The sequence below is a fragment of the Nicotiana sylvestris genome, chromosome 10, assembly GCF_000393655.2.
Source record: "Nicotiana sylvestris chromosome 10, ASM39365v2, whole genome shotgun sequence".
Lineage (NCBI taxonomy): Eukaryota > Viridiplantae > Streptophyta > Magnoliopsida > Solanales > Solanaceae > Nicotiana > Nicotiana sylvestris.
Genome location: NC_091066.1, coordinates 87,124,349 through 87,196,437, shown reverse-complemented (window position 1 = coordinate 87,196,437; position 72,089 = coordinate 87,124,349). Strand labels below are relative to the sequence as shown.

Sequence of the window (72,089 nt, the reverse complement as noted above, 5' to 3'; positions counted from 1 at the left end):
CTATAGTCCAAAAGCTGCCTCTCCGGGATTTGCACACAGTGTAGAGTGTAGTATCAACACAACGACTCTATGTGCTGGTAAGTGCTTAGTCTAACCTCAGCGAAGTAGTGACGAGGCTAGGACCAGACTACCAAATAAACCAGTGCAATTTAACTATATACAACGGAAAAGAAGAATAATCACAATATAAGACTCACGGGCATGCTTGACACCAACGTATAGATACTCGTCACCATGCCTCAATGTTCAAGTGTCATAATTACTTCCACAAACTTTGCCCAACAATAGAAATCATCACCAAAGCATGAATAATACAACAAAGTCATAATAATCACAATATAAGACTCACGGGCATGCTTGACACCAACGTATAGATACTCGTCACCATGCCTATGCGTCGTACTCAACAGATACCACATAGCAAATAGGACTCAACTCCTAATCCCTCAAGCTAATGTTAGACCAAACACTTGCCTCGATGCCACGAACACAATTCAAGTTCTACTATCGCTTTACCTCTTGATTCCACCACCAATTCGCTTGTATCTAGCCACAAGTTACTTAATACATCAATAAATGCTAAATGAATCAATTCTAATGCATGAAAATGAGTTTTCTAAAGTTTTACCCAAAAAGTCAAAATCGCCCCTGGGCCCATATAGTCAAAACCGGAGGTTCGAACCAAAACCCGATTACTCATTCCCCCACGAACTCAAATATATAATTTGTTTTGAAATCGGACCTCAAATCGAGGTCCAAATTTCCAATTTTTGAAAAACCTAGGTTCTACCCAAAACACCCAATTTCTCCCTTTGAAAATCATTGATTTTGAGTTGAAATCATGTGAAAAGATATTAATGATTGAAGAAAACAAGTTAAAATTGACTTACAATCTATTTGGAAGAAGAGTTGCCTTTGAAAAATCGCCCAAGAGTGTTTTGGAAATGTGAAAAATGAAAGATTTTCGGCTAAGTTATAAAGTTGCAGGTTGCAGATGTCGCAATTGCGACCAGGGTTCGCAATTGCGAACCCAGACTTCTGCTAAGTTCGCATTTGCGAAGTGACCCTCGCATTTGTGAGGCCGGAATTGCGAACAAACGATCGCATTTACGATAACAGGCCCAAAAGGGGTGTATCGCATTTGCTAAGGAAAATCTCGCATTTGCGAGGAAGGACTGGCCTGGGCTGTTTCGCATTTGCGACTCAGCCTTCGCATTTGCGAGCCAGGCTTCGCAAATGCGAAGCCTGCAGGCCTGTAATGAAACAGCTGAAGCCTGCAATTTTCAAGTCCAAAATCTACCCCGTGGCCTATCCAAAACTCACTCGAGCCCTCGGAGCTCCAAACCAAACATGCACACCAACCTAAGAACATCATACGGACTCGCTCGTGCATTCAAATCACTAAAATAACATCAACAACTATGAATTTAGCATCAAAATCATGAAATTTCTTAAAAACATCAAATTTCCCAATTTTCTCAAATAAGGTCCGATTCATATCATTTCAAGTCCGTTTCTTACCAAATTTCACAAGGTTTGACTCAAATCATATATAAGACCTATATCGGGCTCCGGAACCAAAATACATGCCCGATACCAATGGTTTCAAACATAAATTCTTTTCTTTACTTCATAAGTAATTTAACCAAATAATTTCTTTCAAAAATTCATTTCTCGGGCTTGGGACCTCGGAATTCAATTCCAGGCATACGCACAAGTTCCATATTTTTCTACGGGCCCTCCGGGACCATCAAATCATGGGTCCAGGTCCGTTTACCCAAAATATTGACCAAAGTCAACTTAAACTCATTTTAAAGACAAAATTTATCATTTTTCACAAAGTTTCACATAATGGCTTTTCGGCTACGCGCCCGGACTGCGCACGCAATTCGAGGTGATGCCGAAAGAGGTTTTTAAGGCCTCGGAATGCAGAATTTACTTTTAAAACAAGTGATGACCTTTTGGGTCTTCACAATACCTGTCGTGGGGGATACTGTTCTTGGAATTGTGTTGGACACAAGAGCGAATGTAAGCATTTTAGTTCTTTTAAAACTACTGCTTATTCTTCTTATTTTTAAGTAATATCTCTGCTTATTATGAGTTCCTTATTTCTGATTTCCTTTGAATGGTTATAATTACTTTGGTCTTAGTTGTGTCATTAATTCTACTCACTGCAGCGTGAACTCTGTAGCGGCTACACTTCTAAGTTGTTGAATACTATTTGCATTTATGAACTATTCTGAGTTGTTGAATACGTCCTTTAGGAATTGGGATCGGTTAAATGCTTGAAATGATAAGTTAAAAAGGAATGAGCTTGACACTTAGTAAAAGTACTCTCTAATTACAGCCTTTTTCACACACAATCATCAAATTAGGGATTACATAACTCACTAACATCGTAGTTTTCTTTAGGCGTGACTTAATCTATCATCGTGATTGTGTACACGTTCGCGTGACATAATTATGATCCTAAAAACAAAATCGGGGTATGCGTTCCCGCAACTTCGACAAAAATTTCTTAATAATAATAAAGTGTGATTAATCGTGGACACGTACGCGTGACATGATTTTCTACGCGCCAAATGGAATAAGCACACGTACGCGTGACTCGCTTTAGGATAATTTCTTAATTAAAAGCGGTAAAAGGTAAATGCACATAGGTTCTAAAATATGTAATTAAACAATTTAATAAGCCAAGTATGATCAAAGCAAGCGTGCTAAAACCACGAAACCCGGGAATGCCTAACACCTTCTCTCGGGTTAACAGAATTCCTTACCCGAATTTCTGTGTTCGCAGACTATATAACAGAGTCAAACTTCCTCGATTCGGGATTTTAAACTGGTGACTTGGGATACCATAAATTATCCCAAGTGGCGACTCTGAATTTGAAATAAATAATCCTGTTTCGATTGTCACTTAAATTGGAAAAAACTCCCTTATACCCCTTGAGAAAAAGGAGGTGTGACACTTGTATCATCCACGGTGTGGGATAATACTAGGTATATTATTGTTGTTGTTGTTGTCTGATGTATCGTCGTTTAAAGTTTGCTTTACTAGCTTTCGCGTGACACATGATTTTCTCGATCCTAACAGTATATTATGGGGAAACTAATGGTATAATACATATTTTTAGGGATCGACAATGATAACCAACGCAGATGTGTAGCTTCCGGTGCGAACGCTATTGAAGAAGATGGATGTCGTGCAGTTCTTTATGGAACTTTCATGAGGGAAAGTTAAACTCCTTTAACTATTCAACACAACTAAAGTTAAGAATATGATTTTTAAGGGTACATTTCCATGAGACTTGATATACTCATGAAAAAATTTGAACAAAGAAAGTTCTTTACCCGTAAAACGGTACAATTGAGTTTATAACAAGGTTTATAGACATGTGAATTAACTTGATCCAAAAATATAAAATAAATAAGAAACAAGTCAAGAATATGAACTGTCTATGACTTTAGCTTCTCCGGTAGCAGACACAAGAATAATATTAAGAGCAAAGTAAAAGAGCAATTTTATAGAATGAGTGTTGATTTTAGCTTTTGTGTACAGAATGTTTCATCCCTTACAGTGGAGAATAATTCTCTTATTTATAGCTCTATTTAGAGAGACAAGATTCCGAAATCAAGCTCCTCTTTAATGACAATAAACTCGCCATTGATGGCTATATAACAGTTGGCTATTAATACAAAGCTTCTTTGTAACATTTGTTCATTGATTGCTAGCCGATGTTATCCCTTCAAATATTTGTTATCGATTCTCGTGCCTTTGGAATTTACACAGCACCAATCACATTCTTGTATCAGGTACCAACTACTTTCTAACTCACATCTTATATGTCTTCAGTTTCACGTGTCATTTCGTCATTCGTCTAATTGATGCTAACCAATTTTACCCTGTACATAAGTAATATGACCTTTGACTTTGACTATAATATTGATCTCATGCTAATTAAACAGAATAAGATACAATATAGTAGGATGAAAGTACAACGATTTAATTTACATATTTATATTGCAATTTGATCAAAAGTAACTAAGTATGGTGTCTTCGAAATATTAAGGAGGGGCGAGGAGGGGGAACAACCATATTATCAACTATATTGGCTAAAGTGATGGCCAAAATAAAAGGAAAACAAAGAAAGAGAGGAGAGAAACCAGAAAGTTATTTCAAGTATTCATATTGCGATTACATGGAAGAAACGACATAAAAATCATCTAAAGTATCCAGTACAAGCTGCTTGGTCAACAAGCCACATCAAACACCATCTAAAATCACATACGATGCCATCAAAGCTCCAACTAGCCACAATTCAAATATGACCAATTAGGAAAGTGGAGCCGAATACAGGACTATCCGACTTGCGTAACAAATAAAACAACCAAATAATTGTTATGAACCTAATTGAGAGATGAGAAACAAAACACACAAAATTGTGATGACCCGATTGGTCGTCTTAAGAATTAACGCCCCGATCCCCTATTAACTGCTTTTCCGTATTTATTTCTGCTATTTTGATTTGCCAGGATATTTGGTTTTGAGTTTCGAAGAGTTTTCGGACACTTAGTCCCTAAATGAGAGCTTAAGTTTGGAAAATTTCACCGTAGTTAGAACAATGTGAAGACGGCCTCGGAATGGAATTTTGATAGTTCCGTTAGCTCCGTTGGGTGATTTCGGGATTAGGCGCATAATCGAATTGTGTTTTGGAGGTCCGTAGCTAATTTAGGCTTGAAATGTCGAAAGGTCGAATTTTGATGTTTCCGGTTCGATTGTGAGATTTTGATCCGAGGGTCGGAATGAAATTCCGGAAGTTGGAGTAGCTCTATTGTGTTGAATGTGACGTGTGTGTAATATTTCAGGTTATTCGGACGAGGGTTGATAGACTTTTTGATCGAAAGCGTATTTTGAGAATTTTGGAGTTCTTAGGCTTGAATCCATGGTTAATTCGTCGTTTCGATGTTGTTTTAGGTGTTTTAAGGATTGGTATAAGTTTGGGCAGTGGTGCTAGACATGTTTGTTCTTTTGGTTGAGGTCCTGGAGGCCTCGGGATGATTTCGGATGGTTGTCGGAAGAATTAGAAGTGGTTTGAAGAAGCTGAAGCTGTTGATATCTGTCATAACCGCACCTGCGGTTGGGTCCCACAGGTGTGGAGCCGCAAAAGCGGAATTGGTGAGGATTAGTAGGGTCCACAGATGCGGGAGACTTACCGCAGAAGCAGTACTGCATCTGCGAATGGGTAATCGCAGGTGCGGAAGCTAGACTTTAAGTGAAAGGTCGCAGATGCGACCATGTTCTCACAGAAGAGGGACCACAGATGCGGTCCCAAGGCCGCAGAAGCGGATTAACTGGGAAGAAATATATAAATACTTGCCTTCACGAAATTTAGCTATTTTTTACCTATTTTCAAACGGGAAGAAGCTTGGGGAGCATTTTTCAAGAGGGTTTTTCAGAGGAGTTCATTAGGGTAAGGTCTTTGGTCCCTAAACTCGTTATTGGAGTGATTTTTATCATTATAAGCATGAAGAATTAAGGAAAATTAGTGGTAATTTGGGGATCAGGGCTTGACTAATTAGAGGCCTTTGAGTGATGATTTGAGGGATCAATTGAGGTCCGATTTTGGTACTTTTGGTATAACTGAACTCGTGAGAGTGTAAGGATTCTGAAAATGTAAATTTTACCTGATTCCGAGATGTGGGCCCGAGGGGCGTTATGGTCATTTTACCTAATTTCGCGTATTAGCTTAGAATTTCCTTGCAGAATCAGTTACTTGAAGTATTATTTACATTACGCAGTTGAATTGAATAGATTTGGGCCATTTGGAGGCGAGTACTCGTGGCAAGAGCGTGGTTTCGGATTGATTTGAGCTGATTCGAGGTAAGTGGCTTGCCTAACCTTGTGTGGGGGACCTTCCCCTTAGGATTTGGTATATTTGATAATCGAAATACCTTGTACGTAAGGTGACGAGTGCATACTTGAGCTAATTGTTGAAAATCTGGTTTTCTTTAAGTAATTTCAATTGTGTTCCTTTTCCTGTTTTATACTACTTGCAAATTTAGGCCTGCTGTTAGCTTAGAAAAAGCATGTTTAATTGACTTAATTACTTATTTTCTTAACCTGACTTAATTATATTATGTGAAGTATGTTAGATTAGAGTTATCTGTTTTACTTGGTACGAAATTGAGCTTAAATAAGTATTCCATGTGTTGTTGCTGTGTGTTTTACTTTGGGACTACGTGACGGCATCATGGGAGACCCCCTGCACGTATTTACGATTTGAGCTGAGGTGTGGGATACCGAGAGATCCCTAGCACGGATATTGAGGATACCAAGAGATCTTCAGGATACCGAGAGATCCCTAGCACGTATATTGAGGATACTAAGAGATCCTCGGGATACCAAGACATCCCTAGCATATATTGAGGATACCGAGAGATCCTCTGGATACCAAGAGATCCCTGGCATAAATTGAGGGTACTAAGAGATCCTCGGGATACTGAGAGATCCCCGGTTATTTTCTTGTGATTTGTTTTGCCTCTGTTTCAGTAATTGAATTCCTCGTGTTCCTGTATTAAATTCTTAATGTTAGCTTTCAATTGTACTGCTTATCTTATACTGTCATACCTTATATTTTTATTTTATCTCAGTAGGGCCCTGACCTTCCTCGTCACTACCCGACCGAGGTTAGGCTTGGCACTTACTGAGTACCGCTATGGTGTACTCATGCCCTTTCTACGCATATTTTTTCATGTGCAGATTTAGGTACTTCGACTCAGTCATATCACCCTTGAGGCGAGGCGACTGCTCCAGAGACTTCGAGGTATATCTACTACGTCCGCAGATCGGGGAGTCCCTTTCCATTCTATCTTGTAGTGACAGCCCTTCTATCTTTTCTATTGATGTAGACATTCTGGAGTTAGAGCATTTTTATTATATTTGTAGCTTGTAATTCATGGGTTTTCGGGTTTTGGGAAAATGCATTAGTTTTTGAGAATTAATATTGTGTATGCCGAGCGGCACTTTGAAGCGTTGTTTTATTACTCCGTTTCTGTTTTAAATTGTTTTTCTTTTGCAAATTGGTTTATCTTCCGCAATTTAGGCTTACCTAGTCGTAGAGACTAGGTGCCGTCACGATGGTTCACGGAGAGCGAACCGGGATCGTGACAAGTTGGTATTAGAGCTCTAGGTTCATAGGAGTCATGAATCACAAGCCAGTTTATTAGAGTCTCGCTGATCGGTGTGGAGACGTCTGTACTTATCTATGAGAGGCTATGTAACTGTTACAAAAATTCTACTTCATTTGATTTCCGTGTCGTGCAAGATTTTAATATCACAATTCTAAACTTTTGTCTTCTATTCTCTCATAGATGGTGAGGACACGCGCTATCCGAGATGATCAGGCACTTGCGCCCCCTACTGCAGCCATTAGAGGTTGAGGCCAGGGTAGAGGCCGAGGACGCGCACGTGGTGCAGCCAGAGCACCTGCGCAAGCTGCCACCAAGGTACCACCAGCAGTTCCAGCCGGATTCCAGGCACCTGATACTCCTACTGCTACTACTGTTAGAAACACTTACCCCAAGAGGTGGATGAAATAGCTCTTCAAAATCGCCCCTAAATCGGTTCCAAGAGAGAAAAATGAGATGCAAACTTATATTCTTGTAGAGCTTGTGACTTGATATTACCTGATTTTGGGAGTTTGTTTCTTTTGAGTTACAGAGTTCTTTTAAGATAGTGGTTGAGTTATTTGACAGTTTTATCGTTATCTCTATTATATTCTGCATGTGTGTTAGGCTTACTTAGTTTTAGAGACTAGGTGTCATCACGATATCTTACGGAGGAAAATTGGGGTCGTGACAATTTAATACTCATTTGAAGTTATAAATGATACTATATTAATTACCCAACATCGTCGACTTCTCCAACAAAACCCTAGGTTCAAGAACTAGTATTATTTCTTAGCCAAATGGTGATTCCCCCTTCAATTTATTCATCAATTAGGTTATCAAGTCTATTGGAATTAGTAGAAACTCAAAATAATTTTATTTGTATCAACCTACCATTATTCACCTTCTTCTTCATTCAAAATATTATTTCAAGACCCACTTCCGGGGTTCATTCAATACACAATTACAACTTCAAATAAACTTCATAAATATACTACACATACTTATATATATATATATATATATATATATATATATATATATATATGAAACTCAAGTAAAGAAATTACCTTTTGGAGGAAGAATCTCACTTTTCCTCTTTTTGTTGTACTTGAAGATTCAACCCATTTTATGTGAATTTGATCCATAATAATATTAGTATTAACATCAAATGATGTTACTTAATCATTCTTGTACCAGAACTTACCTTGAGGTGTATCCATCGTTGAAGAGCTTTTCCTCCTCTCTAGGATTTAATTCCCAAACCCTCAAGCACTTTTTTTAAATAAACCTAATGGGTGTGTAGCTACACAAGGGTGGAAGGGAGCTGCTATTTTTAGCCATGCAGGCTCCGATGCTGCTTCAGCTCCCTTTTGTAAAAATCTCATAATGTTTTGTAGGAATATTCAAATGATGAATAGTTTAAAGCATTAGAAAGTATACACATAGAGCTTTCATATAATAGATCATTCACTACATAACTTGTCACGACCCGAAATTTTCACCTTCGGGACCGTGATGGCGCCTAACATTTCACTTGCTAAGCAAGCCAACGTTAGAGAACAGTTAAGTCAATTTTCATTCTAATTCAACATGTAAAGTCAATTAAACCCAAATGAGATAAAATCAAGTGCGGAATAACATAAAGCCCAGTATCTACTACAATGAGGATCTAGAGTCACAACTTACGAGCTTTTAAATTTTTACTACAAATAAAGTCTGAAAGAAATATAACTATTTTGAAGGAAAAGAAACAATGAAATGAGAAAATAGAAGGGGATTTCAAGGTCTGCAGATGCTAGCAGATCTACTTTCAGTCTCCGAATAAGAAGATCCAAGCTGCTCTAACTAACGAACAGCTAGGGCCAGTACCAAAATCTGCACAATAAGTGCAGAGTGTAGTATGTGTACAACCGACCCCATGTACTCGTAAGTGTCAAGCCTAACCTCGACGAAGTAGTGACGAGGCTATGACACGACACTCATATAAAAAATGGTGTAAATAACAGTATATGTATAAGATAACAACAAATAAAAGCTAGGCACGTAATATCGGGAGGGGGACATGCTAAGGGGGGAATACAAAATACGAGAATTACAGCAGAATGATAACCAGAACAGTCAATATGCCTTTAACCAGTAAGGAACAATTAAACACAATGAAGAAAATTGCACGGCATCACCCTTCGTGCTTTTACTTTCAACCTCACGATGAAACATTAATAAATGTACAACATCACCTTTCGTGTTTTTACTCTCACTCACAATATAAATCAATAGAAATGGTATGGCATCACCCTTCGTGCATTAACTCTCATAACATGGCACGGTATCACCCTTCGTGCATTAACACTCACAATATGGCATGGCATTACCCTTCGTATATTAACACTCACATACGGTACGACATCACCCTTCGTGCATTAACACTCTCCCTTACCATATAACGATGAACAAGTATTAATAGGGATATAGGATCAACAAGTACAAGCCTTACTTCAACAACGGTTCCACAATACCAAATCTCAACTTGGAATTAATACTCAATTATCATCAAAGCTCATAAACATGATAAGAATGATCAATTTAACAATTAAGTAGCCTAAGCATGGATAACATGATCAAGAAAAGCAACAATTGCAAAGAACAAGTCTCACCTGCATGCTATAACCTAACAACAACGCATAAGTACTCGTCACCTCACATATACGTTGTACCCAACATCTAAACATGTAACAAATAGTCAAATAAGTCTCAATCCCTCAAGTCAAGGTTAACTACAACACTTACCTCACTCCAAAGATCAAACTCAAAGCTCAATCACAGCTTTTCCTTTCAAACAATCCTCTGAACCAATAGAATCTAGCAAATTACCAATCAAACGATTCAAATTAAGCCTTATTCACCCACGATTGCAAAGAATTCAATTTAGGTCGTTATTGAAAAAGTTAACTCCTGGCCCGCTTGGTCCAAACCCGAAATTCAGATCAAAATCTGATTACCCATTCATGCACGATTTTGGTTATGTAATTTGTTTTGGAATCCGACCTCAATTTGAGGTCTAATTCCCCATTTTACAAAAATACCCAATTTTACCCAAAACCCCAATTTTCACCAAGAAAATACAAGATTTTTGGTTGGAATTTTAGGAGTGAAAGATTGAAAGAAACTAGTTTAGAATCACTTACCAATGATTTGGGGAAGAAGAGTCCTTTGAAAAATCGCCTCTAGGGTTTCTAAGTTTGAAAATTTGAAGAATGGACCAAAATTCTCGTCTAAGTCCCATTGATCAGTTGGAGATGTCGCATTTGTGACCTGGGGTTTGCAAATGCGAAGTCCTTCCCATATCTGCTTTCTTCGCAAATGCGAAGAATAGTTCGCAAATCCGAACTCTGACCCTTCCGCAATTGAGACCATTTGATCACAATTGCGATTACTGCTTGCCTAGTCCCACTTCGCAAATGCGAACTCTAGCTTCCCCAGCTACTCTTTGCAAATGCGATGAGTAGGTCGCAAATGCGAATTCATCAATGGCCGCAAATGTGAAGCCTGATCTCGCATTTGCGAGGGTTGAGGCCTGCAACAAAAACTGAAGCACACCAGCAATGTTCTAAGTCCAAATTTCACTTTGTAGCCTATTCGAAACTCACCCGAGCCCTCGGGTGTTATATCCCGTAAGTTTTGTAACATCAATATTATTTTTTTCTAATACCTTTTGTTCCATTTTATGATACTCCATAGTAATTATTTGTTTAGTTGCTAGAACTAGATGCTTAAGAAATATTTTTGCATGTAACAAAAGTATTGGTCTACTTAGAATTTATAATTTTAAACATATCATAACATTTTCACTTAGAATTTGTAATTTTAAACGTGTCATAATATCTTTATGATTTTAAGTATATTTAATATAAAGGTAAAATAATATTTTTTCAAGTTAAAGATCTTTCACATATATGATAGTACCATTTTTTTAAAGACTAGTAAGAATAAAAGTATCATATATAAATAGAATATTCGGAGTTTTTTTTTTGTTCCTCCATTTGATAATAATTTGTGAAATTACGTACCCTTCTAACGTGATTTTTAATTATGAGATTTCTTTATTATAAAGATAGAAATTATTTTCTCACATGAAAAGAAGGTTATCTTTTTACCATTTCAAAAATTAAGCATACAAATTTTATACTCTTTATATGAGATTAGAAAAATTATAAATTAAGAAAATATATGTGTTTTTTTTAACATGACATTTTAATGAAATAATAGTGTATATATTTATTTTATATGGTACCACATGACCATGATAGTAAGTTATATAAAGTGTGTTAAAAGTGAGTAGTATTTTAAGTAAGTTGAGATAATTCTTAATTATGTAGATAATTGATTAATTGTGGGGATAACTATGATTAAGTGGACAAAAATCTCTTTTTGGGGTGCCACTTGGCATCAATCTAAGCGAAAATGGCACTAATAGGCATGATGAGTCGTAAGGCATGAAATGCATTGTTTACACGTACAAGCTCTTGGTCTCTTTACTGATAAGTAAGAAGAGATTTGATGGAATTACTAATGTAAAACTTGTTGTGACCAAGATTCATCCAATTGCATTCTCCTTTCTGCAATTTCACCAATATCAACGTGCCAGTTCGAACTGCAAGTGATTAACCTTACAAGATCAAGAAGTTTAAATGGCACTTATTTTATGCTGCAAATATTCGACATCCTAATATTGAAGTACTTTCTTAGCAGAAAATAAAATTTACAGTATACGGAAGAATACTACTATAATTGAATTTTGGGTAATTAAATGTACTTATAAAAAAATGAAGAAGATAAATGTAGTCAAAGAAAAAGTTATTTGATTGATTCTTGAAATATTGATTGTGTGGAACAAAATGGGAAATAGGGAGTAGTAATTTTATTTCACATTACTTTAATGGAGTATTAAGCTAGTAAGCTACTACATCATTTCCTAATGATTTCATTGCTTCTCAATCTTTATTGTTGTAAAACTAAATTCATGTAGTGCTTCAACCAGAAGTTATTAACTGAATAAGGAAGTAATTGCATAGAACTTTTATGAAATACTTTACCTAGATTTGAAAGTGAGGCACCCAACCTTCAGTCGTGGAGCGTTGAACATTTATGAGGTATCATGGTACACAAAGTAATAAGAGAATAAGTTCAGGTATGTTTAGGTTATTCCTTCTTTCTTTTGGCATGATCCATACGGTACAAACGAAACAAGTAAATGCACAATTTCCAGAAATGACTCTATTCATAGAAATACTAGAGATGTTTATGTTCTTGGTTCCCCATGTGTCATATTATTCTATCATCTGTGTTCATGGGTCTCAGAAAAAACGTAAGTTAATAAAAATTTATTTCATGATATTATTCAAAGGCATAATGGTCTTATGACATTCTGAAAGATTTTATTAATGTACTTCTCATGCATTGCATTCATTTACATGTGCATTTACCCAAGACTCAGACAGTATTATATACACGTATATATGTATTTATATGTATATGGGATTTGGGAAAAGGTTATGGCGTTATATACGCACCACCACCTGATCAGTTGGTATACGATGATGATGTTGCCCATAGTGACTGAAATATCACTCAAATGGTGTTATATATGCGTGTGTATATATATATATATGGGATATGGGAAATGGGATACGCATCACCACCTGATCAACTGGTATACGATGATGATGTTGCCCACAGTGACTGAGATGATATGATGGGATACCCTCAGAGGCTCTATGAAGTTATGTACGTACAGACCTATGCATTACATGACATTTATACGCATATGCATGATACTATAAATATTTCATGATTTACAGAGCTATCCACACTTAGAGGTTGAGTTATTTATTATATGTTTCTTCCATGTCCTTAATTAATGTTGACTTACTGTTATGTCTCGGTTCCGCCTTACATACTCAGTATATTATTCTTATTGATGTCCTTTTGTTGGAGACGTTGCATTCATGCCTGCAGTTATAGACAATCAGTTTGGCGAGCCCCCATAGTAGACGGGGTTAGCATTCAGCTAAGGATCGGTAAGACTTCACCTCATTTAGAGTGCAGCCGAGTTTATGAGTCATCGTATCAGAATTTTGCTACAGACTTATGGGTAGGTCGGTACCCCGTCCCATTTGAAGTCAAATAATTTTAGAGGCTTTGTAGACAGATGTTCAGTTTCTACAGTATGTCAGAGGCCTTGACGACCCATATGTATTCATATTTTAAGTAAGATGGTTCAGTGATACAATGTTTTCCACTTATAATTGTACATTATGAATTGTGGCCATGTAGGCCCATGATAATTACAAAAGGAATGAATGAATTACAGAGTGGTTCGCTCGGGCAACTACAGCACCGGGTGCCAGCCACGCCTCCCAGGTTTGGGGCGTGACAAAAGTGATATCAGAGCAGTTCGTATCCTAGGGAGTCTACAAAGTCGTGCCTAGTAGAGTCTCACTTATGGGTGTGTTGCGCGCCACATTTATAATTGAGAGGCTATAGGGCATTTAGGAAATGTTACCTTCTTTTTGTTTCCAGATTGTGTCATAAAACTGAGTCGTAAGAAATCCGTATGAAGCTTTCGCCAGATTTAGTATGCACCAGAAGTGCTATAGCAATAGAGCTTTAAGGCGTATACGTAATTTCTATCTATGTGGAAGGAAGGTTATGAAAGCGAAAGAAGATACGATGCGAGATTGAAAAGTGATTTAGGTAAAGTAAATGTGAAGAAGATACAAGATACTCAAGTACAAAAGTTGTGAATAGTCAAGACTTCAGATTTAGTTTGGGTTTTAAGTTTAAGTTACAAAGGAGACCTTAGTGAAAAGTTTGCAAATCTTTAAGAGTTAACATTCGAGGACGAATGTTCTAAAGGGGGAAGGATGTTACACCCCGCAAGTTTTGTAACATAAATATTATTTTTTTCTAATACCTCTTGTTCCATTTTATGATACTCCATAGTAGTTATTTGTTTAGTTGCTAGAACTAGATGCTTAAGAAATATTTTTGCATGTATCGAAAGTATTACTCTACTTAGAATTTATAGTTTTAAACATATCATAACATTTCCACTTAGAATTTGTAATTTTTGAACGTGTCATAATATCTTTATGATTTTAAGTATATTTAATATAAAGGTGAAATAAATATTTTTTCAAGTTAAAGATCTTTCACATATATGATAGTACCATTTTTTTAAAGACTAGTAAGAATAAAAGTATCATATAAAAATGGAATATTCAGAGTTTTTTTTTGTTCCTCCATTTGATAATAATTTGTGAAATTTACGTACCCTTCTAACGTGATTTCTATTTATGAGATTTTTTCTATTATAAAGATAGAAATTATTTTCTCACATGAAAAGAAGGTTATCTTTTTGCCATTTTAAAAATTAAGCGTACAAAATTTATACTCTTTATATGAGATTAGAAAAATTATAAATTAAAAAAATATATGTATTTTTTTTAACATGGACGTTTTAATGAAACAATAGTATATATATTTATTTTATATGGTACCACATGACCATGATAGTAAGTTATATAAAGTGTGTTAAAAGTGAGTAGTATTTTAAGTAAGTTGAGATAATTCTTAATTATGTAGATAATTGATTAATTGTGGGGATAATTATGATTAAGTGGACAAAAATCTTTTTTTTGGGTGCCACTTGGCATCAATCTAAGCGAAAATGGCGTTAATAGGCATGATGAGTCGTAAGGCATCGTAAGGCATGAAATGCCTTGTTTACATGTACAAGTTCTTGGTCTCTTTACTGATAAGTAAGAAGAGATTTGATGCAATTACTAATGGGAAAAGTTAAAGTAAAGTTCTGGAGAAACTAGTAAAACTTGTTGTGACCAAGATTCATTCAATTGCTTTCTCCTTTCTGCAATTTCACCAATATCGACGTGTCAGTTCAAACTGCAAGTAATCGACCTTACAGGATTAAGAAGTTTAAATTGCGCTTATTTTATGCTTCAAATATTCGACAACCTAATATTGAGGTACTTTCTTAGCAGAAAATAAAATTTACAGTATACGGAAGAATACTACTATAATTGGATTTTGGATAATTAAATGTACTTATAAAAAAAATGAAGAAGATAAATGTAGTCAAAGAAAAAGTTATTTGATTGATTCTTGAAATAGTGATTGTGCGGAACAAAATGGGAAATAGGGAGTAGTAATTTTATTTCACATTACTTTAATGGAGTATTAAGCTAGTAAGCTACTACATCATTTCCTAATGATTTCATTGCTTCTCAATCTTTATTGTTGTAAAACTAAATTCATGTAGTGCTTCAACCAGAAGTTATTAACTGAATAAGGAAGTAATTGCATAGAACTTTTATGAAATACTTCACCTATATTTGAAAGTGAGGCACCCAACCTTCAGTCGTGGAGCGTTGAACATTTATGAGGTATCATGGTACACAAAGTAATAAGAGAATAAGTTAAGTTATGTTTAGGTTATCCCTTCTTTCTTTTGGCATGATCCATACGGTACAAACGAAACAAGTAAATGCATAATTTCCACAAATGACTTTATTCATAGAAATACTAGAGATGCTTATGTTCTTGGTTCTCCATGTGTCATTTCTATCATCTGTGTTCATGGGTCTCAGAAAAAAACGTAAGTTGATAAAATTTTATTTCATGATATTATTCAAAGGCATAATGATCTTATGACATTCTGAAAGATTTTATTAATGTACTTCTCATGCATTGCATTCATTTACATGTGCATTTACCCAAGACTCAGACAGTGTTATATACGCGTATATATGTATTTATATGTATGTGGAATTTGGGAAAAGGTTACGGCGTTATATACGCACCACCACCTGATCAGTTGGTATACGATGATGATGTTGCTCATAGTGGCTGAAATATCACTCAAACGGCGTTATATATGCATGTGTGTATATATATATATATATATATATGGGATATGAGAAAAGGTTACGGCGTTATATACGCATCACCACCTGATCAACTGGTATACGATGATGATGTTGCCCACAGTGGCTGAGATGATATAATGGGATGCCCTCAGAGGCTCTATGAAGTTATGTACGTACAGACCTATGTATTACATAACATTTATACGCATATGCATGATACTATAAATTTTCATGATTTAGAGAGCTATCCATTCTTACAGGTTGAGTTATTTATTCTATGTTTCTTCTATGTCTTTAATTAATGTTGACTTACTGTTATGTCTCGGTTCCGTCTTACATACTCGGTACATTATTCATATTGACGTCCTTTTGTTGGGGACGCTACATTCATGCCTGCAGTTATAGACAATCAGTTTGGCGAGCCCCCATAGTAGACGAGGTTAGCATTCAGCGAAGGATCGGTAAGACTCCATCTCATTCAGAGTGCAGCCGAGTCTATGAGTCATCGTATCAGAATTTTGCTACAGACTTATGGGTAGGTCGGTACCCCGTCCCATTTGAAGTCAAATAATTTTAGAGGCTTTGTAGACAGAGGTTCAGTTTCTACAGTATGTCAGAGGCCTTGACGACCCATATGTATTCATATTTTAAGTAAGATGGTTCAGTGATACAATGTTTTCCACTTACAATTGTACATTATGAATCGTGGCCATGTAGGCCCATGATAATTACAAAAGGATTGAATGAGTTACAGAGTGGTTCGCTCGGGCAACTACGACACCGGGTGCCAGCCACGCCTCCCAGGTTTGGGGCATGACATCGGGGCTCTAAACCAAAAGTGCACGCAACTTTAAGAATATCATACGAATTTGCTCGCGCGATCAAATCGCCAAAATAACACCTAGAACTACGAATTGAACACCAAATCAAATGAAATTTCAAGAAAACTTTGAAACTTCTATGTTCACAACTAGACGTCCGAATCACGTCAAACCAACTCCGTTTCTCACCTAATTTGACAGGCAAGTCATAAATATAGTGTTGGACCTATACCGGGTTCCAGAACCAAAATACGGACCCGATATCTAAAAAGTCAACCATTGGTCAAATATTTCAAATTTATTAAGCCTTTAACTTTCAAATTTCAACAAAGTATGATAACTCTAGTTAGGGACTTCCGAATTCGATTCCGGACATACACCCAAGTCCCAAATCACTATACAGACCCATCGGGACTGTCAAAACACGAACCAGGGTCAGTTTGCTCAAAACGTTGACCGAAGTCAATTCAAATGAATTTTAAGGCAAAATTTTCATATTTTCTTAGTTTATAACATAAAAGTTTTCCGGAAACATGCCCGAACTGCGCACACAAATCGAGAAGGGATATAATGAGGTATTTAAAGCTTCAAAATGCGGAATTAGATTTTAAAACATAAGATGACCTATCGGATCATCAAATAACACTTCATATCTTGAAAGTTGTGTTCATTTGAAATCGAAACTTGTACAAACTCATTTGAAACTTTAGTCATCAATATAGTTTTTAACTTGATTTAGTCTTAGAGCTCTTCTTAAATTATACATCTCGAACACATATTACGATGTTTAAGTAATATTCTTTATATAATTAGCCGTCATTCATATGTATTATTATAATAGCACATGTCGATGTTCTTAATGGTCTTTAAATACTTCGAAATTTTACAGAATGTTACAAAATAAAAATAAATTTAACTCTCGGTCTCCGCATCCACCATATCATGCAATGCAACATAAGCCAGGTTAAAGTATTAATCTTGTTCAATTTTCTATTCATAGTGGGATCCCGAGTCCCAGTTCATACTTAAAATAATGAACTTCAAAACATAAAGTTCTGTGCATAGAATTATAAAAAGATACTCCGCACCTTTTTGCTTCATTTCTTGTTTTTTTATTAAGGGGGTTGGTTATTTTGAGGATCGATCATCATATGCCAACCTGGCTGGCTTAGGATATGAGAAAATCTACTCCACCAATAAGCTTTCAGATTTTGATACGATGTGGTCCTCACAAATCTAATACTACAAAATATACAAATAATATACTACGCCAAAATTTCATTTTCTTCTTCTTTTTTTGGTGGTTTATTGATTATTGATTGGGACTAACGCGCAAGGGTGAACCTTGTGTTTATGCCATTATTTGGACGTTGACTAGAGTGGCCTTTCTTAATTTTCTGTCCACAAAATAATAGATTGAAGATGATAATAAAATAGTCTTCTCGATCATAATTATTTTCTCCAAGTAAAAGGGCAGAAACGTCGTGAAAAGTCTATTGATCTTATCCGTCAATACTGCACAACGTCGTGAAGAGTCCATTAATGACCCATTTACTCCCAAAAAAAAAAAAAAACAGTTCATTCACTAAACTAGACCTGCTACGCGGGAGATCTGTGAAAGGATTAATTGAATCATATCAAGTCATAATTTTGTATTTATTTGTATAATATAAATACTTAATGTGAATAAGTTGAGTCTATATCAGAATCTTATAGCCTGTTTGGTCAAGCTTCTTTTTGGCCAAAAGTATTTTTTTTTTTTTTTGTCAAAAGCAATTTTGGCCAAAAATTGAGGTGTTTGGCCAAGCTTTTGGAAGGAAAAAAATACTTTTGAGGAGAAGCAGAAGCAGTTTTGGAGAAGCAGAAAAAAATAGTTTCTCTCCAAAAGCACTTTTTTGAGAAGCACTTTTGGGAAAAATACACTTAGAAGCAGTTTTTTAAAGCTTGATCAAACACTAATTGCTACTCAGAAGTGCTTTTCAAACTAATTAGTCAAACACAAACTGATTCTCACCAAAAGTACTTTTGAGAAAAGCACTTTTAAAAAAAGTATTTCTCAAAATAAACTGATTTTTGCAGCTTAGCCAAATGAGCTATTAGTTACTTATTTGGATGTAAGGCACAATGACTTACAAAAAATATCACGAAAAGGTCTGAAATCACATTGGATCTACAATAGACAGTTTGTCTGATATTTTTTCTAAGAGTCCGAAACTTTTCTAATGCCTTTTTGGGCAAAAAATACGTTTTTACTATTAAAAAAAAGTTACAAAATAACTAAAACTCAGTATTATACTGTATTTTTATTTAACGGAAAGTTAACCGTTAAAGTAAAACGCAGTACTATACTGCATATTACAGGAAAATGCAGTATTCTGCGTTTTCCTTAAATGCAGTATTGTACTGCATTTTTCTATTAATATTGGCCCAGCTATATTTAATTAAAGGAAAACGCAGTACAATACTGCGTTTAAGGAAAACGCAGTATTATACTGCGTTTAAGGAAAACGCAGTATTATACTGCGTTTTGCTTTAAAATTTAGGCCCACCAATAATTCAAATACATAAAACGTGGTATTGTACTGCATTTTACATAAAAATATTCTGCACCCTAAACTTATTTAAAGGCGTTTGAATTTTGTGAAGATCCATTCAATACTTTCCTTCAAACTTCCGTTCATACATCTCTCTTCTTCTTATCAATCATTTTTTTACAATGTCTGAAGAGCCAAAAATAAGAGTTTCATTATATTGGGGGGTGAGGTTGTGCTGGAGAATAACTCTGTGAGGTATAGCTCACCTCCACGGTGTCATGTTAAATTGCCGTTTACAATAGAGTACGATAAATTGGTATCGTTGTTACGTAAAAAAATGAGTCAGAGGAAGCGTTTGGTTAACCTTAAAGTAACCGGTAGATTTTCTTATTCAGTGACTCCGCAGGAGTTTACTTATTACTCTGAGTTTAACATCAAAGATGATGATACTCTTAGAGATTTTTTACAAATTCCGGATGAATACAGGGAATTTATTGTAATAAAATTATTGAAAATGTACGTCAAGGTGGAAGACGTTCCCAATAATGAGGGCGTACATAGTAGGGATACCCCCCCAGTCATCGGATGGTTATTCTGGAACAGGTTTTGCTGGACAGATTGCCGATGAAAGAGCTTGCCTTGATTTAAATTTGTCACTACCGGCGAATGAGCAGCCACAAAATAATTTTTCGACTTTATATAATCCACAAGACAATTGGTAAACTTCAATTTTTCTACGCTTTCGCGATATTTATTTTATGTTTGAATTGGATTTGTATTAACACTCATATTTTTCATAGGGGGTACCGTCCGGATATGAATTTTACAAGTTATGACCCCGCCCCTAGTTGGAATATGCGTAGTTCTGGAGTATTGGACCACGGTGGTCCATCCGGGAGTCATTGCCAACAAGAAAATATCCATCATGAAACGTCAAAACAGTACGACTTGTAAGTAAAGTGATATATCTATTTCTAAAGTATTTATCTAGTTGGGTAACTTATCATTTTGTTCTTTTTGTGTAGTGAAAACGAGCTTCTTGATGTTGTTGACCTCACACAGTTGCCCATAGATGACGTATTCACTCTTGAGTTGGCAGATGCACAGAGTCAGGAAAATGATAGTGATTATGACAACAATGTGGATGAGTCTGGAGATGACACACCCTTCCATGATGAGGGTGATGATGAGGAGGAAGTGAATGTTGAACCTGAGCTGACGAGGGAGCATGTTCCTCCACCTCCCGCTAGACCAAGAGTGTACGAGTCTCATGTGCCATTTCATAAGTGTAATATTCCCTACCTTGATAATTTGCCAAGTATGCCGAACGTGGATGCCCTCACAAGGGATGATGACGAAATTCGGTCAGCGATATGGGATGAGTCTAGACCGGCTGTTCTGACAAAGGGCACGTATTTCCCCGACAAAGCTTGCCTAATTAGGGCTGTAAAAATCTACAGTATAAGAGAGTGTCGTGAGATAATAGTGAGTGAGTCAACTATGGAGGTATACAAGGCTGTATGTCGTAGAGACTTTATGGGTTGTCACTGGATGTTGCGTGCCAGCAAGAAGAAATCAGGTTTGTGGAAAGTGGGTAAATTTATTAGCACCCACAGATGTGAAATGGACACATTCAATGAGAATCACTTCAACCTGGATGTGGACTTGATTTCTCTTGTCTTGATTTCATATTTGGAAGTGTCCATTAGGTTCAGGATTAATGAGTGTATTACAGCCGTCCACCAAGAGTATGGTTGTACTATAACCAAAAGAAAGGCATATCTCGGTCGCAAACATGCCTTTGAACTTATTTATGGCGACTGGGATAAGTCTTTTTCAAATCTGCCCAGGTACATAGCCGCACTACAACACTTTAACCCCGGCACTATTGTTGAATAGAGGCGTGAGCGTAGTCCAGACAGACCCGAATATATTTTCAACTATGTGTTCTGGTCATTTAAAGCAGCAATTGATGGTTTTGTGCATTGTCGTCCTGTAATTTCCATAGACGGTACTCATGTATATGGAAAATATGATATTAAGCTTTTGATTGCAGTTGCAGTAGATGCCAACAGACAAATATTTCCACTAGCTTTTGCCATTTGTGCCAACGAAAGCGAAGAGACGTGGACGCTTTTCTTGAACCACTTGAAGCAGCACGTTGTCAAACAGCGTTCAGGTATTTGTCTAATATCTTATCGACATGGTGGTATTTTAAGTTCTATATGGCACTTGCCTAAATGGCAGGAACCATATGCATACCACCGTTACTGTGTGAGGCACCTGAAGGCCAATTTCCAGAAGAAATATCCTGACAAGGGCTTGCATGACTTAATGCGGATGACTGCAACTGAGCACCGGCAATGCAAATTCACCGGGCGCATGGAAGCGATTCGGCAGATAGATCCACGAGCCTGTACTTGGTTGATGGGACATGAGCTTCACATGTGGACATTGCATGCTGATGACGACAGACGATGGGGAGCCCTCACTACAAATGTGTCGGAGTAATTCAACAGCATGTTGAAGTCTGCCCGTGGACTGCCTGTCACTGCCATGGTCCGTATGGCATTCAAACAGAGTGCGGGGAGGTTAGTTGAAAGGCATGGAGCTGCATCGGCATTGATGGACAGGGGTATTCAATTTATGCCAATACCCATGAGAAGATTTGAAAGGTATAGGAGGCGAGCACAGTGGCACTCGTTTCTATAGTACGATGATGACCGGGGTGTTTTTGAAGTTAAGACCGCTATCCGCGGACACCGTGGGAATAATCTACAGACGGTGAATGAAGCCAGAAGATTTTGTTCTTGTGGAAAATGGACCATCTACCACATGTTGTGCGCACATGCGTTGAAGTGCTTTCAACAAGTTGGATATGAGGCAACCAACTATATTGATAGGCAATATAGTGTTGTTGAATACGTAGACACATATAGCGGCAGCTGCAGCCATTAGGTGCTGAGCATTATTGGCCACCGGAACCTTTTAAGATGGTATGTAACAAGGACTATTTGCGCAAGCTGCAAGTGAAAAAAAGAACGCGTATACATAACCAAATGGATGTTGGTGACACCGTTTATGCGCGTAAATATGGCATATGCTCGCAGCTAGGACACGACCGTCATAAATATCCTTCAGGTGGTGTGCGTGGCGGTGGTAATCCAGCTCCTGGTGCAAGTTCGTCGAATGTACCCAACTATCAAGGATACCCCTAGTCTTTTGTTTTGTTTTTTTTTTTAATATTTGTCTGTACTTGTGTATGTTGCAATATATATCAAATAAAATTAAGTTCCACAATCTTGTTACATCTTATTTTTTAACGTGACGTTTTGATATGGTTGTTCAAATATTAAACTTATTTTTGTTAGTAAAGAAGACCAAGAATGTGGAATAAAAAAAATTACGTATTAAAAAATAAATCTAATATGTAAAGCGTGGTACAATAATACGTTTTATCTATTGTATTGTCGTTCTCAAAAAGTTGGAATGACTGAAGAAAAAGCTGTTTAATTGCATAATAACTTTAATATGTAAAGCGTGGTATAATACTACGTTTTGTTGAGTTGTCATGTCGTTCTGAAAAAGCTGAAAACCATGTGAAAAACCTGTTTTGTTGCAGAATAACTTTAATCTGTAAAGCATGGTATAATACTACGTTTTGTTGAGTTGTCATGTCGTTAAACTTCAATAACTAAAATGCAGTATAATACTACGTTTTGTGTGAAATATTGACTATAAATAACGGGCGCATGCTACTTATGTTCTGCACTTAACAATAACCAAAGTTTCTCTTTAAGAAATATCTGAACAACCCGTTTATGTCCCAAGGTGCTATTGCGGAGAAAAATGCAGTTTGTACAAATGGTGGCCAGATGGTGGATGCTGCTACTGGGCATGTATGAACAAGGAGGACGAGCAACCCGACAAGCCTACATGTGAATTTGAGGTATGGATGGATGAACCATGTAACCAGGAGTACTACAAAGAAAGAATTTATGATCTTCATATTACCTGTACGAGGCAAGCGATACGCGAGCGCCGAACCAACCAAGAAATTGATGAGTTGAAGGCGAAACTCAATGAGGTAGAAGAAGAGAAAAAAAAGCTGGAAGACCAACTCCAGTGGTGGGAGCAAATAGTAGTACGCGGTCGTGACTAAACAGTGGCTTGTACATGTTGAGCATATTAGTGTATCTTTTCATTAGTTCTACTGTTTGTTTTTGTTATGTGTATCGTTAGATTTGCCGTGTTGGTGTTTGTGTTGTCATGTTTAAATAAAATTGTTGTTCAAATTCTGTCACAATAACCTGTGTCGTTAAACTAGAATTTTTGCCATTATCTACATAATGTATTATTTTCTTCATAGAATTGTTCAAATATTCAACGTATTAATAGAAACGCATGTGAAAAAGTTGTTTCCTTGCATCTTAAGACTATGTAAAGCGCAGTATAATACTACGCTTTGTTGAGTTGTCATGTCGTTCTGAAAAAGCTGAAAACCATGTGATAAAACAATGTTGTTTCAGAGAAATTTAATATGCAAAGCGTGGTATAATACTACGTTTTACATGTATGTAAAGCGTGGTATAATACTACGTTATATGTGAAATTTTGTCTATAAATAACAAGCGCATTCTAGTTATTTTTTGCGCTTAACAACAACCTATAGCAGATATTTCCATAAAACCAAAGTTTCTCTTTAAGAAATGTCTCGACAACCCCTTTATTGCCCAAAGTGCGACTGTGGAATCAAAAGCATGATGTACAATTGTTGGGAAGAAGCTGGACGCCGCTACTGGGCGTGTATGAACATGTTTTATAGGCAACCCGGCGTGCCTACATGCAATTTTAAGGTATGGATTGATGAACTATGTGAGCAGGAATATTACAAAGACAAATTGTATCATCTTCATGATATGTGTACAGGGCAGTGGGACAGAGAGCGCCAATCCAATCTTGAAATTGCAGAGTTGAAGGCGAAACTCAAGGAGGCGGAAGAATAAAAAAAAAGTTGAAAAACAAGCTCGAGTGGATGAAGCAGAGAATACTAGGCGGTAGTGACTAAACAATGGCATGTACGTGTTGAGCGTTGTAGTGTATCTTTATATTTCCTTTGTCCAGTGTTTTCATTAGTTCTACTGTTTATTTTTGTGTTAGGTTTGTAAGGTTTGTTCTTGTATTGTACTGTTAAAGTAAAATTGCTATTCAAATGCAATTAAAATAAAATTATTGTTAAAAGATAATTGTTACCATTATTTACATAATGCACTATTTACACAAAGTAAAAACATAAGTAAATCAATGAGTCTCGCGGCCTATGTGCTTCAGTGCTGCTGCTGGCCTGAGTCGCATCCCCTATCGCCCGGGTACACTATCTGGATCATCATCATCAAGCCGCCTCTTTATGTGAGGATGTGCAGCAGCATCGATACCACAGCTGGCAGGATCGGAAGAATAGGCCGTCGGGCTGTCAGCAACCTACAAAACAAGTACTAATCTTAGCATGTGACAAAGTATATTTGTATTGTACATGTTAAGTCAAAAAATATTTTCTCACTATGGTCTCGTCGTCCTCCTGAGTATATGCATCTGTGGTGTCCTCATCAAAGCATATAGTGGCCTCAAAGATGGGCTGGGACGAAGCCTTCATAAGAAAGTTAAAAATTAATTAATGGCAGCTCATTAAGGAAAAGAAAACAAATTGAAATTTTAAAGTAATACAAACATACCTGCGCCTGTGGTAAATCCGCATCAACCGCTGGAGATGAGGCATAACTCAACTTGCGCTCGCCATCCACGTCCTGGGTCAGCCGATCCTCAGCTGTGGTAGATGGGCATGCAAAGTACTGGTCTACATCCCCGTCGAATGTACCTATGATTGACAATGCTCCTGACGGGGTGACCTGCGATGCTGGCAGAGATAACTGAAAGTTGTACGACGGCATGCTGCTGGAAGGCTCATCTACCTGAGGTATATAACCCGGCTGATCATCTCCAAGATCCTCATCTCCAAAATCCTCATCATGTCCCTCAACAGGTGGGTCGACAGGTGCCTCAACGCCCCCTTGCTGGGGACCACCTCCTCTCCGTCCCTCGCGACCCCCGCGACCCTGTGGGGCACCCCTCCCTCGTGCCCTACCCCTGCCTCGTGGGATATCCCTACCCCGATGGTAGTCCTCTAGGGCCGCATAATGAGCCTCGTGATCCAACCTCGCGCCATCTCTCGCTTGAATTAGGGTCCGACGAGCCAGATCTACCACCCGCCAGCCATACTCAACGAGTGCAGCACTGTCGGTATGCTGTTGCATCTCCTGTCCCAACCGGTAGACCAGGTGATGCCCAATAGCCTGTGAAACACTTAAGATATTAAAAGAATAACGCTATATAACAAATATAAGATATTAATAAGCCACAAAAACATACTAATGACTCGTGCCTTCCGGCGTATGGTCTGTAGCGCTCGCCAAGTACATGAATGGGGTTCCTGATCATCAGTCGGGTGTGACGGCGGTACTATGATGTATACAGATAAATAGTGGCCTCCTAGGTAAGTGAAGGTGGTGGCGAAATACAGTACTCTCACTGCTCCCAAATATGGACCTGCTACTCTAGCCATCCCATAAATATATCGTCCACCCTGACACGGTCCTCCCGCTGATAGTGTGTAGGGACCCATGCAGGCTCCCCTAGTATAGGCTAGGGACGGTGAAATTGGAGAAGCACACGCTCTATGGCATGATACTCAACCATATCGAAGAAGATCATCGGGACGGAGGTGCTCCAAAGCAGTTGGTCGACTAAGCAATAATCGGGCAGCTGAGCTAGCAACTCGTCATTGTATGGCATCCAAATGAACTACCAAATAATAACATAAAAGTGAGTATGCGCAACACAACTCAATTTATAACAAGTAAGTATAGGTACATATTTACCTGTCCGGCCACCAGCATATCTAACATATCCCTAACAAGGGGGAGATTATGATGAGCATCGGTCCCTCGGTAGTTCCCACGCCGGAGAACCCACCTAGAAGCTAGAGGGAGAAATGGATAAGCCTTATCATGCGCAAGTGGTGGTAGAGGTGGCTGCAACGGCATGATCCGCTGCCAGGCCCAAACCTAAGATAAAAGGTTGATGTAAAATTTATGAGTCATTTCGACCATATAGAATTCGGAGTAATGAACAAAGTATTCGAAAATGTTGTCACCTGTAGGAGGGGCAGAAATCCACATATGTCCACCGCGCAAAGCATGCTCGCCCGACACATGCTCCTATACAGGTATGCGAGAACAACAGCACCCCAGCTGTACAAGGGTAAATCATCCAGCTGCTGAAGATGATGGAGAAAACGCATACTCACTAGACTCCCTGAAGTGTTCGGGAACAAGACACACCCGAAAAGCAGGAGCAACGCCAACCACGTGTACCTCTCAATATGGAGATCCTCTGTCTCGCCGGTAATGTCTGGGTGCAAAAACGCCATATGATCTCTGATGTCTGATAAGGCAATGCGACTGCCCCTCTCTGTACAGCGTCATCCTGAGGTCTATAACCAGTAAACTGCCCCATCATATCCAAATATTGTCCACGCGTCATGGATCTAATGTACTGGGGCAGTGCCACGGCCCGTCCATCTACGCGCAGCCCGTACAAAACCTGAACATCCTCCAGCGTGATGGTGGCCTCTCCAGTGGGCAAGTGAAAAGTATGTGTCTCCGGTCTCCACCGCTCTACCAAGGCCGTGATGAGAGACCAATCAAGCTGCATCCGCCCAATCCGAAAAATCGTATAGAAGCCCATAGCCTGTAGGCACGCGACTGCGCGGGCATGGAAAGGATGTTGCGCCATGAACTGCCACAAATCGTCAGGTCTCCTGGCGCGGATAGGCTCATCCGATAGTTGTCCCTCCCATACAAAGGAGGACCTATGGTCGCCGTGCAACACTAATAGCTGATCCTCGACAGGTCCAGGATGCGCAGGCGGAAAGTCCATGTCTTTTACTATAATTTAAAGAAAATTAATTGTGCGTGTTAGTTTAATAAATTAAATAATTATTTTTAATATTGGACTGAGTAATTATTTATGGGTTCCGGTCTCGATTTTTGAGGCCCGATAACACCAAGTTATCCTTAATTATTATGCGTGTCAATTTCAACATTTTTAGAATTTTGTTAGTTTAATAAATTAAATTAAAATTCCTTGAATTGGACTTAATAATTATGTACGGGTTCCAGGCTCGATATTTGAGGCCCGGTAGCATCAAGCTATCCTTAATTATTATGCGTGTCAATTTCAACATTTTTAGAATTTTGTTAGCTTAATAAATTAAATAATTAATTATTTTTAATATTGGACTGAATAATTATGTATGGGTTCCAGGCTCGATATTTGAGTTAATTTGACAACATATATTAATTTTTTACTTTTGTAAGTTTATTTTTATAAATTAAATAATTAATTTTGTAAAGTGTAATTGGATAGAGTTTGCAGTTACTACATACTTAAACTGTAGAGACTCTACGCTAAAAGGCTCTACATTTTACTACGCTAAAATGCTCTATATTTTACTACGCTAAAAGGTTACTATTACATATAAAAACAACAAACATAACATACAAATATGAACAACAAACTAAATAAATAATATTTATTTATTATTTAAGCAAATAAAAACATAACATTAACATTAAAAATTATTTATCAAATTTTAACAATTTTTTGTCCCAAAGCTAATAAATCAATCCGGGTATAAATAAGATACAAATTTAAACACAAACATGACACAAATTAACGTGGAAACATATTCAACAATACAAATATGCATGTACTATACGAGTTTCGACATAAACAAAATCGAAATACCTCGATTTAAGTTTTTTGAAATTGATTCAAATCGAAATTTTGCACCCGAATGAAGGAATCCAAAGTTTGTCTTGTATGCGGGACCTAAACTCTTTACTTTTGGGTGACGTGGGGCCCAAAAAAATTTTTTAAAATTTTGAACGGGGGTGGGGGGTGGGGGTGGGGGGGACCAGCAGGGATGTTCTTTTTTAATGGTGATGGTTCTGTCGTTGTCTTGAGAAAGAATGACTTTTTATTATTTTAAAGCAAAATGCAGTATAATACTGCGTTTTGCTTAAACACAGTATTGTACTGCATTTCCCTTTAATTAAATATAGCTGGGCCCAATATTAATAGGAAAATGCAGTACAATATTGCGTTTATACGCAGTATAGTACTGTGTTTTACTTTAACGACTAATTTTCCGTTAAATTAAAACGCAGTATAATACTGCGTTTTACTTATTTTTGTAACTTTTTTTTAGTAGTAAAAACGTATTTTTTGCCCAAAAAAGCATTAGAAAAGTTTTGGACTCTTTTTTCTAATAGGTGTTTAGTTTGAACTCATGAACTTCTAATCACACTGTATCAACTCTTACTTTGTGACAAGACTATTCTACAATGATCTTAATGTTAGTATTTTGTATTTGTAACATAATTCGGGAGAAGATAAAATAGCATATAAACAGAAATGTAAACGAAACAGAATTTAATTAGCCCGCTGAATTCATAGTGTTTCCTTAAGGAATTTAATCCTCTCCTAGTATTCAAGGTTGTGGATTATTTTTCCTTCCAGGTTAAAACGAATTACACACTGGTGTAGCGGTACTTCAAACCCCAGTGTTTCATCAAACACAAAGATCGATAGTAAATCACACTTACTGATGTTTTCTTTGTAGTTAAAATAATGCAAAAGAAAGGAGGAGAACTTAGAAATTTGTATGGAAAATCTGAGAGAATGGACTGCAATTTATTGCCCCAACCTATTGAGTTCAAATGAAGAGTTGTAACTCTTCAGAGGCCAGTTACGTAAAATGGCCATTTACGCAAATTAAAACGGGCAGAGGAAACGTTTTCCGTTACAAAAAACGGACAGTCAATGAAACGGATAATTTGGATTATTAATCTTCCGCTACAGATACGGATTACGTTAATATTTACTATTAACAAATAAATTTAGTCCAAAAAATTAATCAATCAATCCAGATCTGAAGCTGAAGTCGAGCCGAGCGACAACGGCGCGAGGCTTGCCTTCTTCTTAGCTCTTTAAAAGCTACAAGAAGAACAATTGTATATATACTCATCAAAAACCTTTTCCTCTTCCAATATGTGACAATGTCTCATTGTCAAGGAGAAAATTTTTAAAAAATTCATTTTCCGTTCATTTCTCATTTACCCTCTTTTAAACCTATTTTAGCTTAAAACCTCAACACTTAAAACCCATATTTAGATATATTAATTCTTTGCCATTAACAAGCTACTACTTACTAGAACTCTTCTAAGTAGGGCTGTTTATTCTGATCAGATATCCGAAATCCGAACCGATCCATTCAATTTTGGATTTTGGATTGGATCGGATTTCGTATTGTGTTTATTAAAATTTCGGATTTCGGGTTGGTATATTTTAATCCAATCCAATCCAAAATCCGAAATTATTAGGACATGTATGAATATTACACTTTAATTTACATCAACCTCCAAGTTATTACCTTTACAATTGCTAGATTTAGCTATATTGACACCATAGTACTCTCATAATTGTATAAACATGAATTTTTCTTAATGTATTGCGTCTTTTACAAAGAAAATATACATATTAGTTTAACTTTGAAGCATAATAATGCGATCCGATATCCGATCCGATCCAAACTTTAAAATCCGATCTGATTCGATATAATTCGGATCGGATTCGGATTGCATTTTCTAGAATCCGAATCCGAAATATGCTAAATCCGATCCGATCCGTGCACAACCCTACTTCTAAGGGCCAGCTTCTGGTTAACTGTACACCAAATTTGAGCTCCTGCTTGTTAACTGATAATCGCTAGAGTTCGTATTAAAGTTGGTTTGAATGTCCTAATTAACTATGACAAAAATATTTTAGAGAAGTTAATGAATAAGATGTACTTTTATTTATTGATAATGGCTTCCGTTACGTTCAAGCAGAATCCCAAGTAGCCTTATTGGGTAAAATCCATCTCTTTTAATGTGGCTCAAATACCTATTTAAGGTATTTTCAGAATGAACAGCCTCCCAAACTCATTTATCTCTTCTGAATCGAGGATATAGCAATTTTGCCTGGATTTTTTTTGTTTTTTTTTGTTTTGGTGAAATTATTATTCTCCTGTAGATTCATTCTACAGACAAATAAAATCAAAGCTCAAACCTGATATCCTTAATCCTTACTGAAATTTGTTTCCCGTACGTGGAGCTGATCTCTTTCTTTTTGAGAAGGATGTGGAGCTAATCTCTTAGATAAAAACAGCTGCTGATAATTGAATTACACAAAACTGCAAATACGAAAGGCAAAATACCAAATAAAGAACAAAATTGGAACAAAATAAGAATATTTACATAATCATGATCCTCATTAATAACAACATGAAAAGGAGAAAACTAAAAACCAACTGTTTTTTCATTTTTTAGTCGACAAATTCCACATAAATATTTATAACTCCTAAAAAGATGGAACAACGCCATAAGACGCATCGGCGGCGAGAAGGGAGTCGACTTCAATCTCAGTACGCTTAGCGAATCTTCCTTTGATTCTGGGTCGGGTCTCTGCGTAAGCCTTTCTAGAAGCATACCGAATAGTCTTCTCGAACTTTCTGTTCTTCCTTTTCTCTCTGTACCTCAATACCCTTGCTTCTCTGTCTAAACCAGAGACTGCGTTCGCTACGGTGTCGGCCGATGAGTTCATCACTAAGCTGTTTGATACATCCGCCATTGCACTGTGCTCCGGCACAACTCCCACGTCCATAGATGATGAAGAAACCTGCATTAAATTTACCCAACGCATATAATTAGTGAGATCATACACTTAGAAATTATACAAACATAAGTTGTCTTTACAATCTCTTTGAATTCTGACAAACCTAGCTGCAACATAAAGCTGTGATACATTTTCTTGAACCTAGGAACTGAATTATTATTGTAGCTCAATTCAGAAGAAAATGAAGAGAGAAGAGGACATACACTTTGGCTAATGGACTGAGAGTTGAAGTTGTACAAGTATGGTTTAGATCCAATAAAGTCCATTTCGTACGTTGGAAATCCATCAACAACTGGACCTTGCAAATGGCTACTCTCGTTCTTGTTCTGCACAGGCACCACGCCATCCGAGCAATACTGCTGATGCAGCTGAAGAATATTATGCGGTTTTTGATCACACGACATAATATCCATATCCAAATACGAATCCATATCATTAAACAAATAATCAGCTGATTTATACTGATTATCAGTCCCTTCTTTCGGCGTCGGAAGTATCCACGACGCCGCCTCCGCCTCTTCCTCCGGTTGAGGATTATTCTCATGACTATCAAAGTACTTCTCATCATCATTAACGCCGCCGTGAGATTTTGCGACGGCGGAGTCGTAGAAGGGAACAACGGGGAAACGCTCGTGACGACGCGCTAATGGATTCGCAGAGTGGATATCGCGGTCGCACGTGACGCAGAGAGCGGCGGCGTCCGCCTTGCACGTGACGCTCGCCGGGGCCTGCTCGCACACCTCGCAAACCCAGACCCGCGCGTGACGCGACGCTAGCTTGTTCGCCGCGTGGATTTTGCAGTCGCATCCTAAGCATAAAAAAGCTGAATCTGCCCGGCAGAACACCGTTGCCGACGTCGTTTTGCACGAATCACAAAGCTTCGCCGTCAAACTCCAATTTTCCGAACTCATTATTACTTCTCTGTGCTCTTTTTTTCTATAGTCAGAAACGTTTTTCGAAATTATTTTTTGCTTACTAAAACTGACTAATTACAACTGAGTAACTGTCGTAACTCTCCTATTTGCTTTATTTATTGATCAAACGAGAAGTGATCTGAAGGAGGAGGGATATCTAGGAAATGACGAATTGGATAGCGGCACGTGGTATGGTCTTAGCCAAATAAAATTGGAATTAATTACTGTTGAAAAATACAAAGTTGTCGTTTGTGAGAGTATGAGTTGTCGTTTGGGGTAAAAGGTGTGGTCCACAAGGGGAAGAGCCGTGTTCGGATTGACGGTAGGTGGATAGTGGGATCTAAGGACATGTTTGGCTTTTTGTTAGTCTGTATCAAAAGGAGGAGAAAGAACTTGGAGTTCATAATGAATGTGGGACCAATGTCTCGTGACAGAGGTCCCGCCTATAGAAATGGGTTCGTGACTAATTTGTACACTCTGCCTAAGGAGTATAGGGAAGTTGGCTTTTGAAGCTTTTGAAGGGTCATTCATAAAATATTGGAATTTTTCACGAATCACTATTGTTTAGTGGTTATTAACTTATTATAGCTATCATTTACTAAATTATTTTTTATAGTTGTGTTTTCAATTGTTATAAACTGTATTTGATGTATTTTTGCTACTGTATTCATAAATATAATAACAAAACTCGGCAAAAAATAGGGGAGTCCAGCTAAGCAGAGAATGTATTCGACTATATTCGCGAGCTGTATTCGTGAATACCGTAACGTAAATCTACGGAAAAAGGGGTCCTTTTAGCTATTTAAAACGGTAAGTGAATCAATTAACGCGATAGACTCCTAATATAACTCAACTAACTCAATTATAACACGCATAATTTGTATTTCCACTTATAGAATATTCTTAGCCAAAAATTACCCAAAACAGAGCAATCTCTAGAGATTCATTTCTGCCTCTCTTTGTTGCTATCGTTCGTAGAAGTTTTGTTTACTAAATAAAATTCGAAATTCATACAAATATATATAGCAATCGGTATAATTCGATTTTACATATGGCAATACACTACAATCTGCTGAATACATATAAATACATAATGCTTAATATATAGTGGAATACATATAAATGCATGTTGTAGATATATGTGAATACATATGAATACAAACTTCAATATATATACACCACAATCTGCTGAATACATATATGAATACATAATGCTTAATATATAGTAGAATACCGTCACGACCCTAAACCCAGACCCGATCGTGATGACGCCTCTCATGAAGACAAGACCAGCCGACACTACCCATTTCAGTATTTAACAGTTAAGCATTAAGAAACAGTCTAAGCATGATCAAATAAACCAAGGTTTAAGCAGTTAATAGCATATTTCGCGAAAAATAACCCAACACAGCCCGATACCGGGGTGTCACTAGTCATGAGCATCTAAACAATCCGGAATACTCCAAATCAAATTACAGAGTTTAATACAGAAACTAAGAACATGAAGAAATAAGATAGGGAAGAGCTCTGGGCTGTGAACGCCGACAGCTAACTAGAGACTCTTCGGATTCGCCGGAGCTGGAAATGATCAGTACTCGGGAGCGGGACCCGATACGCCTGAATCTGCACACAGGTTATAGGGAGTAAAGTGAGTACTCCAACTCAGTGAGTAATAATCATAAATAAAGACTGAAAACAGGAAATCACTTAAGGCATAAGACATGTTATAATGAAGCAGTAAAACCCTAAAAAATAGTAAACCAGTGAAAGATAGGTAAAAATCCTTTAACTCAAATTTAACTTCATGAAAAGTCTTTTTCAACAATTAAGCAGGTAAGTTGGCAGGCAATTAAGAAAAGATAACACATAAAGGTTCGCTTCTCGGGCACCGTATCAACAAATCCGCCCCTCGGGCAACATCTCAGAACAATACCAACCCCTCGGGCTCAATCTCACATCACAATAGGTTCTCGCGCTAACTCGGGTATGCAGACTCCTGGAGGGCCCCTTTACGGCCCAAGCGCAATATCAAGTCATCTCGTGGCATCATCACTAGGTTCTCGGCCTCATATCAATCAAGCTACCTTGTAGCGTACATACCTCAAGCCCTCGGCCTCATAATCAATATCAAATATTTCCTCACAACATAGGTCATCGGCCTTACTCAGTCAAAATCCTCACAAGCCACTCGGGCAATAGTAAAACATGATTCTCAGCCCAAAATATCATTAAAAGATCATTTAAGTGTTAAAACAGAGTAAACATGGCTGAGTACGAAAAACGGTAAAATATAACATGACTGAGTTCAAGTATAAAGTCAAAAAAGTGAGGAAATATCAATAAAAGTACCCGAATGATTCAAATAGTTGACATGAAGCCCAAATATGGCATTCAGCCCAAATAATGATGATAGCAAATAAATTTCAGTCAAATACGCGGTAAAATAGTCATTCGGGACGGACTAAGTCACCTCCCCAATGGTGCACGACCTCACGCTCGTCATCTAGCGTGTGCATCACTTCAATATAGCACAACGATGTGCGATCCGGGATTCATACCCTCAAAACATCATCTACAATCATTACTCACCTCAATCCAATCAAATCTCTAACTCGCGATGCCTTTGCCCCTCGATTCGGCCTCCACTCGCGCGGAATCTATCCAAAATCAGAATAAGGATGTCAAAATATGCTAAGGGAACGAATCCCAAGCTAAAATAATCAATTTACAACATAAATCCCGAAATTATCAAAACCCGACCCCCGGGCCCACGTCTTGGAATTTGATAATTTTTACATCAATAGATTCCTTATCTCTCCACGAGTTCTTACATATCAAAAGTTCTGAAATCCGACCTCAAATGGTCCTTCAAATCCTCAATCAAAGGTCTAAATTTCCAAGCCCTAGTTCTTCAATTTTTGGCTTAATTTCCATGATTATTTAGGTGGAATTCACATTAGAATCGAGTTTTAAGTCCAAAATTCTTACCTCCATGTGATTCCTTTGAATCTCTTTTCAATCTTCTTCAAAAAGCTCCAAAAATGATCAACAATGGAAGAAATAAATCCCAAAATCACGAACAAGAAGAGTATTTAAACGTTCTGCCCAAGCCTTAATTCCTTCTTCGCGAACGCGGTCAACGCCTCGCGTTCGCGAAGTACAAAATGACTTTGACCAAAAATCCTTTTACGCGAATGCGACATGCCCATCGCGAACGCGATGGTTCCTCAGACTTACTCTTCGCGAACGCACTCCCTATCTCGTGAACGCGATGAACAACTCGACATCAAACCCAGCTGACCAATTTCCTCTACGCGAACGCGCTCCCCTTCTCGCGAATGCGATGCACAAACATCCATCCTTTCGCGAACGCGGAGCCTTCCTCGCGAATGCGAAGGCTAAAATCATCTGCCTTATCAACCAACCCTTCGCGAACGCGAGGACCTACTCGCGAACGCGAAGGTCAATTTCTCTGCAACATTTCAACAGTTTTTTCTGCAATTCCAAACAACATGAATTGTCTGATTGACCACCTGAAACTCACCCGAGGCCCCCGGGACCTCAACCAAACATGCCAACATATCCCATAACCTCATTCAAACTTGTTCCAACCTTCGGAACGCTAAAAATAACATCGAAACACCAAATTCGCATCAGATTCAAGCCTAAGAATTCCAAAATCTTCTAAATTATGCTTTTGATAAAAAAACCCAACCAAACCACATTCGAATGACCTAAAATTTTGCGCACACATCCCAAATGACACAAACAGAGCTACTGCAACTCTCGGAATTCCATTCCGACCCCTATATCAAAATCTCGCCTACCAACCAGATATCGCCAAAATATCAACTTCGCCAATTCAAGCCTAAATCTACTCCGAACCTCCAAAACTCATTCTGATCGCGCTCCTAACTCCCAAATCACCTCCCGAAGCTATCCGAACAATCGAAACTCACATCCGAGCTCTCTAACACATAAGTCAAGATCTAGTTGACTTTTTTAACTTAAGTTTCCTCAAAAGAGACTAAGTGTCTCAAACCTTATCAAAATTATTCCGGATTCGATCCAACCAACCCGATGCCCTATTACACGGATAAACAAAGCATAAAGAAGCAGAAATGGGGGAAACTGAGCTGTAATTCACGAGACGACTAGTCGGGTCGTCACATCCTCCCCAACTTAAACAAACGTTAGTCCTCGAACGAGTCAAGAAACATACCTAAAGTCTCAAACAGGTGAGGATATCTGCTCTGCATCTCCCGCTCGATCTCCCAGGTAGCCTCCTCCACGGGTTGATCTCTCCACTGCACTTTCACTGAAGCTATATCTTTTGACCTCACTTCCGAACGTAATAACCCAAAATAGCTATTGGCTCCATATCATAGGTTAAATCATCATCCAACTAAACCGTGCTGAAATCCAGAACATGAGACAAATCCCCAATATACTTCCGGAGCATAGAAACATGAAATACTGGATGCACACTCGACAAGCTGGGTGGCAAAGCAAGCTCATAAGCCACCTCCCCAATCCTCCAAAGCACCTCAAAAGGCCCAATGAACCGCAGACTCAATTTTCCTTCCCAAATTTCATAACACCCTTCATGGGCGAAACCTTCAATAGAACCTTCTTACCAACCATGTAGGGCACATCTCAAACCTTCCTGTCAGCATAACTCTTTTGCCTTGACTGCGCTATACGAAGCCTCTCCTGAATCACCTTTACCTTTTCCAAAGCATCCTACACCAAGTCTGTCACCAATAGCCTAGCCTCACAAGGCTTGAACCAACCAACACCGCCTCTCATACAAAGCTTCATATGGAGCCATATGAATACTCGACTGGTAGCTGTTGTTATAAGCAAACTTTGCAAGCAGTAGAAACTGATCCCATGACCCTCCGAAATCAATGACACAAGCATGCAACATGTCCTCCAATATCTGAATAGTGCGCTCAGACTGCCCGTCCGTCTGAGGGTGAAAAGCTGTGCTCAACTCAACCTGAGTACCCAACTCTCGCTGCACAGACCTCCAAAATTGCGAAGTAAACTGAGTGCCTCTATCTAAGATGATGGAAACTTGGACACCATGCAAGCGAACAATCTCCCGGATATAGATCTCTGCCAACCGCTCTGAAGAATAGGTAGTACACACAGGAATGAAGTACGCGGACTTGGTCAGCCGATCCACAATCACCCAAATAGCATTGAACTTTCTCAAATTCTGTGGAAGTCCAACAACAAAGTCCATAGTGATCCTCTCCCACTTCCACTCTGGAATATCCATCCGCTGAAGCAAGCCACCCGGTCTCTGATGCTCATATTTCACCTGCTGACAATTGAGATACCGAGCCACATATCCCACAATGTCTTTCTTCATTCTCCGCCGCCAATAGTTCTACCTCAAATCCTGATACATCTTCGTGGCACCCAGATGAATGGAATACCGTGAGCTATGGGCCTCCTCCAGAATCAACACCCGAAGACCATCCACATTAGGCACAAAAATCCGACCCTGCATTCTCAACACCACATCATCACTAATGGTCACATCTCTATCATCATCGTGTTGAACTCTGTCCTTAAGGATAAGCAAATGCGGATCATCATAATTGCGCTCTCTAATGCGATCATATAAGGAAGACCGAGAAACCACACAAGCCAATACCTGACTAGGATCCGAAATATCTAATCTCAAGAACCGATTAGCCAAGGCCTGAACATCAACTGCAAGAGGTCTCTCCCCAACTGGAATATATGCCAAACTCCCCATACTCACCACCTTTCGGCTCAAGGCATCGGCCACCACATTGGCCTTTCCCGGATGGTACAATATAGTTATATCATAATCCTTAAGAAACTCCAACCACCTCAGCTGCCTCAAATTGAGATTCTTTTGTTTGAACAAGTGCTGGAGGCTACGATGATCAATAAACACCTCACAAGACACAGTATACAAGTAATGCCTCCAAATCTTCAACACGTGAACTATGGCAGCCAACTCCAAATCATGAACGGTGTAGTTCTTCTTATGGGGCTTCAACTGACGGGAAGCATAGCAATAGCTCTACCCTCCTGCATCAAAACACAACCAATACCAACTCTTGAAGCATCACAATATACAGTATATGAACCTAAAGTTGATGGCAGAACCAACACTGGAGCTGTAGTCAAGGCTGTCTTGAGCTTCTGAAAGCTCTCCTCACACTTGTCTGACCATACAAATGAAGCACCCTTCTAAGTCAACTTGGTCAAAGGCGATGTGATAGATGAGAATCCTTGAACAAACTAGCGATAATAGCCTGCCAAACCAAGAAAGTTGTGAATCTCTATGGCTGAGGACGGTCTGGGACAACTCTGAACCACCTCTATCTTCTTTGGATCAACCTGAATACCCTCGTTGGACACCACGTGCCCCAAGAAAGCCACTGAACTGAGCCAAAACTCACACTTGGAGAATTTTGCATAAAGCTTCTCCTCCCTCAATCTCTACAACATAACTCTCAAATGCTATGTGTGCTCCTCCTGAATACTCGAATACACCAGAATATCATCAATAAAAACTTTGACAAACAAGTCAAGATAAGGCCGACACACTGTTCATCAAATGTATAAACGTTGTTGGGGCATTGGTCAGCCCAAAAGACATCACCAAGAACTCATAATGACCATATCGGGTCCTGAAAGATGTCTTAAGAATATCCAAGTCCCTAATCTTCAACTGGTGATAACCTGAACGGAGATCAATCTTGGAAAACACTCTCGCTCCCTAAAGCTGGTCGAATAAATCATCAATGCGAGGCAAAGGATACTTGTTCTTAATTGTTACCTTGTTCAATTGTCTATAATCAATGCACATCCTCATAGTGCCATCCTTTTTCTTCACAAATAGAATCGGCGCACCCCAAGGTGATACACTAGGCTGAATGAACCCTTTATCAAGGAGTTCCTGAAGATGCTCCTTTAATTCCTTCAACTCCGCTAGTGCCATACGATATGGCTGTCACACCTCCTTTTTGCGCGCCCTCCCCGAAGGGTAAATGCGCGAGAGAGTTTTTCCAATTTAAGTGACAATATTCGAAATGAGATTATTTATTTAATTCAGAGTCACCACTTGGGAAAGGTTTGGCTTTTGGTGTCCCAAGTCACCGGTTTATCTTGAATCCCAAATTGAGGAAATTTTCGACTTTTCCAAATGAAGTCTGCGAACCAGAAATTCTAAGTAAGGAATTCTGTTGACCCGAGGGAAGGTGTTAGGCACCCTCGAATCCCGTGGTTCTAGCACGGTCGCTTAAATTGTTATAATGGCTAAATATCTAATTTAAATACATGTTGTGACTTATGTGCTTTTATTAAGTTTAAAACCGCTTTTATTATTATCGTTTATTTTTATAGAATTGCAACGTCGTAAAAATGCATCTCGAACCACGTCACAATCAATGCACCCGTGGTCGTCAACACATTTTGACTCCGTTGAGATTTGGATTTGGGTCACATCAATGTGCACCCGTGTTGAAGAAGGTTAAATTATTAAAGGTGCGCCTAAAACAACTAACGTATTGTTATTTTGGGAAGACCGTAAAATTCGCTAAACGGCCTGTCCCGAATTCTAAGTATTTTAATATATACATTTAGAGGGCCCCGCAGTTTGTGCATTTTTGTTTGCCGAGGCTCGTCTCATTTTTATTTAAAAGGATAAACCTACAGTGACTATATTTTTCTATTAAGTTCATCTCTAAAATAAAAGAAAATCTCTTAATTAATTACATGCTAAAAACGTAACTTATTAGTTATTAGTTTACGGCTAATGCGAATGGAAAATTGCGACCGAGTTTGTACAAAGAAAAACTGCTTTCATTCTATATTCTATTATTCAATAATACTAAAACGTGAGATTGACACACCATAATATCAAAACAGATTAACTATTCTTTGATTAATTTAAACTAACATTATTAGAATGAAGAAGTTATACATATGCGACATCATTACTCATTTAATCAATCAACTACATTTTTATACAAAGAAAGGAAAATTATATTCAAACACAAATCTAAACAGGAGGGATTCAACAGGAACAAAGCCTGATTAATATTTCATTTCTCTTCAATCCGAGAGTATACAAATGTGTACCTGGAAATGGCAGTACAAGAACAAAAGAAGGAGAAGTCAGCAGCAATAATAACACAATAACAGCAGGTTCAGCAACACTGCAAACCAGTAATAACCAGTAGAATAACCCAGCAACGGATTGAAAAAAAATCAGCAATACCCAAAGTGCAATCACAGTTAAAGCAGAAGAGAGACATATACAAGATGCAGTAGTTTACTGATTTTGAATAACACTCGAGAAGAGACAAACAGGATTTATTCAAGTAGAAGTTCAAGTTGTCTTTCTCTTTTTCAGTCTAACTCTCAAGTCTTAAAGCTCCCATGTAAAAAAAATCTGTAAGCTCTCAAGTGTAAAAAAAAAATCTCTCAATAATAATCTCTAAGTCCTCTCAATAATGTTCAACCCCCTTTTAATGTGTCAAATGACCCTATATATAACAAGACAAGTCTTGAATCCCCAACCCCAAATATTCCCTAATGGCATGCTTTGTCCCCCACTACATTACATAAATACATCAACCTCAACCCATTACAATTTGTCCCCCATGCCTAAATTAAATAAATACATCAACCCCAACCCATTATAATTTGTCCCCATGCCTACATAAACAATTATAATAATGTTCAATTACCAAACTATCCCTCCGACCTTATTGCAATTACCCTTTTACCCCTGAATGATACTGCAATTTACCAAACTACCCTCATCAGCTCTAAACAATCAATTAATCATAACTTAACCAAAATATAGCCAAGATGACCAATTTCTCAACAATCTTCAACAACAAATCATATGAACACGATGAACAACACAACTCAAAATTAATGGAAGTAAATTAACCGTATCGGGAACCAATCCTGGTTAACTTAGACCAAAAATGGATGAGCAAGGAGACAACAATACAAACAACAAAATACATGATTCAAACTAAATCAACAAATCAAAAACATAAACTTACATTAAATCACTGGATTAAAAATGAACTTCAAACAAAGATGAACATGAACTAAATCTATTTTTAAACAACAAACATGACGGATTAAATGATTTAACCAACATTAACAATTTCTGAAAAATACATAAAACACATGAAACAAATTGAAGAAATAATTAATTAAATTTCAATTTGAATCTAACAAACATTAAACTAACAAATTTTTACCTAAACAATAAACAAGAACAATAAAAACAAACATGAAACAAACTGAAATTCACAAAATAATGAACAAAACAAACATTTGCCGATTTTAGATTTGAGAATGTCAAAACGAAACACGGACCAAATAAAACTCAAAGTCTACTAACCGGATCGAAACGACTGACCAACGACGAACTCGAACTATGTATGGACTATTTCGACAAACACGAATGTGAAGCAGCAGAGATGGGGTTTGGTTTCAAGTGCAGCTCTCTCTTCAAAAAAATTTTGCCTCCAATTCGTCATGCTCAGTCTAAATCTCCCTCAGAGCTTCAACACATTTTCTCACATTCGGGGACAGTTTCAAGCACGTTTGAGTGCTTCCCAGTAAGATCATGAAGTTTATTTTTGAGCATATTGACAAGGTCTGCTCGGTCCCTTAGCAACGCAACGCAACGCGCCTCAATTTAAACTCTTCTGCTCCCTCCCTCCCTCGCGCTTACTCTCTCTCAGAAAACCTAGCTGCTCGACCACGCTGGGTGCAGCAGGAGCAGCAGAAGCCGCTTGGCGTTAGAGCAAAGACGACGAGGCAGTGGTCGTTCATGGTGGTGAGGTTTGGCTGGAGATGAACGAGAAGGCAGAAGCAGCTGGGTCCGTTTGGACGATGAAGCAGAAGCTGCAGCAACGTCGGGGGGCAACTGCTCGTCATGCATCAGGCGAAGCTGGGACGAGGTCGATGAAGGCAGCAGCAACGCAGCTGGAGCAGGTCGCGATGGAGCTTCCATGGCAGCGATGGCGATGGCGATGGAGCAGCGATGACGGCGAGCTGTTCGTTGGCTTTTGTTTGGATCTGCCTCGCGTGAGGATGAAGATGATGGTGAAGGAGCTGTGCGTGTGTGTGTGTGTTTGAAGAAGACGATGCAAGGGCAGCCATGGATGGGGTGTGAGGAAGCTTGGAGAAGAAGAAGAAAAGGGAAGGGGGGGACGAGTTAGTGTTTTAGGGTTTTCTTTTTTGTTTCTTTTTTTGTTTGGTTTTGTTTTGTGTTAGACAAAAATGAAGAAGGGGTGTTGGGTATTTGGGTTAATGGAGCGTACCGGGTCGACCCGGTTTGAAGTGGACCGTGTCATGGGGAAGATTGGGCAATTATTTGGGCCTGGGGTTGAACTTTGAAGAAGTGGCCCAATCCGATTTTTCTTTGTATTTTTGTTCTCTTTTCTTCTTTTATTTTTTTTCTAAAACTAAATTATAAAAGTACTTAAATTATTATTAAGAACTAAATTAAGTTATAAAAGCGCAAATTAACTCCCAATAACAATTAACGCACAATTAAGTAATAATTAAGCATAGAATTGTATATTTGGACATTAAATGCTAGAAATGCAAAAAATTCCTATTTTTGTAATTTTTATTTTTTGTAAACAAACTTAATTACTAACAAATTGTAGAATTAAATCTTACATGCAAAATGCGACATATTTTTGTATATTTTTATTAATCTAACAAATAAACATGCAAGGAAAAATACAAATAATCATCCAAAAATGTCACAAAAATACTCAAAATTGTACACCAAGGAAAATCATTTTATTTTGAATTTTTTTTGGGAGTAATTCTCATATAAGGCAAAAATCACGTGCTTACAATGGCGGAATAAAAATAGGCTGAGTGCCCGACACCAGGTCAATGCCAAAATTAATATCCCTGTCTGGTGGCATGCTCGGCAGGTCTGCAGGAAACACATCGAGAAAATCCCTCACAACTAGAACAGAATCAATACTGGGAGTCTCAACACTGACATCCCTCACGAAGGCTAGATACGAAAGACAACCCTTTCCAACCATATGCTGGGCTTTCAAGAATGAGATCACTTTACTGGGAACATAATCAGTCACACCTCGCCACTCAATCTGTGGCACACCCGATATAGCTAGTGTGATTGTCTTGGCATGACAGTCCAGAATAGCATGACACGGAGATAGCCAATCCATGCCTAAAATGACATCGAAATCCACCATACACAATAATAAAAGATCCACACGCAGACCCCCAATAGTTACCACACATGACCGGTACACATGGTCTACAATAATAGTATCGCCCACCAGGGTAGATACATGAACAGGTGAAGCAAGAAACTCACGGGGTGTACCCAAATAATGAGCAAAGTATGATGACATATATTAAAAGGTGGAACTGGGATTAAATAACACAGGGGCATCTCTGTGGCAGACTGAGACAATACATGTGATAACAGTATCTGAAGCAATAGCATCGGCTCTACTTGGAAGTGCATAGAAGCAGGCCTGACCGCCACCTAATTGGCCTCCCCCTCTAGGGCGACCCCTAGTTGACTGACCTCCACCCCTAGCTGGTTGGGCGGGTGGTGGTGAAGTAACTGGCGCTAAAGCCGATGACTGACCCCTCTACTGAGATGAACTCGCAAGATGACGAAAGCACTGCCTCCACATATAACCCATTTCACCACACTCATAACAACTCCCAAGTGCTGGAGAAGGGGACTAAAGGGAACCCCTCGCATCGGAGTGACTAGCAGCTACACCTGGCATAGAAGAGCCTTGAACTGATGGAGCACGGGACGAACTCTGAGCTGGAAGGGCACTAAGTGATGACCGGCCTTGATGAGAACTGTGAGAGCCATGACCCGATGATGCCCCACGGTAACCTAGGAGAGCTGGCTGAGCATGCCTGAATAGACTGCCTTTGTCGTGCTGAAACTGACCTTTCGAAGGAGTACCACTATAACTACCAGATCCTCGAGGCCTCTTGGCCTCCCTCTCCTCTCGCTCCTGGCGACGAACAGACTCAATCTCACGGGAAATATCTACAACCTCCTCGAAAGTAGCACTAATCACCCTCTCCCTGGTCATGAGAATACGAAGCTGATAAGTGAGGCCATCAACAAACCTCTTAATCCCCTCTCTATCTGTCGGAACCAACCAAATAGCATGAAGAGCTAACTCGGAGAACCTCATCTCATATTGTGTCACAGTCATCTCTCCCTGACACAACCATTCAAGCTCCCTATGCAGCTCCTCTCTACGAGACTGCAGCACATATTTCTCCAAAAAGAGAACGGAGAACTGCTGCCAGGTAAGGGGTGTTGCACCAACAGGCCTACACCTCTCAAAAGCCTCCCACCAAGTGAAGGCAGCTCCAGAAAACTGATAAGTAGTGAAAGTGACCCTGCTGGTCTCCAGAATATCCGCTGTACGAAGCATCCTCTGACACTTATCCAAGAAGCCCTGGGCATCCTCGCCCTCTGCACCACTGAAGGTCTGAGGCTGAAGTCTACCAAACGTCTCCAACCTACGTTGCTCGTCCTCTGGCATGGCAGGAACTACATAGTCCTGAGCAGCTGCAATCGACTGGGCTGGATGTGCCCCCGGTGTTTGAAGTCCCTGTACGACCTGTTCAGGTGTGTGAGCGGCGGGAGTCTGATTACCTCCCCCGGCCTGAGAAGTAGCTACGGCTGTAGTGGCTGAAACCGCCTGAGCTAGGCCAGTGTAAACTGATAGAATCTAAGCCAATGCCTCCTAAAGACCCGGAATCACAATGGGCACAGCTGGTGCCTGAGTTGGTGCTGCTGGAGCGCCCATAACTGGGACCTGATTCTGAATAGGGGTTGTTGGTGGATCTGCAGGTGCTGCCCTAGCTGCTATACGGGCCACACCTCTACCCCTACCGTGACCACGACCGCGTCCTCAGTCTTTGGTGGCCACAACTGGTGGTACTGGTGGTCGTATATCCTGACTAGTAGCGGGTGTCCTCACCATCTGTGAGAGAATAGAATAACATAAGTTTAGTGCTCGGATCAATAAATTTGCACGATAAGAATTTCAAGAATATGAAGTTTTTCCTAAAGGTTCTGCAGCCTCTCGAGGATAAATACAAACGTCTCCGTACCGATCTGCGAGACTCTACAAAACTTGCTCATGACTCGTGAGACCTATGTAACCTAGGCTCTAATATCAACTTGTCACGACCCTAAACCCGGACCCGGTCGTGATGGCTCCTCTCGTGAAGACAAGGCTAGCCGACACTACCCATTTCAGTATTTAACAGTTAAGCATTAAGAAACAGTCTAAGCATGATCAAATAAACCAAGGTTTAAGTAGTTAATAGCATAATTCGCGGAAAATAACCCAACACAGCCTGATACCGGGGTGTCACTAGTCATGAGCATCTAAACAATCCGGAATACTCCAAATCAAATTATAGAGTTTAATACAGAAAATAAGAACATGAAGAAATAAGATAGGAAAGAGCTCCAGGCTGTGAACGCCGACAACTGCCTAGAGACTCCACGGATCCGCCTGAGCTGGAAATGATCAGTACTCATGAGCGGGACCAGATACGCCTGAATCTGCACACAGGGTACAGGGAGTAAAGTGAGTACTTCAAATCAGTGAGTAATAATTATAAATAAAGACTGAAAGCAGGAAATCACGTAAGGCACAAGACATGCTATAATGAAGCAATAAAACCCTAAAAAACAGTAAACCAGTGAAAGATAGGTAAAAATCCTTTAACTCAAATATAACTTCATAAAAAGCCTTTTTCAACAATTAAGCAGGTAATTTGGCAGGCAATTAAGAAAAGATAAACACATAAAGGTTCGCCCCTTGGGCACCATATCAACAAATCCGCCCCTCTGGCAATATCTTAGAACAATACCAGCCCCTCGGGCTCAATCTCACATCACAATGGGTACCCACGCTCACTCGGGGTGTGCAGACTCCTGGAGGGGCCCCTTACGGCCCAAGCGCAATATCAAGCCATCTCGTGGCATCATCACTAGGCTCTAGGCCTCATATCGATCAAGCCACCTCGTGGCGTACATACCTCAGGCCCTCGGCCTCATAATCAATATCAAATATTTCCTCACAACATAGGCCCTCGGCCTTACTCAGTCAAAATCCTCACAAGCCACTCGGGCAATAGTAAAACATGATTCTCAGCTCAAAATATCATTAAAAATCATTTAAGTGTTAAAACAGAGTAAACATGGCTGACTACGAAAAATAGTAAAATATAACATGACTGAGTTCAAGTATAAAGTCAAAACAGTGAGGAAATATCAATAAAAGTCCCCGAAGGGTTCAAATAATTGGCACGAAGCCCAAATATGGCATTCAGTCCAAATAATGATGATAGCAAATAGATTTCAGTCAAATACGCGGTAAAATAGTCATTCGGGACGGACTAAGTCACCATCCCCAACAGTGCACGACCCCACACTCGTCATCTAGCATGTGCATCACTTCAATATAGCACAACGATGTGCGATCCGGGATTCATACCCTCAGAACATCATTTACAATCATTACTCACAACAATCCGATCAAATCTCTAGCTCGCGATGACTTTGCCCCTCGATTCGGCCTCCACTCGCGTCAAATCTATCCAAATTCAGAATAAGAATATCAAAATATGCTAAGGAAACGAATCCCAAGCGAAAATAATCAATTACAACATAAATCCCAAAATTACCAAAACCCGACCCCCGGGCCAACATCTCGGAAATCGATAATTTTTACATCAATAGATTCCTTATCTCTCCCCGAGTTCTTACATATCAAAAGTTCTGAAATTCGACCTCAAATGGTCCTTCAAATCCTCAATCAAAGGTCTAAATTTCCAAGCCTTAGTTCTTCAATCTTTGGCTTAATTTCCATGATTATTTAGGTGGAATTCACATTAGAATCGAGTTTTAAGTCCAAAATTCTTACCTCCAAGTGATTCTCCTTGAATCCCTCTTCAATCATCTTAAAACAACTCCAAAAATGATCAACAATGGAAGAAATAAATCCCAAAATCGCGGACAAGACGAGTATTTAAACATTTTGCCCAAGCCTTAATTCTTTCTTCGTGAACGCGGTCAACGCCTCGCGTTCGCAAAACACAAAAGGACTTTGACCAAAAATCCTTTTACGCGAACGCGACATGCCCATCGCGAATGCGATGGTTCTTCAGACTTCCTCTACGCGAACGCGCTCCCCTTCTCGCGAATGCGATGCACAAACATCCAGCCCTTCGCGAACGCGGAGCCTTCCTCGCGAACGCGAAGGCTAAAATCATCTGCCTTCTCAACTAACCCTTCGCAAACGCGAGGACCTACTCGCGAACGCGAAGGTCAATTTCTCTGCAAGATTTCAGTAGTTTTTTCTGCAATTCCAAACAACATGAAATGATCTGATTGACCACCCGAAACTCACCCGAGGCCCCCGGGACCTCAATCAAACATGCCAACATATCCCATAACCTCATTCAAACTTGTTCCAACCTTCGGAACGCTAAAAATAATATCAAAACACCAAATTTGCATCGGATTCAAGCCTAAGAATTCCAAAATCTTCTAAATTACGCTTTTGGAAAACCCAACCAAACCACATTCGAATGACCTAAAATTTTGCACACACATCCCAAATAACGCAGTGGAGTTATTGCAACTCTCGAAATTCCATTCCGACCGCTATATCAAAATCTCGCCTACCAACCGAAAATCGCCAAAATATCAACTTCGCCAATTCAAGTCTAAATCTACACCGAACATACAAAACTCATTCCGATCACGCTCCTAACTCCCAAATTACCTCCCGAAGTTATCCGAACCATCGGAACTCACATCCGAGCCCTCTAACACATAAGTCAACATCCAGTTGACTTTTCCAACTTAAGCTTTATCAAAAGAGACTAAGTGTCTCAAACCTTATCAAAATTATTCTGAATTCGATCCGACCAACTCGATACCACATAAAACGGATAAACAAAGCATAAAGAAGCAGAAATGGGGAAAACAGAGCGGTAACACATGAGACAACTAGCCGGGTCGTCACAAATACATATGAATACATACTGTAGATATATTTGAATACATATATACATCTGATGAATATATTCCATAGCTTACTAAAGGATTATTTTTATTAAACTGCTGAATACATACTGCATATATATTTTGAATACATATGAATATATACTACAGATATATTTGAATACATATATACATTTGTTGAATATATATGAATACAAACTACTGAATATATACTGTTGCCCAAAATAATGAAACAAAGTGAAGCTTTGAAATTATAAACTGTTGAATAAATACTTTGAATACAGTGCATAAAGTGAATACATGAGTTGTTCTTAAAGAAAACCATCTTTACCAAAACAATATTAAAAAAACTATCTTCACAGAAAACTATTTTCAAAAAGTATATTCACCGATAACTATTCTAAAACTATCTTCACAAAAGTATCCGAATCTGGCATTCGCCTAACAATCTTTGAGGGTGCTTCATTGTCTCTTATGGCATCGGCGTCTATCTTTCTCATAGAATAGTCCCAAAGGAGGGCACCATATCTTTGACGAAGTAAATTGGCATCAAATGTTGTTTGTGGAACCAATCCATAAGTGCTCAAATTTGAGAGAGAAATGGAGATGAATCAGTTGATAATAGTGGTTGTATTCGTGGGAAAGATACTGAGTTGGGAGAGAGATAGTGGAGAGAGATTGTGGGTTTAGCAAAGTTGTATACTATACGGTGTTAGTGTGAGAGAAAGAATAGAAATTAAGAGAGAGAGAAATATTTCACAACGTATTTAAAGGCTTAACGATAGGAAGTGATCATAAATAAATAATTTGCTATAGAACCTAAAAGGTAGCTATAGAAAATAATTTTTTTAAAATGTATTTATTTATAATAAATAAGGTGTAAAGGTTTGATATAGGAGGTGAATTTTCCTTCTTTTAGCTCCCATTGGATCATATTTTTTTTTTCTTAATTCTTTTTTGAAATTTTGTTTAATTATAAAAAGTGAATAATTTTTAAAGAAGAATTTTTCAAGTTTCAAACAGGGGCGGCTCAAGAAGATTGGTGGCATAAAGCAAATTTTTTATCTGGGGCATTTTAGAAAGTCTATTTTTCTAGCTTTTTGATATATAAATTTGTTATAATTTTTTTTATAAATTATTTAATCTATCCTAAAATGTTGATCTTAAGTAATAGAACTAGATTCAAAAATTGATAACTTGATCTAAAAATAATTTTTTGATGTTCTAATATACTTGTTGAAGCGCTTGAAACTTGAGAAAAAACAAAAAAGAATGCGCAATATAGTTTTATTCAATAGTACTCTTGTAACGACCTGACTGGTCATTTTGAGCAATTGCGTCTGGTTCGGTAGTTTGAGGTCACGAGTAGCTTCACACAGTATATTATAACTTGCGTGCATCATCAGTTCGGGTTGTTGAGGAGTTCGGAAAGGATTTTTATAAGCGACTTTCATTTTAGAAGCTTGAAATTGAAAGAATTGACCAAAATTTAACTTTTGTGTATTTGAACTTGGATTGAAATTTCGATGATTCCGATAGGCTCGGGTTATGATTTTGGACTTAGGCGTACATCCGAATTTAGATTTGGAGGTCTGTGGGTTGAATTGAACCAATTCGACAAAAGTTGGAAAATGGAGGAGTTTGACCAATAGTTGACTTTTGTGATATTGGGGTTGGAATGTGATCCCGAGAGTTGGAATAACTCCATTATATTATTTGGGACTTACCTACAAAATTTGACGTCATTCCAGGTTGGATTGATAGGTTTCGGCACGATTTTTAGAAGTTGGGAGATTGAAAAGTTCATAAGTTCGATTCATGGTGCGATTCGACGTTTCAACATTGTTTGATATGATTTGGGACCTTGAGTGAGTCCGTGTTAGGTTATAGTATTTGTTGGTGTGCTTAGACGATTCCCAGGGGTCTCGGGTGTGTTTCGGATGGGCTACGGGCCAATTCTTTTTATTTTTGGACTGCTTGATTCTGCCATGTGGTTTCATTAATCGCGTTCGCGTCACTTCCTCCGCGTTCGCGTAGTGTTATTTCGGAGGAGGAGTCATTTATTCTTCACGTTCATCGAGCTTCGTTCTGCGAGCGCGTACCTCTGCACTTCTATTCTTCGCATTTGCATTTGCCTTCCCGCGTTCGCGTAGTAAGAACCAGGCACTTGGCACTGGTGGTCAATTATTCTTCCCGTGCGCATCCTTCTTCCCGCGTTCGCATAGTTCCTGCTTCTTATTCTTCACATTCGCGGACCCTTGCTCGCGTAGGGTCATCCTCATAGCCTTCATTTTTTTTCTTCGCGAACTCGTGCATCCTTTCGCGTTCGCGATGCTTTAAGACCTGGGCAGAATAAATAGTACTCTATTCCGAGTGTTAGCCATCTTTAACATTTTTGGAGTTCTAGAGCTCGGTTTTGAGCGATTCTTCGTGGGTTTTTCAGGCAAAATTATTGTGTAAGTGTTCTTTACCTAGAATTTATTATATTCCATGATTGTCTTTATTTTTATCATTTAATTAGTTTTTTGGGTTGAGGAGAAATGAGGGATTTTTAAGAAAACTTTCAAAATGTAAAATCATGATTTGAGGGACGAAATGGTATTGGAATTTGATAATTTTTATATGGTTGAACTCATATTGGAATGGGTGTTCAAATTTTGTAAAATTTGTCGGGTTCTAAGGTGCGGGCCCGGGGGTCGACTTTTGGACCGATTTTTAGAATTTGATAAAGATTGAGGCTTTATGATCCAGAATATTTTCTTATATGTTTTATTTATGCTTGAAGTTATTTTGGTTAGATTTGAGCCATCCGGAGGTCATTTCACCCGAGGAGTTCATTTTAGAGTATCGGTCTGTCTTCTTTAAGGTAAGTATCTTGTATAATATTATGTAGGGGAAACCAACCCTTAGGAATTGAGTCAATTGTGCTATCTTGATATGTGCAAGGCGTGTACGCAAGGTGACGAGTAGGTGCATAGTTTATATGTGATGTTGACCGGTTAGATTGTATAGTCTTTTTCCATGCCTTTGATCAAATTGTCATAATATGTGGTACTTGTTGTTAGGCTACATTTACATTCTATATATGATGTTGTTAGCATTTATTTACCTCTTGCTCGTTGTTTGGACTTATTTGCCTTAGTTGAATTTATTTCCTTGTTATTTTGTTACTTCTTAATTGTGAGTTCATCTATGACTCTGTGGATTTATGGTACATGTCCAAATTGTTGTGATTGCCTGCGTAGTTATTGCATGCCTTACCTGTCCTGTTGTTTTGTAAGGGTTGTTGTATTCCTTTGATTTTTACATGGTTCTCTTGTTGTCGTGTACTCATACTCTTGATTGTAGAAATTCTTATAATTGAGTTGTTCAATAATTGTTGTTGATTTAAATTATTGTATGAGGGATCGGGTTGCACGCCGCAACAGGTGAAATAAGGGAGGTGGTAGAATAAGAGAAAATATTTATATTGTGATATTATTATTATACGGTGGGATCGGGTTGCACGCCGCAACAGATAAAATAAGAGTGAATTATTATGTGGAAACAAGGGTGAATTATGATATTGATATTATATGGTGGGATCGGGTTGCACGCCGCAACATATTATATTTATTGTTATGATATTGGTACTATACGGTGGGATCGGATTGCACGCCGCAGCAGGTAAAATAATGGTGAATTGATATGGTGGAATAAGGATGACTTATGACATTGATATTATATGGTGAGATCGGGTTGCGCGCCGCGACATATCTTGTATTTGGTATCCCCTATTTTTACTGTATTGACTTTAGTCCTTCATGCGAGACTTTGATAATTTGTATTTCTGGTTTTCACTGAGTTTTGAGAATCGAGTTATTGTCATCGACTTAGCCCCTTGCCATTATTTCCTGACCTCTTTTCCTAATACTATTATTCTGGTGAATTGATTTTCAAAGTAAACTTACTACGTTTGAGTCATTTCCTCTTGCCCTGCTGAGTCGTTAGTAATATCGTGATTTAAAATGAAAGAATTAATATCATTCTTCCTTGTGTGACTTTAAGTTAGAACTCGACGTACATTTTAGTATCTACTATTTCTAATAATCATTGTATTTTATGTCAATTCTTTTCCCCAGCTTAATCTTCTTCACTTGCCTGAGGTTTTCTTTTATTTTACTTAAAAAGGAATTGTTATTATGTCTTAACTTAATAAATTCTATATCAAATGCAATAACTATTCGATGTTGTATTTTTACTCGAAAATGTTATTTTCTCTACTCAAATGATTTGTAAAACACAACTCATCTTCTCGATGATTTCCTATTTAGTCTAGAAACTGTAAATTTACTTTATGGTTATTATAAATGGAATCTCTTGATCATCTTAATTAGCACTTGATACAGATATTATGTAACGAGTAGCACGTGGTTCTGCCATGCAAAGTGAGATGGAAAAATATGGGCACAAGGTGTCGTATATTGAAGAGTAGGAAGTTGTGGTTTATGGTATGAGACTACGAGAAATGGAATTAGTGGAATCGTGTATTAGAAACAAGTTGTTTGGTTGAGTTGACATATTTTTCCCTACCTGAGCACATTTTCATTTGTCTGTATCCCAACTGTATTGTTGATTAATTACTTGGTTAATTCTCGTTGCCATTCGTGTTTTCCATTTATCGTCATTACTGTTTGTAATTAATTTATTCCTGTTTTTGGCATTACTTTGATATCCCTACCTTGTTAGCTTTATATCATATCCTGCTCAGGTTTTTCATGTTCGGTGGGTGTCTTGACCTGACCTCGTCACTAATTTACCGAGGTTAAGCTTGATACTTACTGAGTACCACCGTGCCGTACTCATACTACACTTCTGCACATCTTTTTGTGCAGAACCAGGTACTTCGGATTGAGTTGGTTTTGAGACTTATGCTTGGTGTGGCCGGAGACTTCAAGGTACGCCTGCTGGTCGTTCGCAGGCTCCGAAGTCAACTTCTCTTGCATTTATTTCCATTGTTTTCTTTTGTTCCGGGACAGTGATGTATTCATTATGTATAACTACTCCTAGAAAGGCTTATGACTTGTACTACCGGTTTTGTGATTGTAAATTGTTCAGAGTTTTCTATTTCGAAAATTGTTCGATGTTAGCCAATATTGTTGTTATTTCTATTAATATTAAGCTTACCTGATTTTAGAGACTAGATGCTATCACGATTTCTTCAGAGGGATTTTGGGTCGTGACAACTCTTCAGCTCTTGTTTTTTTAGAAAAAATGACACACTTTTCTTTTTACTGACCAATATAACTTATCAAAAAACTTAAGCTTTGCATAAACGAAGGAAGAGAATATAAGAGTGTCGTACATGTTTTTCTAATAAGAATGATAAAATATAAGACTTAGACTATTGAAGATATCAAAAAACGGATTCTAAAAATTTGTTACACGTTTTTAGTGAGAAATAAAAAGGAGAATAATAATATAAGTACCTCACTAATGATGTCATCATGAAATTTAAATAGTGAAAGATTTTACATTCTCGGTAAAAAGTTTAGGAGGAATAAATAGTGATTTTCTTTGTCCAAATTTTTGCTCAAAAGGTTACATTCAATACTAATGTAAAAGCTATTTTACTTTTTATTAAATATATTTACTTTTGTTTTTTTGAAATACTCAATATAATTAGGCCTTACCTCTAAAGTTTGTGGTGAGATGGATATGATCCAAAACTTACCTTAATTAAATGTATCGAGTTCGTGCCCTGTGGATGAAATTAAAATTCCTGTTAAAATGTATTCTCTATTTTAATAGGTCTTATACGGTACGAATCCAGATTAATCGGGATTTCAATATAAATACCGAATACGAGTAGAAAACAAAAAGAAAAATTTGGGGCTCTTGCTTTAGTTGTTTGACCCTTGGGCTGCCTCTAGTTTCAAAAAGTTATTCAGACTAGTTTTTCAAGTTTTTTACTTCCAAAGCTTCAATTTTTTTTCAAGTAAAATGCATGTCCAAACATAAAAGACATTTTTCATCACATCTTCAAAAACTCTTTTTGTCAAGTTTCTATCAAATCAATATTCAAACGTTAGCTTAATAAGTATACTTTCTAAGTACATTTTCATCGAGCCTTATGTACGAAATTGCATTTGTTAGTCTTATGTACGAAATTGCATTTGTTAGCAAGCGTTTTACTATCTTAATAGTATAAAGTTTTTCGACATAAATTCAACTTTAGTCGGATCCCACCCAATATAAATATCTAGCACGAAGTGAAACCAAAAAACGATAGTACTGTCTAGGTAGGAAGAGTTTCAAATGAATAGTTATTCTCGTCGTTGACTTGATTAGATTCTTATAACTTTAAACAAAATCTATTGCAAGAATGTCATGCGTGTAATCCAAAACTTATAACAACGTAAGGCTATATGATAAATGACTCAGGATTTATCACACTTTCTTTAGCTGAACAATTAAAATTCTCAAAGAAAGCAAACAATCATTCAGTCGTTTAACAATTTTTTTTTTTGTATATTTTCCCTCATTCAAGAGTAAAAACTCTAACGACAAAATTTCTAACCAGCAACCAATTGCTAGGTTGGAAGAAAGACGAAAACAAAAAGAGCATATCTTTTCCCATTATCTTATAGGTTTCTTTTCATTATTCTTTTATACCTTGCTCAGTCTATTCGATTGGCCTGGTCAACTGAAGCAGATTGCTATGTGCTCTTCCCTTTCTTCGATAGATAGCTATTAGTCCAAACAAAAAAGAGTAGCCTCTTGATCATTGATTAATTGGATTGAAGTATGGAGGAGTTTATTGAAGGTTAATAAAATTAATTTTAATTTTAAATTTTTAAGATTAAGATAACACTTATTCAATGTATTAAAATATATTAACAAATAATTATTAAGTAGGTTGCAGTGAATGGCATAAAAACTTGTCCGTAATAAGTGTTTACCCCAAACCAATAAAATATGAGACATATATGTTGCTTAAATACTTTTAAACACTTAATTAAGGTCAAGTGATATATATTTTCACTTTGAATTTGTTTACCCTCAAAATCGGATAACAATTGAATTTATACGCAATTTTAAGCATATGTGATATAATTTGACAGAAATTGAGAAAACAGATTAATATTGAAATCAATGACAGAAAAGTGAATGCAACCACACAAGTTGAACAGTGTTAGTCTTGAAGGTTGGTCACCCTCGAGTCAAAAAGTGTCTCAATCGATGTCAAAACAGAATAACAAGATAATAAGAACTAGAATTAACAGTATATTGCTTTTGGATGTGTGTTACCATGTCTAGTACAAATAATCAGACCCCCTTTATATAGTAGGGGAGTCCTGCTTTAGATACAATTTTACAAAAGGTAAGAAATCTCATGATTTGCCAATTAGTCGGTCTCTTGTTGATACGTGCCGAGATTCCTGCTGTGACATTCGACCGGTTACAGATATTTTAGCCTTCCGTTTTTCGGTCCGATAATATTTCCTTGAGCTTGATCGGAGTCGGGGTCGGTTCCGGAGCTACGGGCTCGATGATCTTGAAGACACATGCTCTAACTTCGTACCTTGGTTCGATATAATTCGGGGTCGATGTTTAATCCATCACATTTCAGCCCCGATCTATCATGCAATAGATGAGCCCCGTTTCAACCATATACAGATAGCCCCCTCATTTTTCGGAGAGTAAACGACGAGAAACGATATGAGCCCTCGATCTTCGTCTCGATAGTTTTTACCAGAAATGACCAAACTGATGAAACATCTCGTCAGTCACGTCTTTAATGGCATTTAATGTTCGGCAGTTGCTGGTCGGCCATTATGGGTTTTGAACCGTCGTTTGTAAATTATAAATACTCAAACTTTCATTCATTCAAACTTTACGTTTAAACCTCTTCTACTCTTGTTCTTAAAAAACCTTTGCATTCTCTAACACTTGTACCAGATTTCTTGAGGCCTTTGCAAAATTTCTCGCTTATACTCATTCCAAAATATTAAGCGTGATCTTTTAACTTCATCTCTATTCAAAAGAAAAATGGCAAAAACTTCTAAAACAGTTCCACAAAAAGAGACCGCCTCTTCATCACGACCTGCCGACGAGGAATCAGTGGTGGAAACTCACCCTAAAGGGTTTGTTCTTGGTGGGTGCTCAACTGGTGCTGATTTCAAGGTCGAAAAAACTTCTTCAGTACCAGGTCGATGCGAGCCGATCTCGAGATATATATACTCGATCACCGATGATCTCCTCTCCAAGGTCAAAGAGGATTGCAACTGGGCTGATAAACATGTGGTGGTGCCCTCGCCTGAGGAAGCAATTACTACCTACGTGGAAGGTCTTTTAAGTGTTTACACTTATCCCTTCACGTTGGGTCCTTTAGACCCCATCATCATTGCCTTTTGCAAGAGGTATGAGGTGACCCTCGGTCAAATTTATCCCTCTTTCTGGAGGATAGTAATTCTCCTTCGCTTTTTTGTAGACAAAATTGAGGAGTGTCCCTTCACCCTCGATCTTCTTATGCGCCTATACAGTTACCGAGTCTATCGAGGGGGTTAATAAAACTTTCCCGATGGGCTAGTAAGGCTCTATTCTCGAGTATAGACGAGGATCGGGATCGAGGCTGGATGGGCTAATTCGTTCGAGTGAAGACCTCAAATTTAATCCCGGCCGAGGACATGCCATTTACCGAGAAATGAAACATGAAATGTAAGTATAACTTTACCTTAAAGATTTTGTTTATTGTTTTCCCTTTTCCTCTTTTATTATCGACGTTTTGTGATGTAGCCATTGCTCGAATGCCGAATGCAGTTCCTCGACCCAAGGAGTGGGCCGAGGACCTCATGTCGCATAAACCCTATTCCGCATGCGCGTGGCATGAACTGCCGAAGGGCCGGTGGGAGGCTCGTTCCCGTGGCAAGTTTTCTTTTTCGATTTGATAATATTTGATTTTTTCCTCGTGTTGTTGATTTTTCATTAGTTCCATTTTCTTTTGCAAGTATCCCCAAGGATGTTGCTATGAGGCCTCCATCCGGTGATGGGGATGTGCCTCTCGAGTCCTCTGCTCTGAGAGGGTGATGAGAAGAAAAGGAAGAGGGCCCGAGTTCTCTGAGATCGAAAAAAAGGAGGTTGGTGCGCAAATCCAAGTAAAGCACCAACGCTCTACCCTCAGACTCAATCCACCAATTGAGGGACAAGTTAGAAGAAGAAGAAGAGAATTCCAAGCCGGTGGCCTATGTGCGGTCAGGTGTCGTGATATTAGAGGCCTCCAAACCGGCGGGTGCCAAAACTGAATTGTCTCGACTTGGGTAGGTCGATGAGAGAGCTTTAGCCAAAGCTCCCAAACCAGAAGGGGGCGAGGCCACTCTGCCTTGAGATAGGGAGGTCGATAATGAGATTGTAGCTGGTTCTTTCCTGATAGCGGATAGTGCTCTGAAGGGCATACCCAGAGTAATAGACCTCTCTGATTCGCCATTACTATTTACTAAGTCCATGATTGCCGATGCTTAGGGGTTGAAATAACGATCCAGCGAAGAGCCACAAGGGGCGGTAGACCCTTTTAACAACTTCTTTGATGGTATAGACTCTATCGCTATAGAGAACGTCACTGGGTTGGGTGATATACCAGTGCCGAAGAAGAGTCCATTGAGTGGACCTGCTTTGAGCCCGAAATTAGTCAACCGGTTCCCATCCTCGAGTTTGAATCCTGACCGAAAGCGGTCGATTGTTATGTCCATTTTGGAAGATGCCCGAATTCTTTCTACCACCATGGGGGTGGCTAGTTATCTTTGGTTCTTGGTGACCGAGGAGGATCAGGCCAAGATGAACGAGGTGGAAGTGCCTTGTTTGTTCAACAAAGCCCAACATGCGTTAAATCCGGTAACCTTAGATACCTCTTAATAATTTCTAGTTTGCACTTAGATGATTTTGTAGATGATTGTAACTCCTCTCCCTGTGTTTTTAGGCTTCGGTACTCCACCATGAAACGTTGCTTCGATATTGGGAAGAGCTGAACCAGTACGAGGCTGAGATCCAAGGGCTCAGTGAGAAAATAGACGCTTACAAACTTCTTAGTGAGCAAAGAGAATGGGAGGCTAAGGGCCTCCAGGCTGAGTTAGAGGTGGATTAGAAAGAGCATGCCGACTTGGTTGAGCACGTAAGAAGATTTTTTGAAGTTAGTGAAAAGGCTAAGGCTGAAGAATGTAAAAAGAACATGGACATGGCCTCAGAGAAGGAGACGTCGGGCTCAACTGGCTTCGGCTGAAGTCCAGATCCAAGGTATAAAAAAGAAGTCCTTGGCGCAGGCCAAGAAGATCGAGGAGTTTCAGTCCCAGCTGAATTCGGCCATCTCTAATCGAGAAAGTCTGGCCACGGAGCTTGAAGCGGCCAAGTCGAAGGCCAAAGTAACAAAAGCCAATGCTGATGAGATGGTGGCCATTTACAAAACCGATGCCGAGGTTGCTCGGGTTTGAGCAAAAGACATCACCGGTCATGCTAAATGGAAATCTTGATGGGAGGTCCTTGAGTAAATCCATGCTCGGGATTTCGACCTATTAGCTGAGATTGAGAACGCCACGGAGCTCAAAGCTGAGGCTAAAAGGTTGGCTTATCTGGAGGATGATAATGACTCTGAGGGTTTAAGCAAGTCCGAAGGCGGGGAAGGTCCCGAGGGTGAAGATGCTGCCCCCAAAAAGGACCAAACCAGTTAGGCATTTAGATGTTTTTGTTATTTGTTTTTTGTATTTTTGTTGAGCCGTTCGGCCTTTGTAAAAAATTTTATCAGGTTGTTTGGCCCTTGCAAAAAGAATTTTGTTATGAATATATAAGGCTTTCTTTCCCTTTCTCGGCTTTCGAATTTTTTCCTTTGCTTTCTTATTTACATTCACAAAGATCAAAATGTCTTAGCACGAAATAATTAGGTTATATTCGAAGGTTCAAACAAACCTTGCCTTTACATTAATCTGTTTTAAGGCATTTTTGGGGTTTGGTGTTGCCAGAAACTTCCGCCCAAAGTATGTCGTTAATATTATAGTTCACCAAGGGTATCCTTTAGAACTAGTTATGAAAATTTTCTTTTTGAAGGCCTTGTTTTTATTACGGGTCTCGAAAGTCTCCAAGCCGTGTTAATATTGCCGTAGCCTTTTAGTTCGGGTGTCGCCCAGTGGGCATGCTTTCCCGAGTTATCCAGGCTTATCTAAGATAACAGTCCCTGAATGGGAATGGCCTTGACCTTTAAAATTCGGGGGTTGCCTAATTGGTGTTATGCCCCTGATGTCTAATAGCTTGAACCGTTCGAGTTTCTTGTCGGATGGCAGTCCTCGAATGAGAGATTGATTGGTCGATCTCAGGTTGTCACGACCCGACTAGCCTTTTTGAGCATTTGCACTTCGCTCTCCAGTTCTCGGGCATGACTAGACCGTATGATGTATTATGATTTATGTAAATCATCGGTTTTGGTTTTCAGGTTAATCGGAACAGATATGGAAAAATGATTCTCAGCTTGAAACTTTAAATTTGAAAGGTTTGACCAAGTTTTGACTTTTTAGTATTCGATCTCGGATTTGGATTTCTATGATTTGGTTAGCTCTGTTAGGTATTTTAGGCTTGGGATAGCATCCGGAATTTGATTTGGAGGTCCGTGGTAAAATTAGGTTTGAATTGACAGAATTGGAAATTTGGCGTTTCTCGGTCGGCAGTGAAAATTTTATCGGGGTCAGAATGGAATTCTGGAAATTTGAGTAGGTCCATAGCATCATTTGTGATGTGTGTGCAAAATTTCAGGTCTTTCGAACGAGGTTTGATTGGTTTCGGCATTGTTTGCGGAATTCGGAAGTTTAGAGGTTCTTAGGCTTGAATCCGAGGATAATTTGGTATTTTGATGTCACTTTTAGTGTTCTGAAGGTTTGAATAAGTTTGAATGGTGATATGTGACTTGTTCGTATGTTTGGTTGAGGTCCCGAGGGTCATGTGATGGATTCAGATGGTTGACGGATTGGTTTTTGAGGTTTGAGAGTTGATGAAATTTCTGGTGTGTTTCAGTTGTCATGACCACACCTGCGGAGTGGGAACCGCAGGTGTGGCAACGCAGAAGCGGAGGATCAGCAGAGAGGGTAAGAGGCGCAGGTGCGAACATCGTACCGCACCTGCGAGACCGCAGGAGCGAGAAGTTGACTACAATAGCGGGTTCTGGAATTTAAGTGAGGACCGCACCTACGATGGTTTTTCGTAGGTGCAGCGTCGCAGATGCGACTAGAAGACTGCATATGCAGAAGTTCTAGGTAGAAAGTATATAAGTTCCCCTTCGCAAATTTCTGCCATTTCTTCACCATTTTTGAACGAGTTGGAGCTTAGGAGTTGTGATTCAAGAGGGAATCAAGTGTTTTCAGTGAGGTAAGCTACTTGGGCCTTGTATCTTATGTTTATGGCGATTATTCCATTGTTTAATCATGATATTAGTGGAAAAATTAGAGAAGAAATTGGGAGATTAGGGCTTGAAATTGGAGTGTTTAAATCGGGGATTTGAGGGGCCATTTGAGGTCCGATTTTGATGAATTGGTATGTATAGACTAGGGAGTGAAAGGAGTTTCTAGTTTTGCAATTTTTGTTGGTTTCTAAGACGTGGTCCCCGGGGTTCGGGTTTGAGCAATTTCGGGAATTTTGATTTAATTTGATAATTTTCGCATGGGTTTTGTTCCTTTAGCATGTATTGATGATATGATTCTGATTTTGGATAGATTCGGGGTGATTTGAGGCTGGGTCGAGCGGTAAGGGTATCGCGGTGTAGATTTTCGTTCGATTTGAGGTAAGTAATGATTGTAAATCTAGTCCTGAGGGTATGAAACCCCAAAATTTCATGTTATTTTGATAAATGAGGTGACGCACATGCTAGGTGATGGGCGTGTGGGTGTGCACCAGTAGGGATTGTGACTTGGTCCGTCCCGTGGCAACTATAAAGTTGCATGTTTTGATAAACTCTATATGATATCTATCTGTTTTAGAAATGACTCTGTTAACTTGGGTTGAATGCCATGTTTGGGGCCTTGTGCTGTACTGTTTGGACCCTCAGGGGTATTTTACTACTATCCTCACACTGTTTTGATTCGAAAGCATATCCTGGATCATGATTTTTTACATGTTTATTGTCTCATTCAGTTTCATTACTTTGTTTTTAAATATATGAAAGTTGTTTGGGCTGAGTTTCCTGATTTTTTCACTGAAATGCCCAATTGAATTGTGAGGTTGATGACTGAGAGAGGCCGAGGGCCTGTTAGTGAGGAATATATAATTATGAATGGGGTTGCACGCCACATCGATATATATATATATATGTGTGTGTGTGTGTATATATATATATGTGTGTATGTATATATATATGTATGTCTATGGAACGGGTTGCACGCCGCAGTGATATAGCGCTTGGGCTGTATATATATATATATATATATATGTATGTATATATATATATGTATATATATATATGTATGTATGTATATGGAACGGGTTGCACGCCGCAGTGATATAGCGCTTGGGCTGTAGGAGCCCCTCCAGAGTCTGCACACCCCCAGTGAGCACAGTCGACTATATATTTATGGATCGGACTACACGCCGCAGCGGTTATTATAAGTTACCTATTGAGCGTGAGTGCTCAGTGTGAGCGTTGATTGATGAGAGTTGAGTCACGAGCAACTGAGAGGCTTGCTCGAGGGGCTAAATATATATAAGTGATACTTTGCCCGAGGGGCTAAATATATATGAGTGATACTTTGCCCAAGGGGCTTGTTTTTATGTACTGTTTTCTCTCTTCTTTTACACTGAGCCTCTAATGAAAATGTTGAACAAATGTTTTAAACTACTTTCATTGAAACTTGAATTTTTTTACAAGATGTTCGGAATTTAAATGTTGATTTGAACCTTGTTATTTCCAGTGAGGCTTTATGTTAATAGATGTATATGATTTTTAAATGTCCTTGCACTCAGTCTTTATTTACCTTTATTACTTACTGAGTTGGCGTTCTTACATTACTCTCTGCACCTTGTCTGCAAATTTAGGTATTTCTGAACTCGGTAGCAAGAGTTGATTACTCAGTGGCAGGTTCATCGGAGTTAGCAAGGTAGCTGCCTGGCGATCGTAGCACTTCTTTCCTCCCTCCTTATTCTCCCTTACCTATATTCAGTGATTTTCCTGGCCATGTTGGTCTTGATATTATTAGACAGTTGTAATAGATGCTCATGACTAGTGACACCTCGATATCGGGCTTTCTTTCCGCACTTTTGTTTTGTTTTGAACACTTTATAAAGGTTTATTGTTAAATAGCTTTGATTTTATCCTAAGAATGAAAATATTGATTGGTTTTGGGATTGTGTCAGCTGGCCTAGTTCCATGATAGGCGCCATCACGACCGGGTTGGTTTTGGAGTCATGACACAAGTTAAGGTGGCCTTTGGGCTCGTTACCTTTAGGGGATCGAAAGCAAGGAATTCTTTAAGAAATGTAAATAAGAGATTTTTAAAAGACAAGATGATTTCAAGGAAGATACTTCTCTTTATTCTTGTGTAAAACAATTATACATGCGTACATGTTTTATGCTAGGGCTCGAGCAATCTATGCAGGCAAGGTTCATTTGACCGTTTGGCCCTTAAAATAAATCCTACCTATCGAGACCCTTCCATCACGAAGTTATTTCCTTGCTAAAGTCGTTATTCGAGGGTAATGCCCCCCTCCCAGTATTCGAGGTTGATTATAGAGAGAAGCCTCAGATACTGTTTATTCCATCCTTAACACCGATTCATGACTGGTCTTTTATTCTAAGTTAGCACGATCCATTGTTGCCTCGTTAAAAACCATGTCGGAAAACCCATTTTGGGCAAAACTGGTTCAAGGGAAAAAGAGTGCAACGCGTGCTTTCAGACATAAAACTTTATATGGCTCCTTCTCGGTCACCTGCAAGTGTTAGTTCGAAATATAAATAAAAGAAAACGAATGGGGTTGTACCTTAGTAGTAGTATCATTTTAGGTGAGTTATATGCCAATTGCTCGGTTGTTGTTCTCCGTTCAACGTTCCGAGTTTATAGGATCCTTTCTCGGTGACCTCGAGAATTTGGTACTGTCCTTCCCAGTTCAGACCCAACTTCCCTTTGCTCGGATTTCGGGTGTTTAGCGTGACTTTCCTTAGTACTAAGTCCACGCTATTGAAGTATCGAAGTTTGGCCCTTCTATTGTAATACCTCTCGATCCACTATTTTTGGGAGGCCAACCGGACTAGTGTGGCTTTGTGCCTTTGGTTTAATAGCTCCAGGCTTGTACTCATGGCCTCGTCATTCAATTCCTTTATTGCGTATCGTAATCTGACACTTGCTTCACCAATTTCTACCTGTATTAGAGCTTCAGTGCCATAAACCAGTAAAAATGGGGTGGCCCCGGTACTGAAATTTGAGGTCGTATGGTATGCCCATAGGACTTTGGGTAAGATTTCCTTCCATTTTCCTTTGGCTTCAGTTAACCTTTTTTGAGGTTTTGGAGTATGGTTTTGTTGGTCGATTCGGCTTGTCCGTTTTCCACTAGGGTGATAAGGTGTCGATTAAATTCTTTTGATCTTATGATCTTCGAGAAACTTGGTCACTTTGTTTCCAATAAATTGCTTCCCATTGTCACATATGATTTCGGATGGCATTTTGAACCGACATATGATGTGGTGCTAAATGAAGTCGATGACTTCCTTCTCCCTGAACTTCTCGTATGCATGTGCTTCAACCTACTTAAAAAAATAGTCAGTCATAAATAAGATAAATTGAGCCTTACCTGGTGTCCATGGAAGAGGGCCAACGATGTCCATTCCTCATTTCATGAATGGCTATAGTGACAAGACCGAATGCAACAATTCCCCCAATTGGTGAATCATTGCAGCATGTCTTTGGCATTCGTCACATTTTTGTACAAAATTGTTCGCATCTTTTTCCATGTCGATCCAGTAATAGCCGGCTCTGATTACCTTTCGAACCAATAATTCGGCGCCTGAATAATTTCCGTAAGTTCCCCCGTGAACTTCCCTCAGAATGTACTCGGTATCTCCTTGTCCCAAACATATTGCTAGCGGGCAATCGAACATTCTTCTGAATAAGGTTCCGCCCTCGGATAGCTAAATCAGGCTGCTTTTATGTGTAGGGGCCTCGATTCTTTTAGATTTGAGGGTAGCTTTCGGGTCTTCAAATACTCTACGTATTTATTTCTCCAATCCCAAGTTAGTCTTGTAGAGTTTATTTTGGCGTACCCTTCTTCTACTACTGATCTCATGAGCTGTACGACTTCCCCCGAGTTGAGCTCGTCTTCGACCGACGACCCGAAGTTCGCAAGGGCATCGGCCTCACAATTTTGGTCTTGAGGTAGGTGCTGCAAAGTCCACTCTTTGAATCGGTGTATTGTTACTTGCAACTTATCTAAGTACCTTGGCATTTGTTCTTCTCTGGCTTCGAACGTTCCATTAACTTGGTTCACCATAAGGAGGGAGTCACACTTAACTTCGACCTCATTGTTAGTAAATTTCACAGTTCTAATGGATTATCTAACTACATTGCCCGTGGGTGGCTTCAATACGATGCCACGTCCGAACCCCTTTACGTTCGAAGCACCATCCGTAAAGAGGGTCCCGATTCCCGAAGACGTTCCTGAGTTTACCAACAACTCTCTTTCGACCTCGAGTATTAGGACCTGCGTAAAGTTGGCCACAAAATCTGCCAAAATTTGAGACTTAATGGTTGTTCGGGGTCAGTACTCATTATCATACCCGCTGATTTCTATAATCCATTTGGCCAATCGTCCCGAGAGTTCGGGTTTATGCATTATATTTCGCAATGGGTAAGTTGTCACAACACATATATGATGGCACTGAAAATACGGTTTCAATTTCTTAGAAGTGCCTAACAAAGCGACCACCAATTTTTCTAGGTGAAGATATCTAGTTTCGGCCTCGCCTAAGGTCCTACTAACTAGGACTTCAGTAGGACTTCACTTACCGCTATCTCCGATACTTCCAAGTACATGTATAGTTGTTTGTCTGCCTTTGGTGTGTGGAGCAGTGGCGGGCTCGATAGATATCTCTTCATATCTTCCAAGGCCCGTTGGCATTCCAGAGTCCATGTGAAGTTGTTTTTATTCTTCAGTAACGAGAAAAATCGGCGACTCTTGTCGGAGGACCTCAAGACAAATTGCCCTAGGGTGGCAATGCGCCCGGTTAGCCTTTGCACGACTTTCACATAGTCCACTACTGTGATATCCTCAATAGCTTTGATCTTGTTGGGGTTGATCTCGATTCCTCGATTGGATACCATGAACCCGATAAATTTACCTGATCTGACTCCGAACACACATTTTTCCGGATTCAGCTTCATATTGTACTTTTTCAATATACTAAAGGTTTCCTGCAAATGCTTTAAATGGTCCTCTGCTCGCAGGGAGTTAACTAATATTTCGTCAATGTAAAATTCCATGGATTTCCCTATTTGTTCTTCGAACATCCAGTTTACTAGGCGTTGGTAAGTGGTACTGGTATTTTTCAATCCCAATGGCATTACGTTATAGCAGTATGTGCCATACTTAGTGATGAAGGAGGTCTTTTCTTGATCATCCGAGTTCATTCATATTTGGTTGTACTGAGTAGACATCGAGAAAACTGAGGATCTCATGGCCGGCCGTGGCATCGATTTTGCGACCAATATTAGGCAAAGGGAAAGAGTCCTTGGGACATGCCTTATTTAATTCCTTATAATCTACACACATTCTCAGTTTGTTCCCTTTTTTAGGGACTACTACTATGTTTACTAACCATTCTCGGTATTTGACTTCCCGAATGGACCCTATTTTAAGGAGTTTAGTTACCTCGTCCTTGATGAAAGTGTGTTTGATCTCGGACTAGGGTCTCCGTTTTTTCTTGACTAGATGGAATTTCGAGTTCAGGCTCAGCTTGTGAGTAGTGATGTTCGGTGGGATCCCTATCACGTCGAGATGGGACCAAGCAAAATAATCTATGTTAGCTATGAGAAATTGAATGAGTTTTCCCTGAGCTTAGAGGTTAACCCCGTGACCAAGTATACCTTCCGATCGGGAAGACGCTCGAACAATATGACTTGCTCCAGCTCTTCGACCGTTGATTTGGTAGCATTGGAATCATCGGATACTATAAATGATCTGGGAACCTCGGAATCATCATCTTCGTCGGTCCCCTATTTATCCGATTAGGTCATGGTTAGTGTTGATAATTTCTATTTAGTTTACTACTTTGTGTTCGAACTTGGTTCCTTCGATGTTGTCAGTGTTGATACTAGAATACTTCTTCGACTGCAAACATTTCCTTTGCGGCCGGTTGCTCCCCATAGCATTTTAATCCCTCCTAGCATTGGGAATTTTAGCACCTGGTGAAGGGTCGAGGGTAATGCCCTCATTTTGTGGATCTATGGTCTCCCGAATAGAGCATTGTACCTCATGTCCCCTTCTATCACATAAAACATGGTTTCCTGGATGGTCCAGGCGTCGTTCACTCGTAACGTTATTTCTCCCTTAGTAGTTTCACAAGCCATATTGAACCCGATTAGCACCCGAGCCGCAGGCATAATTTGGTCCTATAGGCCAAGTTGTTCTACGAACCTCGATCGAATGACCGAGCTACCTGGATCAATTAACACACGTTTAACTCAAGATTTATTCATGAGTACATATATTACTAGTGCAACGTTGTGGGGATACATGATTCCTTCTGCATCCTCATTGCTGAAAGACAAAGTTTCTTTTGGTATGTAATCTTGAGTCCGCTTCTCCCTCATAATGGATACTTTGGTGCGGTTTAACATTGGACCTTGACGGACATCGACCCTTACAATGATCATATGGATCACGTGTTGAGGCTCTTCTTGCTTGATTTGTTTATTGGAGTCCCTATTTCTAAAATGATTCTTGGCTCGGTCACTCAAGAATTCTCGAAGATGCCCGTTGTTGAATAACGGGCTACCTCCTCCTTCAATTGTCGACAATCTTATGTTCTATGGCCGTGAGTGCCATGATATTTGCACATTTTGTTTGGGTTCCTTTAGGTTGAGTCGAATTATAGAGGTCGAGTCCATTTGGTATCTTTGATGCGTCCGATAGCCGATACGATAGCAGTAGCATCTACGTTAAAGTTATATTCTGACAACCTCATTTCTTCTTTGGGTCCGATAGGCCTGTTGAAACCATTCTTGCTCATGAGTCCCCGGTTGTTCTGGCATTGTTCATTTCTTCTTTCATTTCGCATATAAATCCGTCCGGACCCATTGCCTCTTCGATCCCCATTGTATGGCTGGTTCAATACCTTTTCGACCTTAGTTTACAATCAATATCTCTCTTGACTCTATCGATGGCTCTAATAGGATAAACAGACACGGAATGAGCCCCCAGTTGATAATCTTCGACTCTTATCTTCGATTGATATCGATTATGCACATCAGCCCAAGTGACATCCGGATATTCTATCATATTTTGCTTCAATTGTTGTGAAGCCACCGAACTTCGAACATTGCGTCCTTGGGTAAAAGCTTGAAAGGCCCAGTCATCAGCAACCGGTGGCAGGTCCATCCGTTCTATTTGAAATCGAGATACAAACTCTCTGAGCATCTCATTATCCTTTTGCCTCACTTTTAAAAGGTCCGATTTCCTGGTTTCCACCTTGATAGCCCCAGCGTGTGCTTTCACAAAAGAGTTTGCAAGCATAGCAAATGAGTCAATAGAACTAGGGGGTAAGTTATGATACCATATCATGGTTCCCTTTGATAGGGTTTCTCCAAATTTCTTCAGCAAGACAGACTTGATCTCATCATCCTTCAAGTCGTTTCCTTTTATGGCACATGTGTATGAAGTAACATGTTCTCGTTTGGGTCTGTCTCTCCATTGTACTTAGGAATATCGGGCATGCAAAACTTTTTAGGGATCAGCTTTGGAGCCGCACTCGGAGGGAAAGGTTTTTGTACAAACTTCTTGGAATCCAAGCCTTTCAATATCGGAGGCGCTCCCGTGATTTGGTCAATCCTAGAACTGTAGGTTTCCACCTTTTTGTCATTTGTTTCGATTTTCTTTTCCCTAGATTCTATTCGTTTTGTCAGCTCTTCGAGCATATTTATGATTTCCAATTTGTTACCCGACTCGTTCCTGTTCGACCTTTCCGTGACCGGTTTCTCCCTGCGAGTGATCTCACGAGCCGATCGGGCTCGATCCTTCTCGGTACGCGACTCTGATTTTGTAGTTGAGCTATTGTCGTCTGTTGTGCCTGTAACATTTCGAAGTTCATCCGTAGATTGACCCCGTATCCATCATTGTTTTGAGTATTCTGTTCCGTTAAGTGGTCTCCACCAAGAATGTTATTCTCGGGGTCAGTAGGGAGGCTTGTGTCGATAGCCACATGCGAATTAGCATTCAACGGGTCTGCAATTGGAATTCTGACAGGATCAATGGGCAGTACCTCGTTACCGGACGCTATGTTATTGTTTTCACCGTGGTGACCTGACTCACCGTCAGTAGGTGGAGGTGTTAATTGTGAGTTTGACATTTCGAGCTTAAGCCTGAAATCAAAGACACTTTAAAGAACAAGTGAAAAATAGTGTGTGTTATGGCAAATTGTATCAAATAACCACTTTTATCCTTAGCCTTATAGTGGGCGCCAAACTGTTTACCTTCAAAATCGGATAATAATTGAATTATACGTGATATTAAGGATACATGATATAATTTAACACAAATTAAGAAAACAGATTAATATTGAAATTAATGACGGAAAAGTGAATGCAAACCACACAAATTGAACAATGTTAGCCTTGAAGGTTGGTTACCTCGAGCCAAAAAGTGCCTCAATCGATATCAGAACAGAATAACAAGATAATAAGAAGTATAAATAACATTGTATTGCTTTTGGATGCATGTTACCATGTCTATTACAAATAATCAGACCCCCTTTCTATAGTAGGGGAGTCCTACTTTAGATATAATTTTACAAAAGGTAAGAAATCTCATGATTTTCCAACTAGTCTGTCTCTTGTTGATACGTGCCGAGATTTCCGCTGTGACATCTGCCCGGTTACGGATATTTCGGCCTTCCGTTATTCGGTCCGATAATATTTCCTTGAGCTTGATTGAAGTCGGGGTCGGTCCGGGAGCTACGGGCTTGATGCTCTTACTTTGTACCTTGGTTCGATATAATCCGGGGTCGATCTTTAATCCATTACTTTTCAGCGCCGATTTGTCATGCAACAGATGTGCCCGATTTCGACCGTATACAGATTTGTTAATTCTTAAAGTTAATTATCTAATTAGGTGTAAACACCCATTGCATGGAAGTATCATTATAGTTATTGAAGTATACCTTTTCAAGTATGATTATTTGGTAATCGACTCCTAATATATACTGTAGTAAATACAAGAATTTTATTAAATATTTGACACAACTGTTATTAAAATACTTCTAGTATCTAATTTGTAAAATTAAGTTCAAAATTTACCTTTTGTTTATAGCAAACATGTTTTTCAAAAATATTTTCAGTTTTATCAGCCACATTCTATCAGGAATCTTCAACAAAATCCGAAATAGACCAGCTTCCTGTTCCACCGACGCAGGGGCGGAGTTTGTTACTGACGGGTACAATTGAACCCATAATTTTCGACGCGGAGTAAAAATTTATAAAAACTGCAAAATAATAAAAATAAACCTATAACTTTAAAAATATAATGAGTTCAATACTAAAACTCTTAAAAGTTAAACTTGTAAAAGTAAAATTTTAGATTCGCCTCTGTCCCGACGTTCCTGGGAGGTTGGGACCCTGAAAGCCCATGCCACTGCAGAGTGTTTATTGGTTTGCGATTATATTTTTAAATTTATTTTATTTCTCACTCGATATTCTATATTTGTAATGAGAATCTAATTTTTTATATATGCGCCATGTGATCTATTAAAGAAGAAATTATTCGTCATAAAAAAAACTTTCATGTTAAGGATTCGAATATGAAAGGATAGAGGGATCTTGTCTCTTCCATTATTATCCCTCCCATTACGATTAGCTATAGCCTATAGTAATTTCATTTTCCAATCAACAAATACTTCACGTGGGACGGTGAGAGTAACGACAAAATTTTCATTCGTTACCCCTTGATGTACCTTTCATATCCAGAAAAGATGTCAGCAATAGTTTTTGATTAAAGTTCGGTGTTAACTGTGACTTTATTCCTATCATTATAAAGTCATATTATATATATAGAATACTTTAATCGTGGTGAGAAGGTTATGTACTTTATGTCATGATCCCGCCACATCATCATACCATGTATGTATTATTTGGTATATATTAATGTCATGTGAACGCTTATACATGAAATAAAATAACACTTGTGAGAATGTTCTAGAGAAATATAAAGATTTTTCTAGAAAAACTCTAAAACCTATGAATTTGCTAGGAAAATTCCTGAAAGATTCTAATTATGTAGAGAATTATAGAGAAGGGACTTACTTGTAAATAATAAGGGACTTATGCAACAATTAATATTTTCATACTAGCCCCTAGGAGACTAGTATATAAATAAAGTCATTCATTTGTAATTCACCAAGCAAAACATCAAGTTCTTTCTAATACAAAAGCTTCATTTGACAATTCTCTTGTGTTTTAACATTCTCTTAGTGATCTTGAGTGTAGTAAGCCTGACTTGACATAATAAGAATGTTGTGCAAGATCGTGAGCAAATTGTCAAGTAACGCACGTGTATTTAATTAAAGACTAAGGACGTGACAACTATCTCTAAATGAATGTTAATTTGGACTAAGATATAAAATGCTACTACTATGTAAATTACACGTGATATAATGTTTAAACTCGCTCATTCTTTCCTAATTCACAATACCCATAATTCTTATCGCTGCCACATATCTATCGGTTGTAATTTACTTCCATAACCTTAAAAATCGACTAAACGAATCGTACCGTATCGAATCAATTTTAAATTTCTTTTAAAAAAATCATATATTTTTATATAAATCTATAACCGTATCGATAATTAGGGTAAGTTTTTTATTTATAAAACTAAACCGAAAAAATACCGAACCGAACCGAATAAATTTTACATATGAAAAATTTACTTATATAGTAAGTATAAAAATAATAAAGCATTAAATTTTTCTTTGAACCTTGGAATTATGAAAATATTTACAAGTCAAGAAGTAATTTAACTCAAATATTAATTCCTAAAATCCATCATGCTATTTCTACTTAAACTAAGTTATTTCCACCATCTTCATTAGCAAGACGCAAAGTATTCTAGTGATTATGAGTAACAAACTACATGTAATGTATTGAATATGTTTCCTTTCATATAATTTAGATTTATCTTTTTGAATATTTAATCTTCTATAGACTTTATTCTTGAGTCTCAGCTTCGTTAATATCTTTCCACTCGTGTGATTTATATTTTCTTTGTCTTTGCTTGGTTTCTTTTACGTTATTTTAGAATATTTGATCGATCTATACTCTGACAATCTTTCATATTTTTTTTAATTCATCACCCTTTAAACAATAAAAATGTCTAGAGAGTATTGCTAAGTCCTATAAAAGAATATATGTTAATTATTGTATTCTACTTCTACTGGTGACTTTTTACATGACATTTAAAAAATACCAAAAATTAATAGAATCGTACAGTTACCGAAGAGAAACCGACATGATTGGGACGATTTCGAAAAGTCTAATTTTGATTATACATAATAGAATAATCGA

The 72,089-nt window shown here is 38.6% G+C and overlaps 1 protein-coding gene across 1 annotated transcript; it reads right to left on the bottom strand.

The window, feature by feature from the left end:
• Positions 1–30,863: 30,863 nt before the first annotated feature.
• LOC104211353 (zinc finger protein CONSTANS-LIKE 4) lies at positions 30,864–32,343 on the bottom strand. Its single transcript, XM_009760395.2, has 2 exons — positions 31,509–32,343; positions 30,864–31,308 (listed from the first exon to the last, which is right to left on the bottom strand). Exons 1-2 carry the CDS (start codon positions 32,214–32,216, stop codon positions 30,991–30,993), a joined length of 1,026 nt encoding a protein of 341 aa, XP_009758697.1. The 5' UTR covers positions 32,217–32,343; the 3' UTR covers positions 30,864–30,990.
• Between the last annotated feature and the right edge of the window lie 39,746 nt (positions 32,344–72,089).

Bases quoted from the DNA above. Each gene is read 5' to 3' on its own strand.
- LOC104211353 (XM_009760395.2), bottom strand. From the start codon at position 32,216: ATGAGTTCGGAAAATTGGAGTTTGACGGCGAAGCTTTGTGATTCGTGC. The intron at 31,309-31,508 runs GTATGTCCTCTT...AATTTAATGCAG, and splicing joins CTCAGTCCATTAGCCAAAGT to GTTTCTTCATCATCTATGGA.